The sequence below is a fragment of the Lissotriton helveticus genome, chromosome 1_1 (assembly GCF_964261635.1).
Source record: "Lissotriton helveticus chromosome 1_1, aLisHel1.1, whole genome shotgun sequence".
Taxonomy (NCBI): Eukaryota; Metazoa; Chordata; class Amphibia; order Caudata; family Salamandridae; genus Lissotriton; species Lissotriton helveticus.
In genome coordinates this window covers 1,458,629,633-1,458,701,721 of record NC_136057.1, presented here as the reverse complement: position 1 = coordinate 1,458,701,721, position 72,089 = coordinate 1,458,629,633, and the positions used below count along the sequence as shown (strand labels likewise).

Genomic DNA, 72,089 nt, shown 5'->3' with positions numbered 1-72,089 from the left:
CGACCATGAAAAGACTACAATGGATTCAGAACTCGGCTGCCAGACTACTCTTGCATATCGAACCACAAGACCACATCTCACCTGACTTGAAAGCCCTGCACTGGTTATTGGTTGCCAGAAGATCCACGCTCAAGCTACTTTGTATCACCCACAAAGCAATACATTCAATGGGACCGCTCTTCATCAGGAATAAAATCACCAAACAAATTAAACAAAGGAACCTACGCTCTAAAGGGGCATCTCGCCTCAAAATTCCAAGATACAAGAAAAAAACCATGGGTGGCACATCCTCCTCTGTTCAAGCAGCCAAACTATGGAACTCTTTACCCCCAACATAAGATCCACCGACAACCACCTTATCTTCAGAAAAATACTCAAGAATTGGCTCTTCCCCGCATAAGCACCATACACAAACAGAAATTTAGAGCATATTCCTCTGTATATAAGCATTTATTTTCACTATAGATATGTACCTATCTTTGTGTATTGCTTTGTATAAACATGTAGAATAACTATGTTGTTGTACATAAATAAATAAATAAAAATCATATTTGCTCTACATGTACTTACTTCCATTGTGCCTCTATGTACCTTCCATGTACTTGGATCTGTGTGTCTGTTACCTTTCTCCTGAAAAAGCATATCCAATGCACTACTCTATTTCTCAACCTGTACCTCTATAGATATCTTTAATCTATTTATACTTACCTCCTTTATGCATCTATATACTTTCAATGTACTTATGGATCTATATATTTATCACTTTCTTCTAATTTAGCATTTTAAATGCACTACCCTATTTCTCAGCCTATACTTCTCTCAATATATCCTCTGGTCCAACCTTCTGACTCATCTCAAGCTTCTTTCTACTACTCTTTCCAATGCACTACCCTATCTTCCACCCTATACATCTATCAATATATCCTCTACATCCATTCTCTCATTTATCCCAAACTCCATACCCCTACGATGATCCCCAAAATAACCCTTACTAGACTCTCCTACTCTACCCCTCCTTGCATCGTCTGACACCTCTTTTTTACTATACCGATCCCAAAACAATCATTTATAAACTCTCCCCTCTGACTCTTCCCCTCAAAAAACCCTTTTTACTCATCCAAAAGCCTCCTCCTACTGCTATGACCTCAACAATAATAATAATAAGAATAATCTCACTCTTCTGTCCCTCCACTATCCTTTTCAATCAAAATAACCAACTACCATGTTCACTTCTCAATTTCCAAATTCCATTATACTAATTCACCACTAATCCTTTAGGGTTCCAGAGTAGCGTACTATTCGCCAATGAAGCGTTTCAACACCCCATCAGGGTTACCACCCCTTAAAACTGCAAACCTTTTTCCCTTTTCTACCCCTCCCCAACCCTTCTCAATCCAAATAACTGACTAACATATCCACCACTCAAATTACTTTCATGTTTCGCCATTATAATTCAACAGTAATCCTTATGGGTTCCAGAGTAGCTTGCTACTTGCCAATAAAGCGCTTCAAAACCCCATCAAGGGGTAGAAAGCGCTATATAAATACAAACCTCTTTCCCTCTTCTATCCCGCAACCTACCCTTCTCTATCCAAATAATTGAATAACATATCCGCCACTCAAATTACTTCATACTTCACTATACTAATTTTTCACACTAATCCTTTATGGGTTCCGGAGTAGTGTCCTACTCGCCAGAAAAGTGCTTCAACACCGATCAGGGGTAAAAGATGCTACATGAATGCAAACCTTTCTTCCCTTTGTATCCCCCCGCTACCCTTCTCACTCCAAATAACTGACTAATATCCACCACTGAAATTACTTTCATATTTCAACATACTAATTCAGCACTAATCCTTTATGGGTTTCCGGGGTAGTGTGCTTCAACACTCCATCAGGGGTAACAAGCGCTTTATAAAACAAACTTTTTTTCCCCCTCTTCTACCCTTCTGTTATCCTTCCGAATCCAAATAGCTGACTAACTTATCCACCGCTTAAAATCTACTTGCATGTTTCACTATACTAATTCAACACTAATCCTCTATGGGTCTGGGAGTAGCGTGCTGATCGCCGAAAAAGCGATTTGACGCCTCGTCAGGGGTAGTAAGCGCTATATGAATGCAATTAAAATACAATACTATATATATATATATATATATATATATATATATATATATATATATATATATATATATATATATATATATATATATAAACATGTGCACGTGCTTCATGATTGCCTGTTGTAGTGATCCACAACTTCTACCTGCTGCCTCTTGTGTGCTCCCCCTAAAAATCTCTTCTTGAGACATCGCTGCTCTTTTACGTTCTTTTTCATCTATGCTTTCTTTCTTTGTCCCTTTTTTTCTATCTTTATTTTCCCCATTGTACCCATTCTTGTCTTTCTCTCGGTCAAAGTCAGATGAGCAAAAATAAGTGCTGGTGTCTAAAAAGAAATTCTGATGGGTACCTCCAGCGGCCATGGCTCAAATTAATCACCTAGTTGAGGTAATGTGAGACTGTGGAAGGGAGCTTTCTTGCTCAGCAAGAGTAGACAATTGTCATGCAGTGATGGCCCTGCACTTACCCCAGCATCTGTGTGTTGTCCCTGCCTAATATATGAAAAAATACAAACTAAGTCTTGTCGTATGGCTTGGCACGAGAAGTAAGTTTTCTTTGCCAAGACCGCCGGGACACATTAAGACCTCGGGTACAAGTAGGCGGCAAATTCAACAGCAAAGGGCCAACTACAAACGAAACGAGAGGCGCAAATGCCATAAAAGAAAAACAACACAACAAAAAAAAATCATCAAGGGGAAGATGGAACAGACAAAATCGTACCCAGTCTCAAACGTCCACCCCAGCTCAGTGATTAATCTCACGGACACAAAATTAACTAAGAATGATGAAGCAATCCTAGGCTTAGAATTAACATATTGTCCACCTTGTAATTTCAATTATGCAGACACCAGGATGGACGCATATAGGTTTGTGTGAAGATTGAAGTTAAACAAGTTTTTTCTGCTACAACCAAATAAAAAGACTCGAGGTGAAATACTTAGCAGCCCATCATTATTAAGTGCAGGAGATCGCTCAATATTTGAAGATATCTGGTCATTGCAGAATGAACATAATACATCCACAGGCACGGCAACAACAACTTCGGTGGAAGACCAAGGGATATGTAGGATCCCCTTTAAACCTAAATCAGTTTTGCAGCCGGTCATGACCCATGACAATTTGGATGTATACCAAGAGTTGATTACTAAAGATCTAAAAAAATTATATGTTGCCACAAATAAGAAACGCTTTGCAATTAACAAACAGAATCAAAGTTACAACCAATTGATCAAAAAGCTTGAAACTGACAGGAATATCATTGTGAGGCAGGCTGAAAAAGCAATATCCAGGCTATAAAAACAGCATGGAATGATCAAAACTTTAAATTAATGGCATGGAGAAGTGGCAATTTAATTTCAGGTGAGGAATTTCGTTTCCTGAAGAAAGAATATCCAGTAATCCCAACTTTTTACTTAATACCTAAAGTTCATTAAAGCATTGACTCTCCACCTGGACGACCGATAATTTCAACATTAACAGCTCTACGGAAAACATCTCAAAATGCATAGACTTTTTTTTACAGGATTGGGTTAGAGGACTATCTTCATATGTACAGGACACCACAGATTTCATTCGCAAAATAGAAGACGTCGCTTGGAATTCAGAGTGTTTACTAATGACTTTAGATGTGTCATCATTGTACACGTCAATTAGACACTGTGACGGTTTTAAAGCAGTAGAACACTACTTAAACAAGCGTCCTATTAACTTTTCATCCCATAACAGAATGCTTTTATCACTGATACAGATTTGTCTAGAACAGAATTTTTTTCTTTTCAATAACCAGGTATATCAGCAAATTAGGGGTGTGGCGATGGGGGCCTGCTTCTCCCCCAGTTTTGCATGTTTACACATGGGACTGTGGGAGGAGCGGGTCCTCATGGTCAAACATCAAGGCACAATTAGGGAGCCTGTATTAGTATACCTGAGGTACATAGACGATTTATTTATGGTGTGGAAAGGTTCATTAAGTAATGCGCAGATATTTGTGGATGAATTAAATGACAACAATTTGAATTTACAATTTACCTCCACTATTGATGCTAGATCCATTTGCTTTTTAGATACAGAGATTTATGTAGAGAACACCAGCTTAGCTACTAAACTCCATCGCAAGCCAACTGCAGGCAATACAATGCTGCATGCGGGCAGTCAACATCCACACCATCTGATAAGTAGTATCCCCTTCGGGGAGATGCTACGTATCAGGAGGATTTGTAGCTCTGATTTGGAATGCATTAATGCACAGGAAGAGAGTAAACTGCGGTTCTTGGAGAGAGGATACTCGGAGGAGGTCCTGAAAAAAGCAATAGATCGAACAAGAGCCATTACAAGAGAACAAGCCTTGATCTCTAAACCTATGGCAGTTGAAATGGAACCGGGCAATTCCAATATCCAATCAAGAATCATCCTGACATATAACAGGCAACATAGTGTGTTGGTGAGTAATTGTTCTGAGGTGTCCATACCAAGTACTTGGATGGCGCTGAGTAAAGGGTTAAAAAAAAAAAACAGCAGTTTCGGCTGCAACAAGACTCACTTCACAGTTCCATTTAAGAGTGAACCTGTGCCCATTAAAAAAAGATTGACCTGTAAAACAGACTATGCAATCTATGTGCTGCAGTGTCCGTGTGGGTTGCGGTATGTGGGGAGTAACCAACTGGCCGCCCACAAACGGCTACTGCAGCATATTAGGGCCATCACGGGGAAAGACCAAGCATACCCCGTGGCACGTCACTTCGAGCAGTTACATGAGAGTGATCCTAAACATCTACAGTATTTTTTAATTGATACTGTGCTGTTACTAAAGCAAGGAGGCAATAGAGAAGCACGATTGCGCCTCCTTGAGACCCGGTACATATTAGAACTTGATAGTAAAAATCCTACAGGTCTAAATGCGAGTGAAGATATGTATACCTGCTTATAGTTCCAAGGCAGCTTAATAAGGTCTCTTATGGGTAACTGCAAACGACCTAGCGGTGTTTCTGGGAGGAAGATCTTAACAATAATGAATAACATACTTAAAAAGGCAGATCTTCTATCCCTAGTTTTTAGATGTGCACATTTATAAAATGTGGTGGGTTTTTCTTTTTAGGATAGCCCAATTTGTTTTAGGCACTTTACAGTAGTATTTAGACACAAGTAACACATTGTTTTTTGCACTATGTAGAGGAGTACAAAATATGTCTTTAATCTAGGTATGGCAACAAAGCACATATATGCCCACTTGGGCTTTATATGCAATCAATAGCATATAGCTTGGTCATCCGTGATGAAGGGGACAGACCATGCTAAGAAATGCAAAACACCCCTCACTACTACTGACATATGACAAAGGCATGGATAACAAATTCTCACTTCTATGAGTTACTGAGGGCAATAATCCACATTCCCAACAATTTGTCATATTATAAGCAGTGTGCATCTGATGTAAGGTCTGAATAAAAACATTATCTTTATAGGACTTCCTGTGCTCCTCCTTGTGGAGTGCCAGAGTAACAAAGATATGTTCGGGGCGTACAGCCATAGTGCCAATTAAAGTATGCACAGGATATTTCTCCTCGAGAAAATAAGTTACCCCAAGCACCAATATTAAAGAAATCAGAATAATTGCTACAAACACAACCTTGCTTTCCACGGGCCAGGATGACCAAGCAGGCCCATTTTGCTCAGGACACGGAGTGCAAAAGGCTGCTCCTCCTCCTAAATGGTGCGACCAAAGGAATACATTTTGTAAGACAGCGTAAAATGTCTTACACTTGGAGCCAAGCTGGAATGAAAGCAAGAAATTAAGACAGTATATTATTCATTAGATATAGGCTCTCTTGAGCACCGGCAGTGGAGCTGTTCATCCATCTCGGATCCAGATCCCACGTTGCAAGGCAAAGCACCTTCTCCTCAGAAACACTGTTCACTTGCCCTGTTTGGTAACTGTCTTAATAATGCACCAATCCCCCTGTCCCTGAACTATTGTTGGTACCACGGGTTGGGTACATGCACCCTGTTCTTCAGCAATGTTGTCCATCCCTACTAATCTGACTGTCCCTTTGGAGCACTGTTCCTGTTACGTGGGGGCAAATAGTACCTCAACACTCCAGGCACAGCGGGGTCAGAAAACAAGGGGTCAGGCTCAAGGGGACCAAGGGGCAAAGGGACGGACTCAGGCAAATCAGTGGATTGGGGCTCAACTGGACGTGACTCAATCACAGGTGGGCCCACAGGCTGGGGTTCCTGAATGGCCTTAATTTCAGGTGGCACCGCCACAGTCAGCACTGCATGATTCTCCTCCTCCGGCGGTGCCCAGGTGAGCTGGGCATCCAAAAAGGCAATGAACTGTGGCACCTGCTCCGTCTGACATGCCCCAATCCCGTCCGTGACCCATTGGTCATAGGGCAGCAGAAGGGGCACCCTCTAGCACTGGGTTCTGTGTATCCAGTTTTTCCGACCGTCGACTTTCAACGCTGTCATGGTGGCCAAAAGGACCTGGAGTGGTCCCTTCCAGCGTGGCTCCAAGCCGCTCCTCTATTGGAAATTGCAGACTAAATCCAATCTCCAAGTCATATCTTGTGACCGGGACCCTCTGGATGTTGCTGTAATGTCTCAGCGGTCTGTTGGTGAAACGAATGCAAATTTGTAGTTAATTCGTAAAGGTAGTCTATGAGCAAGGGGTATTCTATGTCGGAGAACCTGCAAGGTTGTGGTACGCCCTAGACATTTGCGTCCAAACACGACCTCATACGTGGACAATCCTGTCCTAGAGTGAGCTGTGATTCTACTAGACATTAGCGCTAGGGGTAAAGCATCAGGCCACTGCAATCCTGTGCTCTCTTTGATCTTGGCCATTTTCAACTTGAGAGTACCATTGTACTTCTCAACCAAGCCCGCTGATTAGGGGTGGTTTGCTGCATGGAGCTTTTGCCTAATGTGCAAACCGTCCCACACCATTTGGATGACCTTGGTGTGGCTGCCATAGTCACTCCAAATCAAATAGAGCAAACCAAAACACGAGAAGAACTCTTTCAAGAGCATCTACGCCGTTGCCATGGCGGTGTTCTCTTTAGTGGGGTAAGCCTCAATCCATTTACTAAATGCACAGACAACCACCAACAAATATTTCAAGTTGTTAACTCGTTCCATTTCGATGTAATCCATCTGGAGAACCTCGAAAGGGAAGGAAGGTGGTGCAAAACTGCCAACAGGAGTGGGACTGCCCTTCCCAGGATTGTGCATCTAGCAGACCATGCAGTACTTTCCCAGATGAGCTACAACTTTGGGGATATTGTCATTCCACCAGACAGGATCTAGCAGCTTGCAAATCCCCTTCGCACTAATGTGTGCTGGCCTGTGCGCCATGGTAACTCCAGGGAGGACATATGCATCCGGTAGCATCCATCTCTCCTTTCGAATTTGACCGTCCAACTCCCATCCTTTCTTTTGCATTTTTCAGAGTATCCTCAAACATCCCATTTTTAGGCACCCATCTAGATAGACCTGCCACAAACATACTCTTCATCTCAGTCCGTGTTGTGTCCTTTGCTGTCTGATCTGCAAATGCGTTCCCTCTCCCAACATCATCAGTTATTGCCTTATGAGCACTGCACTTCACTATTGCTAGTCTCTTCTTGAGTGCCAGGGCTGACAAAAGTCTGTGTATTAATGGGCCGTTCTGTATCTTCCTTCTATGGGACGTCAGGAAGCCCCTCTCCACCCAGAGCCACCCAAAATTATGAGCCACACCGAACGCATACTGGCTGTCAGTATATATCTTGAAAGCCAGTCCCTCACTCAACTCACAGGCAGGAAGAAGGGCCACTAACTCTGCAGCTTGCGCTGATTGGTAGGGAACTCATGATGTCTCGACTGCTGTGCGTAGGGTGGTGATAGCATAGGCTGCAGTTGTTGTGTCATCTGGTCATTTGAAACAGGAGCCATTGACATATAGCTCCTCTTGGGGTGGGGTTCAGATAGGGGCACACAGTCAAGTCTACCCGTCCCTTCGTCTCTTCCTCCGTACGGTAGATGCAATCATCCACGTCCGTCTCCTCACTCTCAGAAGGGAGGGGTAGTAATGTGGCTGGGTTACGAGTGGCACATCTTACGATGGTGACATGTGATGCAAACAGGGTAGCCAGTCAGACGTGCACTGGTAAGGTGCTGCTTCTTCGTTCTGTTCAAAAGTGTGTCCACACCATGCGGGACCATGACTGTGAGATCAGTATCAAGGACGAGCCCTGCCGATTGTCGGATAGAAATGGCAACTGCCGCGACCGCTCTCAGAAGGCTCTGGAGGGCTATGCCGACGTTGTCATGCAGAGCAGAGAAGTAGGCACACAGTCTTTGCTTACCTCCAAAGGCCTGTGTTAAGACAGAAAGCGGGAGGCCAACAGTTTCGTGTACATGCAACACAAACAGCTTCTGGTAGTCTGGGGTGCCAAGCACAGGTGCAGAGCAGAGCGCTATTTTTAGTTGCTCAAAAGCATGCTGACAATCATGCGCTCAGGGCCGGGGTTCATGCACATCTTTAGTGGTTAGGCATAGCAGGGGCTTCGTTAGAAAAGCAAAATTAGGGATCCAGTGGTGACAATAGAAAGTGATGACTATAAACGTTTGCACAACCCACTGTGTCTTAGGGATGGGCATCTTAGTAATAGCAGCAATGCGCTCAGGTGTTAGTCTCCTTCCCTCCTTCAACAGTAGGTGACCTAAGTAGGTGACCTCCTCTCGACAATATTGAAACGTTTGAGAGGGACACTTTATGTCCATGATGGGCCAAATGTAGTAATAATGTAACTGTTGCATCCTTACAACCCTTTTCAGTATCCGAAGCTATCAAAAGGTCGTCCACATACTGCAATAGGATAGTACCTGAGGACAAGGGAGTCCAATTGACCTTTTAATGCTTGGCATATATACTGGGACTTTCAGTATAGCCCTGAGGAGCCAACAGAATCTAAAACTTCTGCCAGAAAAGGAGAACCCAAACAGATACCTACTGTCTGGGTGTATGTGAATGCTAAAGAATGCATTCTTCAAATCAATGACAGAAAAGTATGTGGCAGAGGGAGGAATCATGGTCAGGAGAGCAGTGATGTCGGAAACAACAGGGAACTGGGGAATCACTATTTTATTCACCTCACGCAGATCAACCACAAAGCGGTAGACATCGGGATGATCATCTGGGGAACCAGAGGGTGCCCTTTTTAAGATTGGAATAATAGGGCTATTGCACACATTAGAATTCATCTCCTCCACAACTCCAGATGCAATCAAATCCTGTATAATCTGCAGCCTCGCCCATTCTCCCACCTTCAGTATCTTATACTGGGGACGACGAGGCAGAACAGCATTGTCCTTAACTCTGACAGAAACAGGAGGGATCTTCAACAGCCCTACGTCCATGTCACCCGTAGCCCATAACGTTGTCTGCACCTCCTTAAACTCCGTGGGAAGAGGCTTATCCTTCGGCAAACATTGTTTCAAATTCACTACATTGGGTTCTATTGTCATATAGACATCGTCCGGATAGCACAAAATATTCACGTGTAACGTCTTCAACAAGTCCAAACCCATTAAATTCTCTCCACAATTAGATGTCAATAAGAAGGGCGAATCTACCGTAAAAGGACCAATAGTCAGGGCCAGTGGCTCAGAGATGGAGCTCACAACTGGTATGCCTGAGAAGCCTACCGAAACATTATTTTGTCCAGACAAGTCTGCCCCGGGGAGCAGTGAATGAGAAACAGAGCTATTCACTGCGCCTTTGTCCACCAAGAATTTCTTCGCTGAGCCCTGCAGGTCAGAGGTGACATAGGGTCCCCGCTGGTCCACAGGAATTTGGACTGATCCCCCACCCTGCCCTTGGCTGTGCTAGCCGTGGGTAAGTCCTGTCACTTTATCCAAATCATAATCGTTAAGGTAATACTGCCGCCCCCTCGGATCATCAAAATAGTTCTGCTCAGACCGACCTGGCTGTTCCTCACCTCCCTGGCCTCCGCCATAGCCACCTGTTCCCCTTCCTCGTCCTCAAGATCCCCGTCCTCTCGGAGCCTCAACCCTTTGCAACAGCATTGGACACTATGCCAGTGACCCTCCTCCTTATAATATGCGCACTGGTTCGGCTCCATTGGCGTAGTATTCCTGCTAGTGCGGAGCAGCTGTTGGGCCGGGCTAATGCCCCGTCCTCTACTGCTGCCCTGAAACACCTACTGCATCAGCACCTTTGTCTTCAGCTCCTTATTTTTCTTCTCTACCTTCTCGTCATTCTCTCTGTGCTCATAATACTGAGCCATATTTAATATTACCTTTGGGGAGGAGGTAGTCCAACTGCTCTCCGAAGCTTGTAATTGAGTCGCTATCTCAGGTAGCAAGTCTGTAACAAACCTGTTAACAAACAATCAGATACCTCCCTCCATCGACAAGTCATGTTGGCTGAAATCCAGAAACACCCCTTCAAACCTAGTGAAGAAGTCAGATACACTTTTATCTTTCTTCTGACGACATGCTGTTAACTTATCCCAATCTACTCTTTTGGTGGGATCAAGGAGTGCACATACGTGATAATTCGGCCTGGCAAAGCTAGTATCTCAGCTTTAGGCTTCTCGCTAGGCTTCCTCTCCTTATCCCATGGCCTAATCTCATCCCAAGTGCCACCCAACTCCAGTACATGGTCCTGTGTGTGCACCTGCCGCCAAATTTCAACCGGCACCAGCCATCCGAAAAACATATTAAGGTCAGCCAGCGTCATCACCGTCGACGACTCATCCACTGTCAATAGGCAGTCGGATTCTTCCTAGGGTTGGGCAGCTGGGTCTTAAGGGATAAAACCTCACTCCTTTTCCAAGGAGTATAAATCCACTTTTCCTGGAAACGGCCCTCCACTTGCTGGCTGATGACTTGGTCCTGCCCGTTTCGAAGGTATGGTATTTCGGGGTGGTAGATGTGATGCACTTCCCTCATCAGGAACTGAAACACTGCAATCGGACTCTTTTGGATCAACCGGCCTCGGTATCCGATCAACGTGGCAATATTACTAAAAACATAATTAGGAGCCATGCCAGCCGCATACACACTATCCTGAATATCATAAATAATTTGGGGGCAACACCATTAGAACACTGCTCCCATAGCTCAATCAGAGTAGCCGACATATGCTTAAGGGCGTGCTGCACACAAATGGCTTGTAATCTTTCAGCACACTCCACACATCCTCCACACTGTAAATCGGATTCTGGCCCACTGAGAGGCCTGGTCAGCCACCATCTTCTTTTCTGCATCACACAGATCAGACCAATCAACACTCGCACCATCTGCACTTTAGCAGCCTCCCGATCCTCATCATCCAATCCCCACACTGGTGTCCCCACATACAGCAAGGCCAAGGAAAGGGAGTGGGGAAGGACACACTTGTAGACGTTACAGGAACTGGGGACATTAATGTCTGTGTGGTGGGTGTAAGCGAGAGAGGTAGGGAAGAGCCAGGGGCAACGGGCACAGCAGATCTGCCTATAATAGCTGCAGTCTCGGCCGATGGAGCCAAAGGGGAAATGGGGGCGCTCCATCTGAAACTGCTGAGTCAGGGGAGCCAGAGGAGGCAGCATGAGGTGTTGGTGGGACTGCTGTGTATACCCTGTGCAGGACATAAGGAGCGGGTGGTTGAACATCCAACAGATCCTCCACAAAAGGATTGCTGTCTTTGTGTGTGACATAAGACATCACTTTGCAATCTAAACTTATGGTTAGCACATTCTATGCCCTTCTCTATCCTCTCCCTCTCATACACTTTAGCCTTTTGCGTTACTGTCTGCGTCGTCCATCTCCGGGCCTCCTTCTCTGCCCTTATCCGTCTTAGCTTAGTTTCTTTTTTCCATATCTGAAGATTATCAAACATAGACTACCTGCTCCTTTTTGCAAACAATTTATCCTGCAGAAAGTTCAATTTCTATTCATCAAAAGTACCTGTCAAAGACAACTGTAACTCCGTGTTGTCCCTCGTATATTTGTGCCATAACGTACTAAACATAATAGGGCCAAGGCCATGCTTCACATACATTTCGAAGTTTGGGGTGCCTTTCGGAGACGCAGGCTGCCTCTCTTCCAATCGAGTATCAGCAGAGCAACAACGGCACCCCAAACAGCAAAACTTGCTAAAACAGGGCACCTTCAAGAATATAGAGAAACAAATTCTCTACTTGTGCCTGACAAGTGACTTGCCAACTCCTCCCCACAGGTCCGTCCTTGGACTGTACTGAACATTCAAAAACCAAGAACCGATCCGCAGACCACACCAATTCTTCAAATCAGACTCCGCATCACAAGTCTCAGACACTAATCAAACCCCAGGCATTTTCAAGAGAAGGCCAAATTACCAAGTCGCCTGGCAGAGGGTCCACAGACATCCTGTATCTCCAAAGCGGTCCGCAGATCTATCACTTTTACAAACAAACCAAGAAATGGTCTCCAGATCATATCCAAAATTATTCAAGACGGCGCCATATTTACCAGAAATCAAGACAAACTCACCTGGTGCACACAGGTCGAACAAAGTTATTCTCCACTGCTGACTCTTTGGACCAAACGACCTGTTCCAAGGGTTTCGCCTTCCAGGACCCCAGCATGGATGACCACTAGATGAGGCACCGCCCGATCAGACAGGTGGGGTACCTGCGAGAACTAAGCTCGGTCGTGTGGGGATCCCCGGTCTGCCCGTCCGACCTGACATGACCCCGCCCTCCACACCCGATTACGGGCGAGGATGGGACACCTGATGGAGTCCTGTTTGGGTGCCAGATAAAGGAAGTGACCCTAATAGGGTCACCTGGGTCACTCACGACCACCTCATTGCCGTCCCAATAAATGAAGAGTTGAGAAGACAGTAGGGAATACAAACCAAACAGATTTATCAGAAGTATGGATAGCTGCTGAGGGACTAAACCCCGTCTACACAGTAACACAAAATATAAATTTCCAACACCTATAAAGTCCCGCCCAACTGGAATTTTCAGCTCAGGCCGTGGTGAACAAAGAAGGCAAACAAACAGTGCCCGACTGGCCATAGCGAGCACCGGGGGTTTCCCCGGTAGGCCACTAAGGTGGGGGCGTTCTTGGCCCCCTGGGGGCCATTTTTGTTACCGGGGGTCGGCAAAATCGACCCCCTGTAACAAAATCGTCCAAAACCGGCCCTCGCAAACTGCTCGCCTGCACTACCCCTCACCCCAGGGAAGTCCAGCTAAGCAGTTTGCAGGGCCGGTTTCAGTTCCCAGTGCAAACAAAGAAGAGAAATAGCACAGAGCTGGGTACATGCTATCTCGACCCCAAGGCCATTCGGCTGGTGTCTACCATTATAAGATGTGGGAACGAGTCTAACTAACAGGTATGCAACAATAGATAGTACATTCATTAGTACAGCGAAGCTTCAAACTTGAGAAGTACAAGAGGGAGGTGCAGAGGCGGTCTTTCTCAGGGCCGGACTGGCCATAGCGGGAACCGGGCCATTCCCGGTGCACCGCACGGGTGGGGGTGGTTTTGGGCCCCTGGGGGGCCGTTTTTGTTACAGGGCTGTTTTTGCAGCATAGCTGCAAAATCGGCCCTGAACCAAAATCGGCCTAAAACCGGCTCCGGCAAAGAGCTTGGCGGCACCTCCAACTCCCCTGAGTGGGGGGGCGGGGGGGAGGGGGTTGGTGCAGGTAGTGCTGTTATCTCTAGACACGTTTCTGGGTTTAGTCCTTCATCAGTTTACAGTTTACCGTGATCAAGGCCAGTGTGTTTGAAACCCGTATGTGGAGTGAGTTGACTTTCAATAAATAACTGGAAATTCCTTGGCGAGTGCAGCGTTATCGTTTGTTGGAGAATATGGACTCAGGGGTAGTCCACCCCTGAAGCATGCACCAGCTGTGCAAAGTGCGTCCTTTTTGTGGACTGTTTTGATGGCAGAATACGCACCCATACATGGAAGAGACACGAACTACAAGTCCCACAAGGCAGTGCGTTCCAACTCACACGAGTTTGCTCATCTGAGGGTGGTTAAATAGTGGGAGTGTCAAAGCGTCAAACTCAAGTTGAGCCTCTGAAGACGAGCGTAGGCTCAGAAACGCGTCAGGCTTTTAATCGAGACATGAGAAGCTGCAGACTGGGGTGCGGTGATGTCTTTACCCGTTTGAAACAAGGGCTGCTGGATGAGTGCATCCTTAACCTGTGGGTACCTTGGAGCTTTCATTTGCACGCGGCAGCCCAGCCGCGAAGGGTGCACCCCCCGCAGAAGATCTATGGGGGTCACGGGTCGGAAGTCGCCGAACCTGTTGTGAAGCAGCAGCCGAGGGATCTATGGACATCTGCATCCCAGGGCCCATCCAGGGCTATGAAATGGCAGAATACGCACCCATACAGGGAAGAGACACAAACTACAAATCCCACAAGGCAGTGCGTTCCAACTCAAACGAGTTTGCTCATCTGAGGGTGGTTAAATAGTGGGAGTGTCAAAGCGTCAAACTCAAGTCGAGCCTCTGAAGACGAGCGTAGGCTCAGAAACGCGTCAGGCTTTTAATCGAGACATGAGAAGCTGCCGACTGGGGTGCGGTGATGTCTTTACCCGTTTGAAACAAGGGCTGCTGGATGAGTGCATCCTTAACCTGTGGGTACCTTGGAGCTTTCATTTACACGCGGCAGCCCAGCCGCGAAGGGTGCACCCCCCGCAGAAGATCTATGGGGGTCACGGGTCGGAAGTCGCCGAACCTGTTGTGAAGCAGCAGCCGAGGGATCTATGGACATCTGCATCCCAGGGCCCATCCAGGGCTATGAAATGGCAGAATACACACCCATACAGGGAAGAGACACGAACTACAAGTCCCACAAGGCAATGCGTTCCAACTCACACGAGTTTGCTCATCTGAGGGTGGTTAAATAGTGGGAGTGTCAAAGCGTCAAACTCAAGTCGAGCCTCTGAAGACTAGCGTAGGCTCAGAAACGCGTCAGGCTTTTAATCGAGACATGAGAAGCTGCAGACTGGGGTGCGGTGATGTCTTTACCCGTTTGAAACAAGGGCTGCTGGATGAGTGCATCCTTAACCTGTGGGTACCTTGGAGCTTTCATTTACACGCGGCAGCCCAGCCGCGAAGGGTGCACCCCCCCGCAGAAGATCTATGGGGGTCACGGGTCGGAAGTCGCCGAACCTGTTGTGAAGCAGCAGCCGAGGGATCTATGGACATCTGCATCCCAGGGCCCATCCAGGGCTATGAAATGGCAGAATACGCACCCATACAGGGAAGAGACACGAACTACAAGTCCCACAAGGCAGTGCGTTCCAACTCACACGAGTTTGCTCATCTGAGGGTGGTTAAATAGTGGGAGTGTCAAAGCGTCAAACTCAAGTCGAGCCTCTGAAGACGAGCGTAGGCTCAGAAACGCGTCAGGCTTTTAATCGAGACATGAGAAGCTGCAGACTGGGGTGCGGTGATGTCTTTACCCGTTTGAAACAAGGGCTGCTGGATGAGTGCATCCTTAACCTGTGGGTACCTTGGAGCTTTCATTTACACGCGGCAGCCCAGCCGCGAAGGGTGCACCCCCCCGCAGAAGATCTATGGGGGTCACGGGTCGGAAGTCGCAAACCTGTTGTGAAGCAGCAGCCGAGGGATCTATGGACATCTGCATCCCAGGGCCCATCCAGGGCTATGAAATGGCAGAATACGCACCCATACAGGGAAGAGACACGAACTACAAGTCCCACAAGGCAGTGCGTTCCAACTCACACGAGTTTGCTCATCTGAGGGTGGTTAAATAGTGGGAGTGTCAAAGCGTCAAACTCAAGTCGAGCCTCTGAAGACGAGCGTAGGCTCAGAAACGCGTCAGGTTTTTAATCGAGACATGAGAAGCTGCAGACTGGGGTGCGGTGATGTTTTTACCCGTTTGAAACAAGGGGTGCTGGATGAGTGCATCCTTAACCTGTGGGTACCTTGAAGCTTTCATTTACACGTGGCAGCCCAGCCGCGAAGGGTGCACCCCCCCGCAGAAGATCTATGGGGGTCACGGGTTGGAAGTCGCCGAACCTGTTGTGAAGCAGCAGCCGAGGGATCTATGGACATCTGCATCCCAGGGCCCATCCAGGGCTATGAAATGGCAGAATACGCACCCATACAGGGAAGAGACACAAACTACAAGTCCCACAAGGCAGTGCGTTCCAACTCACACGAGTTTGCTCATCTGAGGGTGGTTAAATAGTGGGAGTGTCAAAGCGTCAAACTCAAGTCGAGCCTCTGAAGACGAGCGTAGGCTCAGAAACGCGTCAGGCTTTTAATCGAGACATGAGAAGCTGCAGACTGGGGTGCGGTGATGTCTTTACCCGTTTGAAACAAGGGCTGCTGGATGAGGGCACCTGTGGGTACCTTGGAGCTTTATATATATATATATATATATATATATATATATATATATATATATATATATATATATATATATATATATATATATATATATATGTATGTATATGTGTGTGTGTGCTTGAAGTTAAAAAATGCAAGTAGAGAATTTAAATATAATTTATGCTAAATGTACTATTTTAAATTTCATAATACATATGCATTTAAAACAATTTCCATTTTAACGTAGCTTCAAAAATCTAAAAATGATTATACTTAGTTATAAACATAACATCTAGGCAAGTTTATTACAAATGAAATTAAAAAGTGAGGGCAGGTGATTTTAACTTTAAACCATTGTTCAAAAATAATATTTAAAATAGTAATATATTTAAATGAATTTACATCTCAATAGAATGTTAATTTAAGGAGGTACTTTAGGATGTCCTAGAGTGGTATTTTTCATTTTCTAAATATTATATTAATTGTCCCTATATTTGTTGTAGGTAGATCTTGTCTTGGTGGCGGAGATCTCTACAATGAGGTACAAAGTTACTACTACTAATAATAATTTGTAATTTAAGTCGTAGGTGTCTCCATCCCCTCGTTTAAGGGGTGGAGACTATTAAGTCTACACCCAGGTATAAATCGTCACTCAGAACTGGTGACTAGCATAAAAGTGGAGAGGTACGCCTAGGTGTAGGAGTAGATCAAAACATATGTAGATCTACACATGCAAACTTACATTTGTGAATCAGGCTGTGCATATTTCTAACAGGCTGTGTACATGGAGTGGGCAGAACTCAGAGTGTGTGGGTGTTTTTTAGAGGCTGTGTTTGAATTGTGTATGGTCACAGAGGGACTGTGTGTGCATTGTGTGTCTCTGAGTGTGTGTAAATGTTTCTGGGAGTTTATGGGCATATATTGGGTGTGTCTTCTAGTTTGTGGGTGTCTATTATGTTCAGGTTTTTGTGTGCATAGTGTGTGAATATCATATCCCAGAAGCTGTCTTTTGTGATGTGTATACTCACTCAGCGGCTTTGTGTGTATTGCGCTTGCATCTCTCAGAGAAGTGTGTGTCCATGTTTCCCATACACAATGTGCAGATAATGTTGCAGGGCCGGCTCTAGGCTCATGGTGGCCCTGGGCAGGAAGCGTAGGTAGGGGGCCCGGAAGAGGGGGTCCGGGCGGGGCGGAGCATGCAGGCCAGTAAAGAGGGGAGGTGGTCAGGGTGTTTAGAAGTGGAACAGAGCAGGAGGCCGCCAAATCCCTGCCAGGGGCCACCACGCAAATATGTATCCATCCTCAGAGGATTAATATATTAAGGATATTTATTGGCGTGGTGGCCCCTGAGGTTTGGTGGCCCTGTGCAGGTGCACAGCTTGCACATGCCTAAAGCCGGCCCTGAATGTTGTTCTCCCAAGTTGTGGGCATGTAAAATGGCCAAGAATTTGTGTTCATGCTGCGTGTGTTTCCCAGAGGATGTGTGAATATATTGTATGCATTACACTCCGGGTGTTTGTCTCCCAGATGAGTTGAGTGTATACTCTACTCTCCCCACCTGGGGTTTGTATACTGTGTCTGTACTTCCCCGAGGCTTTGCATTTCGCAGATACCTCTCCCAGTGGGCGCGTCCTTCCTGGGGCGGGCTCGCTGGCCCGGCTCCTCCCTCTTGAGTATCCGCGGGACCTCCGGCGGCGGCAGAGGAGGCGCCGAGAGCGGGCCGTGCGGACCGGTGCAGCTGCCTGAGCCGACCTGAGCTCCCGCCCGGGACCTCTCACTGGACCGGCCCTCGTCCCGCTGCCGCGCACCCCTCCCGGGACCACCGCCCTCCATGACCCTCCGCCGCCAGCAGCCCCCGGGGCTCGCCTCCTCGCAGCCCCCGGACTCGGAGCTCGGCCGCCCGCCGGGGAGCTGGAGAGCGGGCGACATGTACCGGGCTCTGGCCGTCTCCGGGGGCACCCTGCCCAGGGGAGGCAAGGTGAGAGGGGAAGACCTAACACGTGTGAGGAGGGGGTAGAAGGAGAAGTGTCGCGGTGCCCTACATCCCCACGGAGGGAGTTTTTTCGCCTTTCAAAAATGACTTTCATGCTGCGCGATTCAGTAAAAGAACCGTTTTCAGGGAGTTGGCATCGCGGGGCCCCTAGCTTAAAGTGCAAACATCCAAGCCATCCCGTGCCACCTCTGACATGTCTGGTGGTGAGAACCACTCTGCCCCTGTTCCAGCCGGGTGTATTCTGCCCCCCTCTCTTATGTTTAGGGTGCCCCCAGCCCTTCTGATTGCATCTGCCCCATGTTTTATTGGACGGGACGCTGCCTAACTCAATCCCCTGATGTCTGGTGTACAGGACTCCCTTGGTACCCTTATGCTGCCACTCCGCTTGTCTGCGCCCTTACCCCCTCTCATGTTTAAATGTGCCCATGCCTAAGTAAACGGCTAGGGGCTAGGCTAACTCAAACCACTGGTTTCCTTAGAGCTTCAGGCTGTCCCTTGCCTTCTCACTTTCGATGTTTGATAATATATTGTAGTATTGACTATTTAGCGCTTCTCATACCCCTTGCGAGCCCTAAAGCGCTTTCCTCGTGGTCCGGTACTCCGTTTGTACTGTAGGAGTGGTAGTGTTGTTTTTAGGGTGATCTATGTGCCACTGCAGCTTTCCCCTTAACTACTTTTCAGGCATAGCTCACTCCCGCAGATTACTAAAGTGTAATTGGGGAAGTCTCCCAGTACCTCTGGGTGAGGGCAGTTATACCTGGCACGCCTCTGCACATTTACTTTCCGAATGTGTTCTGTGTGGAGTAAGTCATGTTCATTGTGTACCTCTGTATAGCGCTACACATAGTTGCTTGGTTATTTCGCAGCACTCTATCGATGCAACTGCAAGTCTCTGTGATATAGCAGGGGTCCATTAACTGTGGAGCGCAAACACTGTTTTGTGTTCTTCGCTCGCCATCATCCCTCCAGTGACAATCAAAAGCCACTCTGAATAACTCCATTTGTAGTCGTTTTCGGAAGCACTTGTAGATTGGTTCTGCCCCCCCAGGTCGTCACGTGCCAAGACCTCCGTGGGATCTGACTTTGTTTTAGTCTCTAGCAAGTTTGTTTGGTGATCCGGAGCGTGTGGGCCCCTGTGTGTGTTGTAGGCAGCTGGTGGTCGATTCCTGATTGGGGAGAAATGATCGAAGGGGGGACAAAAGTTTGTCAACCCCAGGAGTTTCATCCAATAAGCTTTAAGTACAGATAACGTTAAACTTTATCCTGCTTGTACAGGATGCCAGTGGTGTGTTTTCAGTGCTGGTTTATGTTACATATGTTTACATCTGAATTGGAGATTTAATGTAGAGGGGGGCGCGCGCACGGTCTAGGGGTGAATATAACTTAGCAATTGAGACCCACACATGTCTGCCGTGTGTTTGATTCGCCTTTCTAGGAAGATCGCTAAGGGGAAGGATGTGAGCTCAGTTCTGGTGATGTTTTCAGTTGTACAATTGTTTGTTATTCTTAACAGTACTCTGGTGACAGATATGTGGATGTATATCACCAAGGCGACAATCTGCAAGTCACTTGTAGGACCAATTTATGAGTGTTGTGTGAAAACGTGAAGTCAGCCAATCCCAAGCCTTATACGTTTGTGGATGTGTGTGCTAACAGCTAAAATCTGGTTGGATGTTTGGGCTTGTTCCACGGAGTGTGCTGCTAGCCAGCCACCTGTCGATCGTGCATGTGGACGTGTTTTGCAAGGGATCACTGGCAGCCATTCACCTGTCAGATCTGTTTGAGTTTAATGGATGTGGGGTGTCAGCCAATCGCCTGTCAGATGTATGACATCAGCCAATCTCCTGTCAGGCATGTATTGATTGGCCTTATCCGCAGTGTGTGCTAGCTGCCAACCACTTTTCAGCTTTTTAGGGCTGTTCCAGAGGTGTGCTGCTAGCCAGCCACCCGTTGATGATGCGTGATTGTGTTCTGCCGGGGTTTGCTGTCAGCCATTTGTCTTGCAGGCATGCCTCAGCCTGTTCCGCGGGGGTGCGCAGCCTAACACTAGTCAAATGTTTAACATGTTTGGGTGTATTTTGCCGGGTGTGCTGTCAGCCATAAGTTTGTTGTTTCAGTGAGGTGTGCTACTAGCTACTGATTTGTTGAACATGTTGGACTTTTTCCGCAGATGTTGTGCTTTCAACCAGTCACATGTCGGGTTTGTTACACATATATGTGTAAGCATCTAGTGTCCTGTCAGACGTGTGGCCCATATCCGCAGGGGTTAGCTGTCAGCCAGTTGCTTGTCGGCCATGCTTGGGTGGGTCGGGTGGAGTATTGTTTGGCAAGACAATCCCTTGTGCGACATATTTGGCCGTGTTCCGCGGGGTGGTACCTTGGTTTGTTTTGGGGCAGTGTGCTGTCAGTCGGTCATCTCTTGGATGTGTGCTGTCAGCTAATGTTCAGCCTTTATGGGTGGGTGCGCATGTGGATAAGCTGGATCCAAGAGACCTATTATGTTAAGGATATTTCTGAGTGTATTTTTAGGTCTGGAGTTAGCAAACACCGTATAATTGTATTGTTCAGCTTGCCCTCTTTATCTATTAGTCTGTCATTGTGCCATTCACACGTTTCTTCTGCCCATTGCAACATATTGAATGGAGCAATGAGTCTGAACGCGTCAGCCATTGGCTCACTTCACTGTAACTGATGGCATTCTGCCCTTCCACAAGACATTCACATACAAAATGTTTGCCTTGCCTGGCACATCCCAAAGCAATGAAGTTTTACAAAATCATGGCTAAGGAAGACCAGCATTAACAAAGGCAGAAGGCTGGCAGCTAATGTGCGAGCTGCTGGCTTTGCCAATGTTTGTTTTTCTTTCAGCCGCCTGCCTCAAGCAGACCGTTCCCCTCCCGCACTGTGAGAAATGCTGCCTTCTCCTCTCACCACAGGCTGCTGACAATAGAAAGGCATGTTTGTTGTAAGACAATGGCACCAGCCGCGTGCTAGAAAAGGCCTCTTCAAAAGCAAAGCAACAATCACCTCCATCAAAAAGTTAGTGATCAAATGAGCAAGCTGTGTAGCATTAAGTGTAACTGGCGCCCTATAGGTGGGCATAGGGACTGAATATTGTGAAGTCAAACCGATCTACCGGTGCGTATTCTGGGGTTCGGCCTGACTTGAAACAAACTACCAAATCACCCAGCTTCACAACAAACTGAAATCGAGGCAGCGTGATGGGCGGGCTCTGCAAGCTTAAAGCGCACCCACTCCCCTTCTCCTCCCGGCAGACAGGTGCAGCTGTACACTGCACCTGCCTGCTGGAGAATATCTGCCCCCTCTGTAAATGCAAGCAGGCATCCCTCAGAAGTGGTTTGAAGCGGCTGGTCTGTCCTTCAATGCTGCGCATCCATTTAGTAAAATACACCTGGTGAGGATATGCGTGCCACAGACCAGGATCGCTCACTATATGAATGTCATGGGGCCCTGTGGTGGCAGTCTTGCTGCTTTGAGGTGCTGTTAATAGCGGATGTATGACATTACAACGCATGCTTTTACATCGCATGCTTTTACAACGCATCCCATTACAATGCATAGTGCTTTGGGGCGCAGGATAGTGAATAGTTTAATTTACTATTCCAACTCCAGTCCCGGTGGATAGTAGGGAAGGTGTTGGACAGTAAATTAAACCTGTTCCCTATCCTAGAGCGCCCCCCAGTGCAATGCGTTGTAATGGTTTGCGTTGTAAAAGTTGCGTCGTAAAGGCACTGCGTGGTAAAAGTTGCGTTGTAAAGGATGTTTCCCGTTAATAGCAGGAGCTATCGCGCATCTCTGTCTCTCATCTTATTGGCTGTGTAAGAGACCGGTTGAGGCAGCCTTCTCTGATACCCAGTATCTGAACCTCATGGACATGTGCAGCAGGTGCGTTAATCCAGTGAACTGTTGTCACCCATGTATCTGCCACATTTATTTTCCTCATTTGCTGAATGTCTCAACCATGTTGTCTGGAAAGTGGTGAGCGTTGTTATTGATATGAAATACCATGTTTATTGGCACTGCTTGGCTCTTTCCTCCTCTTGCATTATCTGTGAAGCCTAGCATGAGTGCGGCTCGAAAGACCCAGAGTTGCCCACCCCTGATAAGTTGGTTGTGCAGTGTTTCTCCAACGCACATGCTTTGTTGACAAAGGCTTGAAATGAGGTAGTGGATCATCCATTAAAGTGCACACGCAAACCGCAGGGCCTCGGGGCACTCCTTTGCAAGAGATGTTTGGGGTTGCCATCTTGCTCCATGTTGGCAAGACACCATCTTTCGAGGCGTAGGCTTTCATTTGGACCGTGTGGCTTCTGAGAGTTTTGGTCTCTACTTGCATGAATTGAATACCCCTCGATAACAGGCTTTGTAGACAGGAAACCGGGTGTCTTGCTGCTGACATGCAGCAAGGTGGTCACAATCTGGGTCATCCATGCAAGGTGGACTGCTTCCCGTGACCTCTACGTGCCTCTCGGGCCAGCTCACCTTGGGTAGATAGTGTGGTGTCGCCAGGAAGACCACGGACCTCTAATGGTACAATTACTTGGAAATTTCCCATTAATATGAACTTGGTGTTGCTTAAAATTTCGCTAATCATCCACATGGGGTAGCTGTGCCTTTTAATCTTGGATTGTTTGTGAGACCTGGTTCCTTTCGGAAAGGATTTGATCATTTGAATTTAGGTTCTGTGACACACAGGAGAGTGTGGATTTGATCTTCCTGGCTGGGGGCTACTGTTTAGGGAGTCTGGACTTAAGAAGGGACTTTACTTTGCCACAGTATGTTTCCTGCCTGCTGTGCAGCGACTTGAAGTTGATTGCATTTTCTTGTGGTAGCTTGTGTGGGGACCTCAAGGCAAGTGAGGCATGATCACCTGCTCTACTCCCCATGCTTACTCTTAGACTGAGTCGGAATCTTCTACAGCCTTGTCTGTTGATTGGGTAGTCCTGTTTGCAGTATGTGTCAGTATCCAACGTTGACTACCATCTAGTAATCCTCATTTAGGAAGAGCAGGAACCTCTATGAGCATGCCTGCTTCAATATGTCCCATTTATTTGCTGCAAGATTAAGAACTGAATGCGGCCACAGTCTTGCGCTTTTTAGCTCTCACCTATTCAGCGCGCCTGCGCTGCATAAGCGGACCTTAAGCCGTCGCTCTGCTCTTTTTGGAAGCACATACTCGTACTTGAGGCGGCATCCACCATGCGGGACGAGTAGGGGCGCGCCACAAGCACAAGTATGTGCTTCCAAAAAGAACAGACTGCGCGCACGCACACACACACCCACCACTTCCGGGCAAGCACGAGTGCTTCGCTGGGCTTTTTATTTATTTTTATTTATTTTTATTCCTTTTAGCACGCACCCACCACTCCTGGGCTTCTATCTCTTTGTCAGGTTTGAGAATTTCCAACTCTTGGTACATCGAAATAAAATCCAACACCTCACCTGAGCCTGGCACACATCAAAATCTATCCGTCTAAACAGTACCGTTCTTACTAGATGTCCAGCAGGTGCATCATATTTGCAAAGCAGTGACTTGGCAAGTAAAACAATGTAACTCTGACACTTTCTTTTACTTTCTGGTGTACACATCTATCAAACCGACATTTCCACGACCGCAATCTCCTTTGTTTGAGCAAATGAAACCTATTACAAGTGCCACTAAACTCTACTCTGTGCAAATTTCAAGATATACATTAATTTATGTAGGTGCACTTCCCTCCTTTTCTTTGAGGTTTTTAGTGATGCATACATTTCTCCTCAGTCTTGCTAACCCGCAGCAGTGCTTGCCTCGGACATGTGCAAAGCTGACCAGTGAATGATGTCGTCCACTCAGCTGTAACCTCCCCAGAGGCTGCCACACAGACGACTCATAGTGGTTAACAGCGGAGCACCCCCCCTCCCCCCCGAACACACTCTGCACTTGAGCTGACTTTGTTAATGTCACATTTTGTTGCGATTTTTCAATATAACTAACCAGAGTCTGTGTAGCTAATTTATGCAGTGAAAATTCAGACAAGCATTGGCATAGCCAATAGGTCTCGCCTTTGGGACCTTATAGGTGTTTAGTTATCCAGCACAATATTCTTGGTGCAACAACATCAAGTGTTGCATGGCTAAACACGTATAAGGTCCCAAAGACGATACCTGTTGGCTATCCCAATGCTTGTTGTAACCTGTCACTGTGCTGCTTTCGTCTTTAGAAGCCGCTAAGCACTAGAAACTGAACTTCGACCCATAACAATATGTTCAAGTTCAAGTTTAAATTTGTATAGCGCACTACTCACCCAGTGGGTCTCAAGGCGCTTGAGGGAGGGGGGGGGGGGGGTATTACTTATCAAATATCCAAGTTTTTAGTTGTTTTCTGAAGGTGAGGTGGTTCTGTGTGAGGCGGAGGTGGATGGAATTCCAGGTCTTGGCCGCTAAGTAGGAGAAGGATCTTCCTCCCATGGTGGATCTTTGGATGCGTGGAATGGCGGCTAGGGCTTGATTGGACGAGCGAAGTTGGCGGGTGGGGGTGTAGAAGGACAGGCGCGTGTTGAGGTATCCGGGTCCTAGGTCGTAGAGGGCTTTGTGTGCATGGGTGAGGAGGCGGAACGTTATTCTCTTGTTGATGGGGAGCCAGTGGAGGTCTTTTAGGTGACCGGAAATGTGAGCTTGGCGGGGGATGTCTAGGATGAGTCTGGCTGAGGCGTTTTGGATGCGTTGGAGTTTTTTCTGTAGTTTGGCTGTGGTTCCGGCGTAAAGGGTGTTTCCGTAGTCTAGTCGGCTTGTGACCAGTGCATGGGTGATCGTCTTTCTTGTTTCGGTGGGGATCCAACGGAAGATTTTGTTGAGCATACGTAGGATGTTGAAGCATGATGATGAGACGGCGTTGACTTGTCTGGTCATCGAGAGGGAGAAGTCCAGGATGAAGCCCAGGTTACGTGCGTGGTCCGTTGGTATGGGTGCTGTTCCCAGGGCCGGTGGCCACCATGAGTCGTCCCAGGCGGAGGGGGATGACCCTAAGATGAGGACTTCCGTTTTGTCCGAGTTAAGTTTTAAACGGCTGTTCTTCATCCACTCGGCCACTTCTTTCATCCCTTCATGTAGGTTGGTTTTGGCGGTGTTTGGGTCTTTGGTGAGGGATAGGATCAGCTGAGTGTCGTCTGCGTAGGAGATAATGTTGAGGTTGTGTTGGCGCGCAATGGGTGCAAGGGGACTCATGTATACGTTGAAGAGGGTGGGACTGAGTGAAGATCCTTGGGATACGTCGCAGATGACTTCGGTGGCCTCTAATTTAAAAGGGGGAAGGCGGACTCTCTGGGTTCTTCCGCCGAGGAACGAGGTTATCCATTCCAATGCTTTTTCCTTGTATTCCGACGTTGCTGAGGCGTTGTATGAGGGTGTTATGACAGACCGTGTCGAAGGCTGCGGAGAGGTCGAGTAGGATGAGGGCAGCAGTTTCTCCGTTGTCCAGTAGAGTTCGAATGTCGTCTGTTGCTGCGATGAGGGCGATCTCGGTGCTGTGTTTGGCTCGGAAGCCGGACTGTGAAGGGTCGAGGGATTTGTTGGATTCGAGGAAGGCGGCGAGTTGATTGTTGACGGCTTTCTCAATGACTTTGGCAGGGAATGGGAGGAGCGAAATCAGATTCTTTTTCAGCTGGATGTTGACGGCTTTCTCAATGACTTTGGCAGGGAATGGGAGGAGCGAAATCAGATTCTTTTTCAGCTGGAAATATTAAAAACTAGGCTAGTGCTGGTCCCTCGGAGATGCCACAAGATTTCCTGTGATCAGCTTGTGCCTATTTCTAGTGGCACAATTGGTGAGGAACGGTTTGAACTACTTAAGAGATGTACCAGGCCACTCTTGCTCTTCTCAGCAGCTGGTTACTTGGACTTTGTGGTGTTTGTGTCTTCTAATGCTGCATGGTTCAAGCACATGCACACTGTTGCAAGTGTCTTGGGAAAAAATGAGGTTCTCCACGGGGTGCACTGACTGCATGCCACCTCTTATGTGGGGCATAATCTGTGTGCCACCCATCAGATTGATTGCTTTTGACCTCACATCTGTTATACAAGGAAGTCACAAAGTCAAAGGTGTTCCTTCATTTGCATGGAGCCACACCGCCATACAAAATAGAGATAGCCTCCTGGGGATCGCACCACTGTACGTTTTGCGATGGCACAAGTCATCTTATAGAAGGGACAATGAATGCATCTGCACCCTCTTTTGTAATACCAAAGTTTCCTTGGGGTTTTGCATTTTTTCACTTTGTTGAGAAACTGGAGAGAGACCAGTATGTGTTACCACCTTTAGAGTGGGCAGGGCATGAAACAGGCTGTGGGGTCAAGAATACGGGTTCCTAGCGGCCCTTTCTTTCACAAATATCGTGATATTCATCTTTTTCATATTCACTTGAGCCAGCTTGTGCCATTTGTTTTCATAGCAGCAACACACACTGCTAGAAGTTATGACACAGTGTCGCCCACACCTCCATTAAGTAGGAGAAGAAACTAAGCATATCCGGGATGGTGGAAGCCGCAAGAGTGGAGAATCCAAGCAAGAGGCTCAGAAGAATGTTGACCATTCTGGGTGTCAGTGAGTGCCCCTGTGTGTCTCTAGAGGTCCGACTCTTTGGGACCAAGAGGATAAGAGTAAAGCTTGCCTTGAACGTCCATATGACGCTATAATACGCTGCCACGATTCAAGCAGTTGTTGTTCATCCAGAATCTTGTACGGTAGAGAATGTGACCTCGCTGTTTATCGATTCATGGTACATTGATTATGAGAGGAGTTTACAGGCATACCTTTGAAGTAAAGGTGTGCCATTATTTAATCTGTAGAAGACACACAAATGATAGATGGAATGCGGAACAAATTTACCACTCGCCCTAGTCAAGAGATCTGAGTTAAATCCATTGATTTTTTTTTTTGATTTTTTTTTGTTCACCATGCCACCTCAGTTTGGACCCAGCCATATACAAATCAGTTTTGACCCTGCTACTTGTGGGAACAGTCCATCCAAAACTGCCAAGCCGGGTCCTCCCTGGACCAGAAACCAGCATCCTGGGACCGGTGTCAGTGTATCACCTCATCAGCCAGGACAGCTTGAATCCACTGGATCCTGGAGCTCGGGACCCACATCTGGGCATACTCTGCGTACTTAGGGCGAGCAAGCAAAAGAGATACAAATGATGGATGGAATGCAGAACAAATCATTCACCCCCAGTCAAGAGAACTGGGTTAAATCCATTGTTCTTTTGCTCACTGTGCCACCCCAGTTTAGACTCAGCCATATGCAAATCTATACTTAATCTGTGGCATTTTAAGAATATGGTATGTTCCAGTCTTGCCATCCTATGGTGGACACTCTTGATTTAAATGAACATTTGATAAGGTTACAAATATCTGAAAATGAAGAGGAGTGTGGGAATTCTCCAAACCTCCTGTCTACAGACAGTACAGGTCTTTCTCCTGTTAGGTTTGTAATCTGCCTCTGGGTGCAATGCTGCCTCCTTAGGTAGGCATCACCTTGCTCAAGTCCGCACACACCTGTACAGACACCACACGACGTATCACAACACACATCAAACAGGAGGCTGCACTCAGCCTGAACAAAGCACTTGTGCACCACATATTTGAGTATGAGCTGTGCGCAAAACTGGTCGTCAAGACACAACACATGCCTTCGCACAACAGAAGGCAAAGGCAGAACCCTGTTCATACACCCACCAGTGATCCAATATGTAACTAACATGCTAGGAGGGCCCCCCAGGAGCTGCTTTCGGCCGATGGGTATGCATCCTGCTGGCTACACCCTTCAAACCCTGCGGCTCATGGTAAACGCCATTGCGCCAGTCTGGACATAACGCAGGCCCCTGCAGAGCAGGGGAGGCCCCAACCCTCCACTGGCCCCCATACCTTTCAAAGATGCCCCCTATTCACCCAAAGGCCTATCGAAAGGTCTATAAGGCAGGAGACTTAGTGGCCCCTGTCATATCCTGCAAGGGAGAGGGGGGGGCATCATAGTGCGTTACGCACTGACGCTAGTGACTACACATCGCCTAGACACTGGTCCAAAATGGAAACCTCGGAACGGTCTGGAAGGTTCTTTTCGGACCGCCCAATGCGGGCTTATTTATTCATTTGTTGCTCTGTATAGGGACAACGTCACCCAACAGAGGTTCAAAGCTCTCTATACATTAGGGGTGAGCATACGAGGCAGGAGTCAAGCAAGTGTCGTTGGAAACATACCAAAGCCCATATTATTACAAAGTTGTTAGGGCTTGGGACGATTTAAATTACAAAGGTATATGAAGGAGGTGAAGGCCCGTTAAAATGAGTACACAAAACCGTGTGCAGTGGGGCATAGGTCAACTTGTTATTATTCGATTCAGAAAAGGGGGTGGTGATGAACAGAGTGTCTGAATTAAGCAGACCACTCTTACCTAGTCCAAAGATCAGGGCTTGATCCATCACCATTATTTATCTCACTGCCCCATCCCAGCTCAGAACCTGGCTATATGCAAATTAGTCTGTCCCTGGCCCAGTGCATCATGGGAACAGGCCAGACCAAACTACCAAGCCAATTCTTCACCAGAAAGGAGACAAGCTACCGGGGACCGGTTTCTGGCATTTCAGCCTCTTCGCCCGGCTTGCTTGAATGCTGATGGAGCAGTGAGAAAGGGACTCATGTCTGAGTATACCCTGCCACACCTATAGTGGCCAAAAACGATTCAGAAAAGGGGGTGGTGATGAACAGAGTGTCTGAATTAAGCAGACCACTCTTACCCAGTCCAAAGATCAGGGCTTGATCCATCACCGTTATTTATCTCACTGCCCCATCCCAGCTTAGAACCTGGCTATATGCAAATTAGTCTGTCCCTGGCCCAGTGCATCATGGGAACAGGGCAGACCAAACTACCAAGCCAATTCTTCACCAGAAAGGAGACAAGCTCCAGTAAAGAATTGGCTTGGTAGTTTGGTCTGCCCTGTTCCCATGATGCAATGGGCCAGGGACAGACTAATTTGCATGTAGCCAGGTTCTGAACTGGGATGGTGCAGTGAGCTAAAAAACGGTGATGGATCAAGCCCTGATCTGTTGACTGGGTAGGAGTGTTCTGATTAACTCAGATACTCTGTCCATCACCACCCCCTTTTTGAAATTAACTTATTATTCAGCACGTCCAGTTCATCATGAGATTTTTTTTTATAAAACACTTATTTCCCAGCACAATGAAGTCGATGCGTCGCAAGGCTGTGTCAACTGGAGCTGTAGTAAAATAATGTTTAATCTATATTTAAGGATTACAGATGTTGTTATTTTTTAGCCCAGGCCTCCTGCTGCACCGCCCCTGCTTGCAGTCTGCGGGCTCCCCATCACAAAATATTGTATTGTAATTGCATTTATATAGCGCTTGGCATGGGTCTGATCCCGCTCAAGCAGAGGAAATATCTGTTTGTTGCGGCTGAACTTGGGCCCATCTCTCTCGTCTGTTTGCCAGTCTCTGATTCGGGTGAATGTCCCGTCGAGGCCGAATATTCCTGAAATGCGCAGTTGTTCCAATTGACGGTCTGTGCGGTAACGAATCCCATCGCCCCCCTTATTCGCCGTGTGTTCTGTGGTGCGCAGAGAGGCATTCGGCTTTCAGCTGTGCCCCGTGTGAGGCGCAGCTTCGGCCATCTGGGGCCCGGACGATATTCCGATCTGTCATCAAGAATAGAAAGGGCGCAACTTTTATTTCTAAACGTTGATCCAAACTTTGGGAAAATCTTCTTCCATGGATCTGAAGGGGAATGAACGTTTCAGGAGTAACGTTTTCGGGCTTAAATGTGCTGCCCCTTGTTTTCCTCCTTCTTCCCGGCTGCCCCCGCCTGCCACGCACTCTTATTGCACAGATGCCCCGGCCCTGCACTGGGGGAGGGACGGGCTTCATGTCTACTTGCACAAACCATCTGCCGCCTCTTTTAGGCAAATCTTGTTTTCAGCAGGAGCTGTCAGACGTAGACACCGCGCCGCATCATTTTACTACAGGGTTCCTATTTCCATCAAACTGCTGAGACCCTCAAGCGACGTACGCCCCCGGCCCTACCCACCCCCCCACTCCAGCCACCACCTCGACTAGTCCGTCCTGTGCTATCCAGTACCGCCAGGGCCCTTCAGAGCCCTATGAGGGGCCACCCCTCCTGCCCAGGGTCCCCTCCACAGCACACCCTCAGCCCCCTCCCCCCGCCTCGACCCACGGATGGCCCCTTGCAAAGGGCCTCCTTCGAGGCCGCCGGGTGTGGAGTGTGCTGTGCTGCCCCTCTAGAGCCCGAGCCGACTCTTCAACCTGGGGGCTGTGCCTCACAAGGCACCCCCTTTCAGGAGCCAGCCCTCTTGCCAAGCAGACCCCGTAGTCCAGGCCCTGTGCAAGGTGTGCACACCCCCACCCACCCCTCCCGATGGGCCGCCTTGGCAGCCATGTTGGACCCGCGCAGGTGCGCGAGCCCCGAGGAGCCAACGGTAATTATTGTTGTGAGGGATTAGAGCCAACTGTCGGCAGCCTGGCCCACCCATGGGTACCGTCCCACCGCAGGAACTCCCCGCACCCACCCCGGCACGGGGAGGGGGTCCTGGTCCCAAATCACAGCACGGGGGGTGGAACAGGTACAGGCACCACACCCGGGAACGAACCAACACCTGCAAAGGATGGCGGACTCGCCCCTCCCCCCTCACCGCAGTGCAGAGTGGGAGCAGGTACGGTCCTACTGCAGGGACCCACCCCTGAAGAGGAAGGCGCCGCTACTATATGTACAGCAGGGGTCCCACTCGCCCTCCTGAGTCACAGATGGGGCAGGTACAGTGCCCGCAGCAGGGAACTCCCATAACCCACCCCTGCAGAAGGGGCAGAGTCTGTACCCACTGCGGAAAGCTGCCCTCACCCACGTCTGCACATGAAGGCACGGGCACGCTGCCCAGTGTATAGACGTCCTTTTGCTGGTCTCTACAAGAAGTGATACATAGAAAGGGCAGGAACAAACCTGGGCCTGCAAGAAGGCCTGACCCATCCTGGACCAAAACCGCTCCACCCAGCGCGGGCCTAAAGAGCAAACATTCGATGCTTGCCCCTTTTCGTCGCATTTAATGTGTAACCAGAAATGTACACGTAGCCTGGTCCCATTGTTCGTGGTTTAAAGCATCCACAGCAGGGATCCGAGTTTGACGTCTGTGTCGCCGGTTTGTATCCTGGCGGGCCACTTAGCCTTTCATCTTTGTGAGGATGAGGCGTAGAGTATATCAGCCTGTCATGGCTCCAAGAGACACTGGATACTCCTCAATGTAGCAATTACGTTTGGTTAACACTTGCATGATTAGTCGTGCCGCCCACAATACCTATATATTATTGCATGGTAGGGGCATGTCCCGGAAGAAGAAAACGTGTATTCAATCCACGCGTGTACAGAGCGCGCGCGGGGGGGGGGGGGGGGGGGGTCAGCAGGATCTGACTGCTGTTTAACCTAAAATGAGACGACCTGGGACATACGCGCATGCTCCAGTCGGCAAAATCCGCATCTCCTTAACCCGAAATGAGAAGACCTAGATTCCAGGGTCCAGCCCACAGAGACGGAAGGTAGTGAGGTAACGTAAAATGATTGCGGCCCTCCTGCGAAGATTGTGAGGGGCCCTCAGGCTCCCATACCTCAGAGGCATTCATAGACCTTGGGCTGAAAAGGGGCTCCCTGAAGCACCGCAGGGGGTTGGCTTGCGGCCCTGGCAGGAGGCGGCGGACTGCGCCCCCTACAGGCTGAGAGTCAGACCAGCTCCTTACACTGTGTCTGGGCTGAAGGGGTGACGCCAGCTCCTAGAGGCCGAGAGCAGCACCAGAAGGCTGAGGCTGGGGCCACACTGCTGTTAATGCTGACTCTTGAATGACCTGACTCCAGGGTTTGTGTGTGTGAGGTCCACATTGGACTGTTGCACACTGCCACCAATGCGATGCAGAGTCCTGAGCATAGGTGTCGCCGTCAATGGTTCCAAAGCATTCTTCAAATGCAGGTTCCATGGAATATGCCTCCTTAGCGACTTGCGGAGGGGGAGGGGGGGCACTGGATGTTGGAATAGTATAATTTACTATTCCAACTCCAGTCTGTGCGGACAGTAGGGAAGGTGTTGGATTTTAAATCCAACACCTTCCCCCTCCCTCCGCAAGTCGTTGTTCCGACTTGCAGAGTAATGGTATGCGGAATCACAACTCGGTCATTGTAACAACCGCGTTGTGATTGTATGCGGACAAAAAGTTTAGTTATAAACGTTGTTTACCGGTTCCATGGGATTGCATCTAAGTGGAAGGACTGTACATTGCTTCCATTTTGTGGCTGTACAGATTCACTGCTAACATCCGCATAACCCTGAAATATTCCATTGCTTCAAACTTTTTATTAAAAAAAACACACACGCACCCAGCATCGAACCCCTGGTTCAATAAATAGCTGCAGAACCATATCTAAAAAGTATGCTCAGTGATATCAATTTACACAGATATTCATTGTCCAATAAATGCAAGTAACAGCTATGTGTCACTGGATTAAACCGAAACGGAGCAGTGCATGTAGGTTTCAATTAAAGCAAATTCAGTCTGAGTCGCTGTGGCTTCCTTGATAGCCAGTGGAAGGAAAAGGATAGCAAAGGGAAAACAAAAAAGTACTCAAAAGCCAAAACTGGTAGACAGTAGCACAGCACGTATAATCCATTCCACCCTCCTCTCCGGAGGAGAACCTCTTCTATGGAGCACCCATGGAAATTACAATTGCCCTTAATTTCGCCTCATGAGCCAACATAAAATTGCTACGGCAAGCCACTAAGGTCTGCTTGCGACCAAGCTACACCTTTTTAAGAAGTCTTTGGCAGAGAAAGCACACCTCTTCCTGGAGGATTACCTTGAGCTTCATGTGGAAGCCCACCTAGAGTGTCCATCCGTCCGCGGCATTCATGTCCTTCCTCACTCCCATGGACGACCTCTTTCTTAAGATTCAATGACTAAATCTGGAAAGAGCAAGATACAATTTTCACCAAGCTCAATGACTTTACTCTCAATCCCCCTGTGTAGCCAGTTCTTCAAATGCTGTTTTCCCACCACCAGGACAGTCACCAGAATTGTTTTGGATTTCTCGAGTGGAAACTGCACATTTTGAACTAAGCCATGCTGAGTCGCGTTTCATGCCCCAGCATCACATGCAGCACTGGATGACACCAGCCTTCTGTGGAACCCCAGGAAGCCCTGCCCCTGATATGCAAGCTTCTTCACTGGCATCCAAAGTTTCATTTCTCTTTTCAGGTGTCACCAGGTACTCTACGGTCCACTTCATCTCTTGGCCTCCTTGTCTTGGCTTTCTATTGTCTGTACTCCATCTTCCATTTCTCCAACTTCGTCTTGACAGCCCGCACTCACTTTGGCACATGTGGCTAGCGTCACTGACATGGTCTTTTTTTGTTAATAACTGCCTTATAGAAAGAAGTTTGAGACTGCAGCTCTGGGGGGCTGGGGCTTGTTATGATTCCACTATCTTACAAAACAAAATTGCAAGTATGCCTACCACAACGTAGTTGTTTGAATTGTAACCCTGAGTGATAAGTTGCTTGAGGTGTGCTCCGTTCTCAGTGTGCCCAAGGAATGGAGCAGCACCTCTCTGAAGAAGCCCAAAGAGACGGGCACATGTTTGGGGTTACTCTTTATTCTGAGCCAAGAGGATGTGGCCTCGCAGTTTGAGTTGGCCCTGGGCTTTTCTTTTTTTTTTAATGGGCGGCTAGCCTGGTTTGCATGTGGTTGAATTTTGTCTCTTCAGAGCAAAGCAGAAGCAAAAGAAAAAAAAACATGACCTGACGCAACACACCATCATGTTTATCTGCAGTAACACTGGAGGCAAATTTGCAAGTATTGTCTTCATAGTATTTATTGTTAGTGTTGCAAATAGTGAGGTAGCGGTGTCCGGCTTCCCTCTTCTGTTCACTTCTCCACTATATAAGTGTGTAATATAATATATATAATTAGAACTTTAAAACACATTGTGTACTTGTTTCTTCAATTTTTATCTAATGTAGATCACTGGCTTGTCTGCTGTTGTCCTTTTTGAAGTACTATGGAAGCCTAAGAAATGAGCAAAGGTGGTGGTGAACCTTGTTAGTGGCGAGTTGTTAGCTGCTGCTCCAAAATGCAGCTAGGCAGGCAGGCCCACTTTCCCCATAGTGGATCTGTGGAGTTTTTCATCCAAGAACATTTTGAAATAGAGACCAATAGTGTATTTCAGGGTGCAATTATCAAATCCTCTTTTTATTCCATTCCGGTGTTGCACTTCTAAAATATTTTAGCATCTTCATGGTGGTTGGGAAGTTTAGCACACAAGAAAAGCTAAAACCATGGCTGTAAGGAAAGTATTGGTCAGTACAATTTTCCAAAAAATTAGTTCACCACAAATGGAATTTGATGGCTGCTCCAATAATCTGTTTACGGTCTGCAGTGGAAGCCACCTTCTTATCATTTTCAAGGTGCATACAGCATCTTTCCACACTTCTATATCCCACTTACACATATTTGCCTACCTTGTCCCTTTCAAGCAGATTCTAAGCCTTGTATAACGGGACCTGTTGATTTGCCCAGGATTTCAATAGTTTGCCCCAGGCTATTTATGCCTGACCTTGGCTTGAGATATCTGCCTACTGAGTTTGATTTCCGTCATTGTATGGTGTTTCTGTGCTGTGACACATGTTTGCAAAGCGAATTCCTTCTCTGCAATGTCTGTGGTGGATTATTCCACACAGGTCGATACCCAACCTCCACACCGCCATTCTTCCTACAAAGGAGCAACTATTCCCCCCCCCCCCCACCCACCCCCACCCGACTGGTCCATTTCACAGCTAAAGGTTTTGAGAGGGCTCAGGGTGTCTGACCCCCAGTGTGTGGTTGATGCACTCAGCCAGTTGTCTCAGTGGCGTGGGTTCCATCATTTTACCACACCACTTCCTTGGAGACTTTGGGGTTTGATGCTAGTCTGTTTCGAAGAGGGGAGTGAAGTTGGAATTGATGCTTTTCTGGGGAGTAGGCCTTAAGGTAGGCTTGATTCACACCTGCTCACAGTAGCCCTCTGCTCGGAGGGAGCAGTGACACCGCTGCCCATGCATCCCAGGGCCCAACTTTGGAGTTTTGTATTTTTCTTCTCACCCTGGCTGGTTAAATAGGATAAGTAGCCCAGGGTGTAATGTGTAAGTATAATAGCAAGACCAAATCATGCTAGGGCTGCAGGCTGGCCTTTTGAGGGGGCCATTCCTCTCTAGTTGCTTAGAAATTCAGTGAAAGCCAGCAGTATCTGCTTATGCCAGCCTGGTGGGCGAAGCCCGGCCTAGTGCCACAATAGCCGCGTCCATGCTGACGTCATACGCGCGTTTCTCACAGATGTTTTGCATTCTTTCCCGCGTGCTCTGGTGTCCGGGCAGAACGTGAGCCGCCCACCTCTAGGAGGCCAGGCCGGCGCCCCGACCCCAGAGTGCCCCGCGCCTCCGACTGCACGCGCACTCTTGGAAGCAAACAATGGCCTCCCTGTTGGGAGCCATGCATTCATGTTTAATAAAGTCCCATGTAGAAGTGGGGAAAAAAGCCCATGAACAAGTCCTGTTGTGTCGTCAAGTACTATAGCCCCTCTATAATCCTTCACGGGCACGGAAAGGCCAGGTTTCCTTTTGCACCTCTTCCGTTTTTTTTTTTTTTCGCCCAAACCAATAGAAAGGGCCTTCCAGCGTCCTGCAGTCCTCTTTCTTTTACTCACATTTTACCCAAGTAAAAAGTCGTTTGCTTCTTTCTACCATTTGTCAGGCCAACCAACTAACAACCGAGAACGTCAGATAAACTCAGGGCAACTCGTCCCCTATTCCGGACCGGTTGTAGTGTCAGTTTCTGCTGAGACTGCACGGCTGTCTCGTAAATCCCAAAGAAGGCCCCAGAAGTTACGGTACTGCTGCAACTTTTCTGCCCTAGCGTTAAAGATCACACCCCACTGCATGCCTCTCCTTGGGTATCCAGTCTTTGCAAGCTTGCCTCTGCACCTGCTGCTTGTCAGGAAGGGTCGCAGTAGGGCCATAAACCTACTGTGCCTCTGAAGAGAAGTGCTGCTCTCTGAAGTGAGGGCTAGTGCGCCTTCTTGGTTCCTCGTTTAGTCCACTGGGCTAAATCAGACCATACAGCCCGATCGGGGGTTAGCAAGTCTCTGCCTAATTTAGCGGTTAATGTTGTGGTTTTCTTTGTCAGATGTTGCAGGGTTTTTTTTGTCGGTGATTGAATGAATTACTGCTTAACCTTTAACTGGGGCATATCTGCCACCTCAGCTGGTTCTCTGGCCTAATGCATTTACTCCAGTAATCTGTTTGCCCTGTGGTCCAAGGTTAGCATGTCGGCGGATTCACTCATCATTTTTTAGACCAACAAAATGTTTTTGTTGAGTTGGCTAACCCTAAACATCTGTTAATCAGTGGCAAGATGCACCAGGTGGTGAACATGTGCTTCACAGGTACAGATGCAACGTTATCTGTGCTGAAGGCCTAACATTTCACTCTTGCTGATGGCACCCAGTTCTTCCTGAGATGCTGGACCTTGATGACACAATGTGAATTACATTCCTGCCTGACCAAGTTCACATATCAGTTAAGAGAATTGTCTTAATCTCAATCGATGGAAAGTGCATGATGTGTGAGGTGCTGGAAGGAATCGGATCGCATTCCAAGAAGGAGTCGAGCCAAAGTGCCAGAGGAGAGCTGCATTAATGGGAAACGAATGCACAGAGAAAAGAATTTCTAGGAGGTGGACACCTCGCTGTGTGGGTGGTGGGCTTTGAGTATAAGATCGAGGAAGATTTCCCAAACTGCAAGATTCACCGAGGTGTGAGAACCAGGACTCCAGAGCTGTTTTTATGGGGCTCATGGAGACACCATGTATACAAGACATACAGTGGCTATCCGGAGGCGGTCCTGCTTACTAGGGGCTGAGTAGCGAACCCCCATGAACCACTTAACAGCGAGACGTACTGTGCACCACAGTGGAGCCAGACTACGGTGGAGCTGATCCGGCATCACTACAACAGCCAAGGCGGGCTTTAGCCGAAACTGACCCCTGTCATATGTACCCCATATCCCAGGACTTCTAACAAACTACTGTGGGGTGACCAAGAGACTCCTGGTTAGATAGTGGTTGCAAGTAGCATCATGCAAGGGGATCCAAAGGCGAAGCCCAGGCTGCCTCCTGCTGTAAATCTATTACACACCTTATTGCTTCTGAACTATTTATGTACAGTGTTACGCTGTTGTGTGAGATTTAAGTAAAGTACTTTTTTCTTTTCAAAAGATTAATCGCTGGATTGACATTGCATTATTGACTTGTTAGTTTGAGTTCTGAATCTCTAATCGCACACCACCTATTTTAGTGCTCGACTTTGATAGTCCAAGGGTCAAGTGGTAAAGGGGGTTCACTTGGCTCTCAGTTTTGTATCTAGTAATTAAGTTCCTCCCCAGGACACCAGTGATAAGCTCCTTTGATTTAAACAATCTTAGCCCAGTCACCCACCATCTGCCCTGGGGCTCCAGAAAAAAGCTTTTCTCAGTAATTAGCCTACTGCTTTCCAGAAATCATTAAAATGTTCACTTTTATGGTAATTTCTCCGTTTTCTTCTCCCTTTTCTGTGAATTGCTCCATTATTTCATATAATTTGGTTACTGGAGTTACGCATTATGTTAAAAAAAAAAACACAAAGTAACTTTCTTCCTTTAACTGCACTCATGTTGTGCTCGGTTTTGCCACCACATACTTAGAACATTTGTGAATTCAAAGCACAATATACAGTCAAGCAATTTGTGTGCCTCTTGCAGTACAAGCAGAACCGTTTGCACCCTCTTGTACACTGTGTGTTGAGTACTATACGAGTCCTATAGAGGTCGATAACATATATTCCTGAGCCCAATGTGCCAACACCTCTTGATATTGGGAATAATATGTGCAGAATACTCCTTGGTGCTTGTGACTGTACAGTTAATCAATTCAAATAATCTTTATTCGGTTTCAGATATTAAAACCATGAAAGCACATGTTAAAATATATTATTATAATAATGTCTGATTAAAAAAAAAATCCTCACAGGGATCAGCCGGCGTTTAGAAATAACTTGTGACAGTGGAAATGCAAAGATTCAATGGCTCCAATATCACGCATACTATACCAATACAGCAATTCAATAAAGATCCATACAGTAAAACACAGCTCTGAGGATATGACATACAGAAGAGCAAGATCATATATAATACATGATACCATAAAAGGCATAACGGGAGCAAGCTGGTTAATCACAACTAGACCTGAGCCTGATAGCATATTTTAAAAAGTTGAGTACATAAAAGACAGTGCTACCTGTCAGCATTTGTAAAAAAATAAAAGCTGGGCCCACTTGCCTAAAATTAGCCGTTTACAGATTCTGAATTAGGAAGGACTTTCTAGGAGTGTCATAAAAACTGCAAAACATCATAAAATGAATGGTGTCCTGTGGAGATTGACCAGCGCAGCCACAGGACGGCAAACGTTGGCCCTTACTCTGACCCCTGGGGTGGGCAAGGAGGAGGCGAAAAGGTTCAAACCGAAACTTCTTCAGCAGAAATCTCTCATATGAGTTTATGAACACCAGTAGGTACAGCTCTGCCATCTGGGTGGTTTTTATCATGACAAAGCGGCGTACACTAGGCTTCATGAGCTCCTGTTCTTCCCTTGTCATGGCCCGCTGCACATAAAAGGCTGCCTTTATAAGGTTCAATTTTCAAAAATGGGGCAACCCAATAGGTACAGGACCTGGGTAAATTGCGATAAGAGAAACAATGGTCCTTACCATCAATAAGGTTCAAGTCTCTCTTGGTTGTCCGGTCCGGGTTAGTAAAGTGATCTCCTCTCCCCATGCTTGTTAAGCTCTCTCTGATGTACTTGAGCCACAGCACAAGTGAGGCATGAACGAGAGCCTAGCAGTCTTTTAAAATGATTATATTTAACATTGTCCCCTTACCCGCCCAGATTAGTACGGTTAAGCCTTCTAGATACTCTGTCCTGGAGTTCCTGCCACTTCTTGAGATCCTGACCCTGACGGTTCCAGATACTGCTTCATACTCCTATTGCGGCTGTGGTTCCTGCTGCTCCTTAATATACTCGTCCTGATGATTCCATATGTGGTCACTGACGGGGCCGGCTTTAGCGCTGGTGGCGCCTAGTGCAACAATCATGTTTGGCGCACTCATGACTTCCTCCTGATTCTCTCACAAACACCCAGCAAAAGTGTTCCTCAGTTCTACAATCATAAGCTATTGCTAAACACAGCGCCCCCCCCTCCACAGGTCAGCACCCAGTTCGGTCGCACTGTCCTAATGCCGGCCCAGGTCACTGACATTCCATCCCATGTGTTATTGTGTTGGAGATGCTTCTGGTCCACACACAAGCTCTCTCTCAGGCTGGCACACAAGATGGATCCGGCCAGACAGAACTTTCCCTTTGGTGCCGGCAGGAAAGAGCTGTCGGGTTCACCCTGACCTGTCGAGGTGTGGGCTCTTCAGCTCACAGGCCTGACCGATCCAGTGTTTATTCAGTCACTGGCTTGCTGGACAGGTGTCCTACTTCAGCCAAGACAAAAGTGGGTACTCCTCTAGGTGAGGGGGTGATTCTCAGAGTCTCTGTGGGGCAAAATAGGAAGAAATGTCTTGAGCTAGAGTAGATCTGGACCCCAACTACCAAGGGCGTGGGGGGAGATATGAGGAGTATGTCACTTATGCAGAATGCCACCCTAATGAGTGAACAAGACTTCCAAAGCATCTACCAATCATATCTGGTTTATCAGTTGTGTCATCAGTCTTTGTTTAGTGCTAGTCTGTCATTCGTGTGGGCTCGGAGCACGGGGCGTTTACAGACCAGCGTCTCAGTTGGATAGTGAGTGCTGATACAGCTTTAGTGCTTGGTGTGCCTGTTGTGTAAAGATTGATCACTGTTCGATTGCAGGGAGGCCACAAGTGGTCATGTTAGCTGGCGAGAGGCCATTTATTTTCTTCATGGAGCAGGTATATAACGTTTGTGTGGCAAGATGTTGCTGAGTGGCTCTTTTATTGGTTTACAAATCCTACAGTGTCTCTGAGACTGCACGACTCAGTTGTGTTGAACTTTCATGAGGGAGGATTTGCCTACTAAACTATGTTTTGTGTTTTCTTTAAAAAACGAACTACCATATTTTGGGGTCATGTGTTGGATTATAAAGCATATCCATGGAGGTGGGTGTATGTAAAATGTTCTAACATACTCTGTGTCATGAGGACTGTCGATAGTTGGTGTAGTAGTGAAACAGTCAACGGTGTTGCGCCCGTGCTCTGTTGGGTGTATGTGAAATGTTATGTGTAACGTGTTCTTTAAACCATGCAATTGGGTGATTAAAAAGTCTTCTTTTTTGTGGGTACTTTGGAAATATAAGCTGGGGTGGGGGGCTCATTGACCTCTCTCTATTGAGTAAAGTAAAAGGTTGGATGGGTAACTCTAACCAGGCTGCACCTTACAGCCATGATCATCTCACAGGGACACACCTCCCCACTCCTCTGCCTTTGTTTCGCTGCACATTCTTACCACCTTTGCAAGTCCAGTTGGTTCAATGGACAGTAATTCCACTACAGGTCCCAGACTGCACTCCTGTTGGAATGGTATCATGGTGACGTGGAGCCTTTTATACTCGCATGTAGCAGGAACGTTTTGGGGCGGGAGCTCAGTCTATGTACAGGGCTGTGGCGACTTTAGATCGTCTGTTTCGTTTTTCTCATCATCGGCGTCTAATGTTTTTGGTTTTGTTTCCCTCTCCCCCAGGGTACTTCTTCCAGATGCAAGTCGCTCAGTGAGTCTCCTGAGGGCCACAGGTAAACACCCAAACCACTCGGTATTGAATGGAGTTAAAGCATATTGTATTTTAAAAGTTTATTGGGCCCATTTTATCAGGATCTATAACTAAGTGCTGCAGCCCAGTTGCCACCCGACGTGAGTTCTGTGAAGGATTCCTATTTGTGTACATAATTTTCAATTATAAACGTTTTAACATTGATTGGCTGCGCGCATTGTTTACATTTTGTAGGGTTTCCTCATAAGGGATTCTCCTTTTCAGCCTCTCTTTCCCTTACGGTATTGTTTTAGTCTTGCAGACCCCATGGGCTGTGACCGTCCAGAAATAAGGATTTGTTAAAACTTAGTCAAAGACTGGAAACTGGGTTCCCTTGTGATTTGGAGTGATCAGGACAGCCATAGTTTTTGTGATCATAAAAGGACTGGAGAGTCACTATTATTATCTGCCATTTTACAGCTTGTCTTTAAAATAATTTGGATGAACATGCCCAAAAAATAATCACGACATACGTGTTTTTTGTGTGCAAGATTTAGCGTTTTGTGCAAAGTACTTTTCAACAATATCATACATTGCTTCTCAGGGAAAATATGCTTCTCACAAAAAAAGCCACTGCAAGATACTGCACAAGACTGCTTCTAGGGGAAAATGTCTCGGTGAGACACGTTCTACTCGAACCAGTCTCCTGCGGATAAAAGTTGCACAAAAATGTGTATCATGGGTAGTCTGCAATGCAAAATGGCAAAATGATACAAGTTCGCCCTGGCATAACGGAAGTTGCGCTAAGATCTCCTTGGCACCTTCAGATGGGCGAAGGAGCGTTTGGCACCTGTGCCAATGAAAGCATGCAGCTGCCTGGGAGTTCACCTTACAATAGGGGAGATGCCTGGCCCCCCGGAACGGTGGCAGTCCTGGGGCCCCGGGAATGGGCACCGCAGAGGGCATCATTCGCGGGCTCACGGCACGTAGTGTTAACTTTCCCTCTGAGTGATGAGAGCCGCGTGTGTAGGGGCGGACGATCATTTATTATTTAATGCCATTTTATATAGCGCCAACTTTACCCGAAGGGGTCAGAGCTCTGTACTAGAAGACCAGGAGGGCAGGCAGGGGAGGGGCTGGATGGTGAGCAGGTGGGTGAGCAGCAGGTGCCGGGAGGGCACCACACCCATGGCGAGCGGCTCCCCTGGTAAATAATTGATAGATGAGTGGGCGACCTGGCGCCACCCGCTCCTGCCGAACATCTGCCTCGTGGAGCCGGAGCCGCTTCCCGCTCAAGGCCCGCCCTCCTCCCCAACCGTCGGAAACGGCGACATCTTTACAATCCCTGCTAACTGAGGGCGTGAAGCCATAACGGCGGAGCAGGGGCTGACCCCTGGGCGACCCCTGTTACCCTGTCGCCTCCCAGGCACGTGCCTGTAAATGTAAACAAGAGAGGCCCCCACCACCTGCATTTCTTCTACTTTACATTTTCCTGAACCTCATTCAAAATTTGGTTAGCAAAAACATATATTTGGTTCCAGAGTAAATTAGAATGCATGAATATGACAAATACCTAATTGTGTGCGCTTTCAGTATTTAGCACAATAGATGATGATCTGTGATTCACCTAAGAAAATATAGGCCCTCACATCACACAATCGAGCATTCATACCTTCAGAATCCTACCTAGCATCACATTAAAAACATGTGATCCTGGCCTTTATGCATAATCCAACATTGTTAACTGCTTGTGTCTTTTATCTTATTTTAACCCTGCTGGTTAGCATCCAATGGATCTAAACGGTCCAAGCACGTTTCGGTGGCTTCTTCGTTCATACTTCCACCTTCTTCAGGACGAAACTTCAGTGGTCTGTACATCAACATGTAGAGCTTTAAGCAGTATGGATGATTAGGCGCTTATGTACTTTTGACGCATTTCGCCAAGGGATAGAAGTACAAATCTATGGATCTTGGTTACAGGGTTTTGCAGATAAGATGTTCTATTCAGGTGGGTTAATACCTTACCAGTGCTGCAGATCATCCGATGTTACGAATGATGCTGTTGCAGCGCATCTGTTAATTTGTGGAAGGTGTATTTTCTTTCTGCAGAGTTTCCTGCACAGGGTCTTCCCCCCCCCCCCCCCTCCCCGAGCATCTCTTTCAGGGTTACCTATAAACTGCCTCCTTTTTCAGGGCAACTTGTCCACAGGTAAACCCCTCCTGCTCCGCCTCTGACCCAAGGGAGTGTGTGCACCTCCCCTCCCTCTGCAGAACATCACACATACAGTGACCCTGTTCATTGGGTGGGACTTCATAGTCTGTGTGTCTTCCAAGGAAGAACCTCCTAAATTGCTGCTGTCCCCAAGACAACAGCCTTCTCTTGGTTCCTGAGGTGAGCACCTCTATCCTGTCGGTAGCCCCAGAGTTCACGGGCCTACCCTCGGCCCACAGGGCAACTGTCCTACTTTACCCTGTCTGCCTCTGTCCGTAGGGCACCAACTCTTACAACATGTTCTGTCATCATGGCAGTCTTTTGTTCCCTGCCTGGGTCCCAAGGATTGCCCTCCTTCCCTGCCTACATCCCAGACTCGACATGCCACAAAGATCGAGGCAGGGTAGTGTCACTACCCTGTCCCTATTCTCGTGGACCATACCCTTACATTTGGCCCCCATGCCAATCCAGCCTACCCAGCCTCTGCCACAAAGGCATGTTTGCTTAGTCCTCTTCGGGCCCCAGGACCACCTTATCCGAAGTTGCCTTGACCATGGCTGTGAGTGAGCGGCTAGGTGCCTGTGCACCGCCCTCCGTCCGTAGGGCACGTATTCTTAGCATGTGTTCCAATGCGCTTGCCTCCTGCCTTGGTATCCGGGGCACCTACTCACCAACTCCTACTGAATCTCGGTCTAAAGGGCAACCTTTTCTACCCAGTCTTGGCATCGGCTCATCTACAGATATATATTGTGCATATAAAATATTACTACATTGGAAACTGTGTTTATCTAATAAACTACATGAGGAGAACTAAGAAATCACTCCAGGCCCACATATTTTGCCATGGTAACCTTGACTAACATGAACCAGCAGGAATGTTGTAGTTCATCATTAATGTACTGGGACAACTACAGCATTGGGTAATGAAGGCAAAATGGTGCTTTTTCGAGACCCTGTGCAAGGTAAATGTGCCCCCGCCACAATACAGTGTCGGGAAGGATGCTTCCGAATGGGACATATAGGCCATTACGGCAAAGAGCCCGGACAAATGCATACCTGGAACGCACTAGTCCACACTTGTAGAAGCAAGGCCACACGGGTCGTGGGCTTCACTTGTGCACATAGGCACAGGAGGACAATTGTCCATCTTTACGCACAAGGAGGAGACATGACTACCCTCTTGGGAGCGGGAGTCCAGTAACTCTGCCCCTTGTGACCCGGAACAGGAGAAATAACGCCCTTCGTGACACACGAACAAGAGTAACCTTTAACTCTCACTCTTGCTTGCAAGTGGGCCCCAACTCTTGCCAGGGCTTGTCTGCTCCAGTCTTTGTTCCTTGTATCGTCAATAACTGTATCTATCGGTTGAAAATGTGGGCGAGCTAGTCTACAAAAAAAGTAGATTGCAAGTTTAAAAAAAGAAAAAATCAAAAAGGAAAACAAATGTTAAAAAATATACACTACAAAAATTAGGAGTATGTGACAAGAAATAAACTTCGATAACCCTTATGTGTAACTTACCCCCTACCCCACACACTTCCCTTAAGCTACCTAGAGCCGTAGTTAGAACAGACGTCTATCCTCCCATAGAACCGATAAAAAGTGATTGGCTGGACTCTGTGACTTTTTCAAATGTCGATATTTTATGGATGAACGGTATGTATTCCCTTGCACCTCAATGCATTGCAGTCTCGATGGTGCGCCTTCATTAGTGCTCGTTTGTGCACAGTAGGTCTGTCCTCCCGGCCCCGCCTTCAGAAACAAGTGCTGGCACTAGTAGCTTGGCCAAAGCCTCGACAGGCTGCAGCCCGGTGAATAACGCCCGGCGGTTAATGCTTACTGTCCCTGCAGGTGAGACACCCCCCCCCCCCCCTATTTCGAGGAGGATTTGGATGTGTTCGTGCTCGAGTTATCATGTTATGGCTGAAACTGGATTAATCCATTTACATCGCGGCCGGGGGCCCTTGTCTGGTTTGCTAACAAGCCTTTGTTTGCTTTTCAGGAGAGTTCTCACCCTGGAGCGGAAGGACGATGAGACCTTTGGGTTTGAGATTCAGGTGAGTGTTGTCCTTGCCCGTTCCTCTTAGGGGGGGTTAAGGAACTGGGCCGGGCTGGAAGCAGGTTCACCATATTATAGGCGGGGCCCGGTTCATTTGATTAGCGCTATAGTAAATGTCGACCTGCCCTGCTCGACTCCAATGCACGGCGCTCAGTGGAAAAGTCAGGGAGTGAAAGAACTCGCCCTGAGTCCTGTACAATAAATAAGCGACGTATTTAACCAATGTGTGTAGCGCCAACCGGTGCTGGACACACAATCTTTTGAGCCCTGAAAGCCGGGGCCAAGTTCCAGAAAAAAACATGTGTGATAAAATTAGCGTTTGAAATGTGCATCAAGGTCATTTCATCATTGGAAGAACTGTCACAACCTCACTGAGCACTCCCTTTAAAGTTTAAGATGAGGTACAAATGTAGAATATTGTATTATAAATGCAAGTAAATATACGATTTATAGGGCTTATTTTTATGTGTAGATCACATGCAGGGATATCCGAGGTTTATGATCATGTTTTGTTTCTGTTGGTGCCTTGAACGGGCCGCCTGATTTTATTTTTTTGAGCGCTATACAAAAAAAATAAGTAAATACTCTCCCAAATGGAAATGTTTAAGAACGGTTCTATTATTTGACCTATTGTAAGTTACATGCATATTTTCCACGTATTGCGGAGTTGACTGAATGAGTCGAAATTACGTTTTAAAACCAGGGGTTCTGCTCGCTGGTGCATTTAAATATGGGCAGTTTTGTTTTGCCTTGAATGTTATAATGCTTGGGTGCAGACAGTCTGAAAAATGACTGCTTGGAGCTGCAGCCTTGCCTCTGGCATCCCACCTCTGTGCTAGTGGCAATGTTGATAACTCTTACATGCCGAGTCTCAAAGGGAAACAGGTGCCCGGCAATACATGGGCCACATCATTTCTGGCCAGTAGATGAGGTGAAGGGTCCTGGCCCAATTCTTGGGCTCTTATTATAAATTGTTGGTGGGGCCTGATCCCCACAAGCCCCTTTAAACTGGTGCCTATGGTTTGGGGTGGTGGGCGTCTCTGATGTGGTTACAAGGGATTGTGGGCCATGAGGTGCACTTCAGTTGTCAGGGGTGGCTTGTGAGTTCCCACTGTGCATCTTAAAATAGACTCCAAAACGCAGACTGCCAGAAGAACTTGATCCTTGTATAAAGTATTCCCCAGGAAAAATAGAAAATAGACTTCAAATAAAAGCTGCTAAAGGCCCGATAAATTATTTACCGAGAAAATTGCATACATTATTCCTATACAAAAATAGAAAACGGGAGTTCAAAATACAGACTACCATAGCTTAGACCTCTCATAAATAGTTCCCCTTAAAAAATTAAAAAATAAAAAACCTGTGTTTACATCCCAAGTCCATCCAAACTACCATCCCTCGCATTTAAGTGCTGGGCCAAGTATCAAGTCTAACTCCAGTACTAGTATATTGCGTGGCAGGTGCAGAACAGCATTTTTGTTTGGAGATATTTTTGTGGAGTCAAGATTTTGGTAGTCTCTGATTTAGAGTCCATATTTTACCAAAAGCTGTTTTGCTGTAAAGGTCTTTACTTGTAACCGGAATAAAGGCTTGAGAATGGTCAAGAGCTGCAGATGGAGGGGACTCGGGGATTGTATTCCATGCTCTGGCCTGTTTCAGATTGCGTCCTCCAAACCCTGGCCTAACTTGTGTCCCTCCCCTCCTCAATTTCTGGTCAAGTGTCTCACTCTCTTGTCCGCAAGGTTTTAAGACCTGGCTCTTTACCAGTTCCTCAGTATGAGCTCTACATATACTTCCGTTTGATGTCCATGTCTGCAGCGGCTTTACGCCTTCGGGCAAAGTTTGTGCTTTATAAGGCTAATATTGATTCAATCATTCATATATTTCAAATGTGGGTATGTATTAGTCTCTCAGTTTCCACATGTGTGTAACTGTTCCCCTCATTGGTTCGTGTGGTGTGTGGCATGAAGTGGCTATGGACCTCAGTGTATGATGTCTCTTGGCTTATGTTTCAGACGTATGGCCTGCACCATCAGGACAAGAATACGGTGGAAATGTTCACCTTTGTGTGCCGTGTTCATGAGCCCAGCCCAGCTCAGCTCGCAGGACTCAAAATGGGTGAGTTTGCGCCCTTGCATGCTTATAAGCTTACAGACAATGGAAGTTGTTAAAGTCAAGCTTTTTATCTTTGACCTACACTTCATTGTCCCCTCCTGTAATTTAGAGGTGTTTTTGTGCTTCACGCAGCGCACTCAAGACCACGCTTATGACACCCTCATGCGTAGATGTATACTATTATTAGGTGGAGCCCGAATAACCCTAAAGAAAAAGGCTCTGAACATCCAAAAACAGTACTACAGGGAAAGATTGAACCTTCACCTACTTGTAATCTGCAATAACTGATCCGCACTATAGGAACATATGGATCAAAACATGAATATCAGAACACATTTAGATATCATTACGCAGTCTTTGAAGGATCTTCTTCTTCTTCTATAGGGCTTCTAGTATGAGTTACGTCAAATATGATGCTGATCAGTTCACCCCAGGGCAAATATAAGCTGCTGCATAAGACGTGCAGTCACCTTGTGTTTGTTGTTGTTGAACCGCATGAGGGTGTTCTATGGACACTTGATTTTTGTGATGAGACTTCGTTGTATGAGTTTATAAGGTCTGTGTCATATCTCATTTGTTTTGATGTAAGTCTACCCTTATGAGGAATGTATATATAAATTGCTTTCAAATGGTTACGGGAAATGTGCTACCTTGTTATAAGTTGAGGGCTGTCTCACAGAGCAGCACCAGTGTCTTGCGGGAGGGGTGGTACTTATAAACAGTGAACTTGAGTATGTTGTGCAAGCCATATTGGTTACAAGTCCCAATAAAGGCTGATCCATTATTGTATGCTACAAGTACCGTAGGGTTTGAATCTTTCCCTGTAGAGAACCCTTTCTCACTGCTCTTCTGACCGACTGATGGGCACAACACAGCATTTGGGTCCTATATTTGGCAAAGCACTGCCGCCACGCCACACCACTCGAGCCACATCATCAGACATCTTAAAACCAGTCAGATAAACTTTGCCTAAACCTACCACACCATCTGGCCACCTTCATGGCAATTTACCTGGCTAGCAATGCTGTCTAGAAACCATCTGCATAGGTTGGGCTATTTACGACAAGCAACCCAGCTGAACAAAAACAGCTAAGAGCGTAGACATCCAAGCACCTGACGCACCACAGACCTATCTAGCAGGATGTAACTCCTTTTACTTGCATGTTCACCAGCATAAACCATTACTAAACTGCACATTTTACAAATATATACACTGTCCAGGCACAACTATACGACCATACAGGACCTGTCAATGGATCCCTGAAGCATGTACAGGAGTACCAGATTACGAAAGCTCTACTATGCTAATGGTTAAGGCGCATCGTCTGAATCTATCAGTTTTTCCACAGTATTCCCTGGTTACCTCCGAGGCTGAGCGCTTGATCAGCACTGCCCGGCGTATATACTGGGTCTTGAATAGGCCTTGAATAGGCCTGGGCAGTAAATTCCGTTCCGCTCGTGGAATTTGGGTAATTTCGCGTTCCGCGGAGAACGCAAATTTGCCCAAAATTCTGCATTCCACATCTTTGCGGAATTATTTGCTTATTCGCGTTCTCAAAATGCGTGTTTCGCAAGATGTTTCTCCCCGAGCACGCAAACAGCGGTCGCGAACAGGAAAAAAGCATTGCGAACAAGCGATTCCGCGTGTTCGCGGCTTTTTTTTTTTTTTTTCCTGTTTCGCAGAACTTTGCATAGAGCATTTACGCAAATTCCGCCCACCTCTAGTCTTGAACAGTGACTGCTTGACAGACTCCTCCTTTCCGTGCTGTGGGTAGGAGCTTCTTCGAACAGCGACTGCTCCCATGGGGTGTCTTTGACACGCTGGTCATCAGAACTTGGACGGCCTCGGTTCTTCTTGAGTGCTTGCACTGCCCCACCCTACCGGCCCTGCTGAGAAGTGCTGCTGCTGTCCTGTTTGTGCACAGCTGGCATGCTAAGAAATGTGGACTCTGTCCTAGTTCTCATTACTTACATGCTGGTACTGCCCCATTACGTATACCTACCCTTCTGAGAAGTGCTGGTCTTGTCACATTACAGACATAGAGTTGCCCTGTGGAGAAGTGCTGGCACTGCTCTAGTATATCAGCTAGGGATTAACTTGTGCTGATGGCCAGCACTCATTTTTGGGGGCTAGGACTTCTTTTCCATTATTAGACTTTGACCCTTGGCAAGAGGGAGAAAGCCAGTAAAAGGGCAAAAAAATGCCAGTGAAACAGAACCTGCGAGATAGAGACGGGCAGTGTAGGGTGGTGGAAGAAAGAGGGATAAGGTAGAATCCAGGAATACATTGTACCGCTGCAGTCACTTTCTTTAAACCCATATTAAGCACTGACACCAACCCAGTCCAAAAGTCCACTAAATGCATAGCAGCCCTCTGGGTTATTGGTACGGTTTGATAAGTCATAGCTGGCATGCTGAAAAGTGCTGGTACGACTTGATTCAATGTATAGCCGGCGTTCTGCTGCTGCCACATTGGACGTTCAGCATCCCCTCTGAGAAGTGTTTGCACTTTGCGTTTGATTAAATGTGTGCTTGCCTGGCTGAGCAGTCCAGATACTTTCCTAATATGCCTGCTCTGTGGAGAAGTGGTGATACAGCCCTCTGCAGTGGCTTTGCCTACAACCAGGGCCACTGGAACTATGCAGCAGGGGAGGACCAAATTATGCAGCAGGGTTAACTAAATTATGTGGCAACAAAATGCCGATTATTCAGCTTAATGCGGCACATTTTATGATGGAATTACTTCATTATTTTGTCATTTTTCCCCCGCATGTTAACACCTCCTGGGCAAAGGTTTAACCCCATTAGTACCAGTTTAACACCCAAATACAGCACCAAGTAACACCATGGTGCCCAGCCAACCGTTGCCAAGGGCCTGCCACTGCATTGGCAGGACGTGCTTTTAGTTAACTTTTGGTCCTTTCATGATGGAAACCACTTTTTTGTGTGGTTAAGATGCGCAGTTTATGCAGCAGATAATGAATGGGTTGTGTGGCTAATGCGGCAATATCCCATAATTCCGGGGGGCTGGCCTGCCTGTAAGTGCTAGTATTGCACCTCCCTGTGAAGTACCAGGCCGCACTGCTGACGAGTGCCAGCACTCTCTCCTTTATAACACAATTCGTCCACTGAGAAGTGCTGGCATTGCTTCGGTGCCTGCGAGAAGTGCAGACCGTGACACCAAACTCCAAGTTCCCCTCATAGAGGGGCCCAGAGCCAGCGCGGATGTGAGAGGGAACACGCACAGGGGAGGGGGTGGTGTGATGGCTTCTTCTTTTGGGCGCGGCTGCCCCTCGTGTCCTCGCCCCCTCTTTGGAGCCGCTGTCTTCCCAGTCAGGAAATGACACTGCGCGTTTATTGTACTTGTGCTGGGAAGTGGCCCGGACTCCTCTGAGCGGGGAATGAAAACATGTGCTTCTCGACAGAACAGAGGCTGTAAAAGGGGGGCAGCCACATGTGTCCTGTGCATAAACCCTCGTGGGGCCACTCTGCTCCCTTAGGGCCCAGAGCCTGCTGTAGAGGACCACGCTGGCGTTCATCCGCCCAGGCAACTCCTTGGGTGTATCATGTGCATGATGCATAGGTAGAGTAAACAACTGCAGGTTTCGGGGTTCAGACGCAGTTCAGGGAGTAACTGCCAGCTGCAAAGATCTTGGCTTCGGATGCTCGGCGAAGGAAAGAAGAGTGCCTACTACTGTGGTCCTGCACTTCAAGCACAGTGATAAATGGTGCTTAATTTGTAAAAAAAAAAAAAAAAAAAAAAAGTGCTGGGCTTTCGCCAGGAGGCCACTGCAGCATGCAACACAACTTGTCCCTGCCAGCGCTGCCAATGACAGTAGCAACACAGTAGTGCAAGTGTGACAGTTCAATCTATTTCAGGCCTCCAGAGCTATAAGAATGGCGTTGGTGGAAGGTAATACTCGTTTTTAAAGTATATCGAATTAATAATTACCGGTTGTGGTCATCTCCAACCTAGTCAGACATCACCACCTTGTGGCAGACTGTCACAAGCTCCGGTGTTGGCAATTAAGTGCTGGTGCCGAGCACCGGGAACCACCTGCTCAAATTAAGTGGCTGCTTACTGCAGAGATCTGTAACACACGTCCAGATCAAGGGTTCCAAACACAGCGAAACGACTCGGACGGCAAAAAGTATATTCCAACACCCATGAGATAGTTTAGTGTGTTGAAGGCAGCGCCAGTGTATGTTGTCAGTTTGAATAACTAACACCTCACCTTCGCCAAAACGAACCCCAATCGAATTCGAGCCTAGCGTACAGGCCAGGAACTACGTCAAGTGTGAGCAAGCACTGACGAATTGAATAGGCCTCGCTTCAAAATGCGAGGACTTTGTTATTTTCTTGCCAGTGTTTGCTTGTAAGGCATAGTGAAAAATAGACCCCCCCCCCCCCAAAAAAAAAAAATATGGCTAAAGGCACATTGTATCTGAATGCATCATCTCTTTGGAGAATTTGATCTGTGTACAGGTGCATCATGATTCATGCACACGAGTGGCCATTTTGAAATAGGTTTTCTGAAAAAGCGTTCCAAGATGGCCACCAATACGTGCACACGCGTCTAGCAAAACACATTTATACACTTCAAATCGCACCAGTAGCTAATTTTGGCTTTTTTTGTTAAGTTCAATTTACTGTTTCAAGATAGCCAAGTAACCTTGTAGCAGTGTGCAGCTGCTAAGACCTTGCAGAAAATATATATTTTTTCAATCGGAAGAAATGTAAAAAGTAGGTGGCAATGGTGAGAAGCACGAGGAGGTGAACAAAAGCAAAGGATGAGCAGAGAGGTGTGACTGAGCAACAGAGGAACCAGTTGTGGGTTAATAAGCAGCAGACCAGCAGGAAGGGATGGTAGAGCAATGGAAGAACTGGTGGGGGTAATGAAAAGAAGCAAGAGTGGGAAGGGGTAGCAGGGTTAGAGAAAGAAGTGGAGAAGAGCAACATGTACAGGGGTGGGGGGAGATGTAAAATAAAAGAAGCCAACAAGAAAAGAGAAACAAATACACTCCCATCAACTGCTAAGAAAAAGGTGTTTCTAAATTGTAAGCAATGGAAGGATACAACTCATCCATCAGGAACCGTGTAAAACAGCATTTGAGGACAGACAAATCCAAGAAAATGAAGGAAAGCCATTGAATAAGAAGCAAAGAAATGAGATTGACTAGAAAGCTAACCAATGATCAGCAATGTGCTGACTCAAAGCCCACTGTACCACGTATTCTACTGTACTTAATAGGACTTGTCCACAGACTGCTAAAGCTGTCGGTAGATTAGATCGAAAAATGAGTGTTCACCACATTCATTACTGAAAAGGAGCCTCCAGGTCGAGTGGCTGCATGTTAAGCAGCAATCAGAACCCTAGAAAGCCATGAGCTGATCTAGAACCAGGTCGAACAAGAACCAGACTTCCAACAAGATACCCATTCTCACCAGCTTAAAAACAAATTGTTGTAGCATTTTTAACCCTATTCGTCGAAGCTGAAAGTGGAAGGGGCTGGTGACTGTGCCTGTTGTGACATGAACATTGAAGTTTAAGATGCAGGTAGATTACTGCTTAATACATATAGGTCTTCATTACCGTTCAGGTGTACCACTAGCCGAATATGGGTGTGTAGGTATCAGTGAAGGACTGAGGCCCCTTCCATTGATGTGCTCTGAAGTCTTAATCCTAAATATTTTGCGGTCTACATGGAAAAAGTGGACAGCCAAAGTATGAACAGAAAAATGATATTAGGAATAAGAATATATTCAAAAATGCAATTTTTGGGAATGAAAAAGTGAGACGCAATACTGCAGGTTCGAAAAATAGCGGTGTATTTTATTGTTTTATGCATGTACAAGAGGGAAATGTGAGAGGGGGTACGGTTAAAACCACTGAACCCACTTAACCTGTAGAGATGGGAGTATTTAAAAAAAAAAATGTATTTCACAGTTTTACCAACGCGTGCAGAAAAGGGCAATTTTAAATTATGACAGACAGACTTGATGCAGGAAAGCAAGGGCAATAATTAAAAAATATTTCCCAGTGAAGGCAGCAATCAGTGGTTCACTACATGTTGATATGCCAATGCCTGGCAAACAGTGATGCTACAGAAGTCTTTGGAAATACATAGAAAAAAATACATGAAAAACAATGTTGATAGATAAGGATTGAAGAAAAAGCCTGTAGAGTTACAAGTGAAGCAAGACTATTTTACATTGAGTCTTATCCCAAAAGTAGAAAAACGGCCTGCAGTTAAGTTTGCAAGAAAAAGAAATGTAAATAAGCATTTTTCACTGTCGCACAGGCCTTATACGAGTTTTCACTCTAGTTCATGTAGAAAGTGGAGACACTTGGTAACCCCAAACAGACTTTGCAGTCTATGTTCCATCTCATGGCCATGCACATCTCCCGATCTGCATCCATTTGTTGTTCACGCTCATCAAATGCAAACTTGTAAATCATACCACCGTCCTCTGTACACTCAGAATATTTGTCTTGCTTATTTAAATCCACCAGCTTGTCTAATATGTTGGCTTGTTAGCTTACTTAATTTAATTTGACCATTTAAACTTAAAACAAATTCTGTCTATTTTTTCTTCTAAAGAAATCAATTTATCATTAACATTTTTTTTCCACTTTTCCTTTAAAATGTTTTCCTCTTTCCACCTCTTCAGTCCACATTATCGAGCACACACAGTCCTTTGCCTGGCAAGACTTGGGTCAGTGTGGGACAGGTATCCTGTCCTCATTCCCTGTCTTCGTGGGGGCCTACCTACTTTCTTATAGGCCTTCAAATAGCCATTTGGCTCCTCCTTGAGGGGGTGACTCAGTCTTCCCAGTGCCCATTTGTCCTCTTAAGCCTTCCCACTCCGACAACACCCACCCCGCCTTCAAGTTCTCAACCCTGTCCAGTGTCATCTCAGGCTTATGTTCTTAATACTTTGGGTCCTCTGACTTGTCTCCCCCAATCCTCCCTAGTACCCTCTCCTCCCCGTGCCCACAGCTCGTCTATCCACTATTGTATTGGGTATCTCCGACCTTTCTTCCCCCTTTTAAATGTGGTACCAACTTATACGGCCCGACCGTCTGTTTCACTTAGGGCCTCACTCTGTGTTCTCAGAGCCACTTGTTCTCTTGTTATCCCATACTTCTGTGGTAGGTGCTCTTGGGTCCTTACAGGGGGTAAGGGGAGCTCTCACCCAACCCTCGTGAGGACGAGCGCCCATAGTTTCCTTTCTTTCCTGCCCTTCTCTGTCCTCGCTGGATAAACGTGCCAACCTAGCCATCTTTTTGGATTTGCTACACCTCTTTTTCACCTGTGGATCTCCTGTCCATCATAGACTGCACCTCCTGTTCCCTTCCTCTGCTGAAGGGACATGGATGTAGTTGGCCCCTTGTGTTAGAATATTTTTTGTTAATATGACTATTCCTCTTTTCAGGAGACACCATCACTGGTGTGAATGGTATCAATGTGGAAGGCGTGAGACATCGGGACATTGTGGATATCATAAAGGCATCTGGAAACGTAATCAGGTAAAGCTAAAACCGTCCTGGAGTTTTCAGGTTAAAACTGTCCAGGCGTTTTCAGGTTAATACAGTCCAGGCGTTTTCAGGTTAATACCGTCCAGGCGTTTTCAGGTTAAAAACGTCCAGGAGTTTTCAGGTTAAACCATCCTGGAGTTTTCAGGTTAAGGTTTGCAGGTCTTTTCTACTTGTTTAATGGCTGGAGTCCTCAGGCCACGGCTAGTGGGCCAGATGTACTTCCTTAATGGCTGCCCCAAGCAAGCAGAGTAAAAGCTCACAGGCTTAAACTACTCGGTGGTCTGCTGGTTCAATACTGCAAATGAGGGCAGTCATTTAGACTTCCTGTTCTGAGATATCATCTCTGTTGTGCATTGAAGGTCCATTGCAGCGTCTCTTGTAGTTGATTTCTTGGTAGGGGTGTACATTTGTCATTGATGTTGTGCGCATGCTGGAACTCTGCAACTAGAGACCCAATGCGCACACATCTTTGACGCTTATGTGCGAGGGTACTCGCTGTGTGGTGAGAATATTCCCCACAGAATTAAAATGCTTGCCGTGTTATTCATCTTGCAGGTTGGAGACCTTGTACGGCACAGAAATACGACGGACGGAGCTGGAAGCTCGGCTGCAGTATCTGAAGGTAGGAGACAGACCAATCGGGGCAGGTAGCATCTAGCTTTTAGTTTGTGGGACCAGAGCGTCTTGTGTCAGAGTGTCTCTCTGTTTCATATTGTACTGGGATTATGGGGAGGCTGCTCTAGTGAAAGGGAAGCGGTACAAAAGGGGGTGGTGATGGACGGAGCATCTGAACCAATCAAACACTCACACCCAGTCAGCAGATCTGGGATTAATCCATCACCGTTCTTTAGCCCACTCTGCCACCCCAGTTCAGACATGGCCATATGCAAATCAGTCTGACCCTGTGCCTCATGGGAACAGTCCAGCCTGAACTGCCAAGCCATGCCTTCCCTGGACCGGAAACAAGCTTCCTAGGATTAAACCCAGATCTGTTGACTGGGTGTGAGTGTTTGATTGGTTCAGATGCTCCGTCCATCACCACCCCTTTTTGTACCGCAAGTGAAAGGGAAGGCATGCTACTTGTCCTGATTTTGGTGTATTGTGTTTAATGATGTATTCTTATTATTTTCTAGCAAACTCTTTATGAAAAATGGGGAGAATACCAATCTTTGATGGTCCAGGAGCAGCGCTTAGTCCATGGTAAGGAGGGGCCTCCTGTGCAGGAGACAGAGCTATAGTTTTGTGCAGTAGGAAGAGACTTCACTATGGAAGGGGGAGTTCTTGGGTTCTTGCCTACGGTTACATCTTGAGGGCAGCTTCCATACTTCCTATTCAAGGGTTGTTGGTAGGAGGCTTCCTGTGGCAAGGGTGGTAGAGGGCAAATTTCCTAATTTGTGATTAGGTAGGCGGGCTTAATCTATCAGGAATAATCGGCTGTGGGCAGGAGCTTGAGATGGAGTACGTTCATGTACAGCAGAGAATGGCATTCATGTGCCTGGGATGGAATTGGGGATTCATGTGCCGGGGCGGATCCTGGGAAGTGACGCTCATTGAGCAGAGGGTGGAGTTGAAGGCTTCCTCAGCAGCTGCTAAAGTGGTTAAGGGTCCCAGAGATGTTGTGAGAATACCTTGTTTTCAGACATTGGCTTTCCTCTCACAAATCAATGATTTTAAATGCGATATCCCAGTGAGTTTGAGTGAACTAAACAAAAACTCCACGTCCCAGAAGGCGTTGATCTGCTAACTGAATGCTCGGACCTGGAATAAGGTGTCCTTTTGGCAGTTATCCATTTATTGTTTTTTTCTGTTATTTTATTTGGTGAAATAGTAACACTGGAGCTGTGCAGCGGTTGGAGGGAAGGTTGTAGCTACCATTGTTGGCACTGGAAGTGAGGGCCTTCAGTTAAGAGGAGGGAGAGTTATTTGCAGATGAAGAGGTGAACAGGGGCATTCTGTGCAGAGGCTGGGGTAGCTGGTGCTTCCAGTGGAGAAGATGAAATGGGTCTTAGTATAAAGATTTCGAGAATTGGTATGGTGGGGCTATAGGAGAAGCCTTTTCAAGCATGTGGAAGTTCAACTCTTTTCTCTCGGACAACATGTTACTAAATCTCAGGTACCTTTCTGGTTGACTGCCTGTTGTACTCAATGGCCACTCTGGCCTCTCGATCGTTGCTTTTGGTATGTGAAACTATAATACTAAATAAACATTTGTGTTCTCTCCTAGGGATTGTCGCCAAGGATCCGAGTGTCTATGAGACCCTGGAGTCTGTGCGCTCCTGCATCTATGGGACGAGCATCTATGGTGGACCTGAGTCCTTGAGGCACTTCCTCTCTGCCGGGAGCACGTGCAGCAGTGCTAGCTGCCTCAGCAGTGCCTGCGAGGAGGACCCCCTGTACCAGACTTGCTACTTCGACTCAGTCGACTCCCTGGAGGAGGTCCCTGCTCTCCACTGCAAGGCTAACAGCAGTAACAACCACCCCAACCGGCCCACGCTAATCCGCAGCTCCAGCATGAAGTGTGCTACCAATGGGGGACCCACACGCAGCTGGGATAAGCCGCGAGAGCAGAGCAGCTATGTGGCTCCACCCAGAAAATCCAAGCACAAAAGTTTTCGCAAAAGGCTCCTGAAATTTATCCCTGGACTCAACAGATCTCTAGAAGAGGAGGAAAGCCACTTGTAGGGTTGTGTTTTGAACACGGCGAACCTTTGTTGGGGTTGTGTCCGAACCTAAAGTGAGATACGCCTCTCACACAAGGCCTACGGATTGGGGAAGCTCCTATTTCTGTCATATTCTTTGGAATGAGCCAAATCCCTAACATTGGAGATCCTCCGTCTTGTTTATGGACAAAGCCTAAACCAGAGTCCAGGAGAACCCTTGTAGGACCATTCAAGGTGGCGATGCCTCTTGGTTTTTGGATTGAGCACAGATTCAACCTGAGGAGCGCCTATGTAAGGGGTACAGACTAGGAGATCTAAAACCTTGTTTCTTGACCTAACGATGGACCAACCCACAGAGCTTTATGTACTGAGACCAAAAGGGAGTGGAACGTTTCCATCCTTCTCTTCCTTTCCGGGCTAAAAGTTCCAACCCAAGGAGGGGGATGAAGGGTGGCTCTGGGTCATTTGTTCAGATTTTGCACTGTAGGGTTTGTGCGGTCCAGGATGACCCATGGAAGGCTTGACTGGTAAAGTCCTCAAGGTCCTACAGGGCTTAGCCCGAAGCAGACGAGCACTGGTAGGGTCTACACGCGCTTTTCGTATGGTTTGCTCCACTTGTGCCGTAAGCTCAGCTGGATCCCTGAGGCGCAGAGCACCATGAACAGAGAGGAGGGACACGGCTGGCGGCGAACCCTGGAGATCTTGTGGCTCTGGCAGGGGATTGGTGGAGGCCCATCTCCCTGCCACAAGAAACTTTTCTGTAATGGATCAGCCTTGTATACGGGCCTGGCCAGACTAAGTTATTTATTTATTGTTTTTGTACGTGAGAGTGTTTATCGCGATATTTGCTTGTGTTCTTCTGTTTTGTCATGTATGCCTCTCCGGGTGGGTGGGGGTGGGTCAGTTCTCGCTCTCTGAGGGCGGAAAGCGGAAGGAAGTGTGCTCGGGTTGTGCAAGTGTGCTCGCCCGACGCCCCCGCCGTTCATTCCCTTCGTGCAGTGTCACGCTCTGAGCCTGCTTTTCATTATTTAATTGGAAGCACATCTCTCTTTGAAGGCCGGCGAGGGTCTGAGGGGGCGTTGAGGGCTTTCCAGGCGCGCTGACGAGAATCCCAACCTTTCACTCCTTCGAGCGGCGTCTGTGCTGCAGATGGAGCCAAGAACTCATTGTGGTCAGGCAGCCCCCGGGGGTACACCGGGCCGGCAGATGTCCGGAGCAACAGAGGGTGGTGGCCTCGACACGTGAAGAGCTTCCGGTGTCGCCATGGCCCACGGAACCTTCAGTTAATGCTGTTTTTAAAAAATAAAATGTAAATTAAACATCCCTTGCTGTCCTGGAAAATGGCAAACGACAAATTCCAGCATGCCAAGTGGGTTTTAAAAGCCAGGACTGCTTGAAGGTGTGGCACGGCGTGGGGTGTCTTAGCCAGTTGGCGGGAGGCAGCCGTGACGGGGTGCACCGGGTTAAGTTGAGCCCCCTGCTCAATAGGTTACGCTGCATGGCAGCCGTCGCTTGGCACGTGTGCCCGGAGCGGGCCTGGTGTGGGAGCCCCAAGCAGCTGGGCAGTTCTAGAATACCACTGCACTTGGGGGGATATCAGGGCGTGGGGTAGGCAGTTCCACTGCGCGCCTCCCCTTTGCACAACAGCAACATGTGCCCCTAAATACCAGCACGTTCCAAGGATGACGGATGCCCCCTGCAGCACGCGTCTTGGCCAACAGGTGCCCCCACGCCCAGTGAGTGCGCATACCAGCACAGCTGAACGTCCCGTTGCATGGCATGTCTGCTTGTCTTCGGGCCCGGAAGGAACCACCGTCCCCAAGCTCAGGCTCGAAGTTCAACGTTTCCTCTTGTAGGAATGTGTGACTGGTTCCAAGCTGGGCTCGCCCCTTTCCGGCCACCGAGAGCCGTGCTGGGCAGCGTGCAGGCAGAGCCCGGAATGCTGAAACCCGTTCACAGTGGTCTGGTCTGTTGCAGGCACCCCGACCCCGAGGGAGAAGCAGGGTGAAATGGCCCATGCCTCCGGCTTTCAGTTTCAGGGTGGATTGGGGAGGTCAGTTTTAGACACTTTTCCCCTCTTTTGATCAAGCTAGACTCCGTAGATTCTGTGGGACTGTTTCTGAAGCGGGCCAGGCACCCATGCCTGCAGGGCTTGTGTTGCAGCAGAAATGTGGAATATATTCACCATCTGGAAAGGTCAGCTTCCCACCTAGAGTTCTCTGCAGTGCCTCTATGTTCATGGAGTCCCCTACAGCTTGGCATCTCCCATCATCTGGCTTTGTGGGCCTTATTTATTTAGGCTGAGTTTGGGGCATTGTGGCAGGGTATGTGTTTGGAATGGGTCTTAGACACCCACACACACAATCGAGTTTGGGGTGAATCTGGGACACCTGAGTAGAGTTATGGGTTTGTGATGCAACTTGGGTATCCGTGGCCGTGTTTTGGTTTTGAATGGGATTTGTGTACCAGCACCGGTATGCAAGCTTGGAATATGGTTTTGTCACTCGCACCAGCACTGGTGTCTGGAAGTGAGTTTGGAAGGGAACGTTGACAAGACTGCTCTTGGGCTTGGCGCTGCACTCTGGCTCCTGTGCAAGGGTCTGTTTGATACAGCACTTAAGTAAGTGAGGTTGGACTAGAGCACCCGAGCTGGGGCATGAGTTTGGAACAGGGCACATTCATGTAAGCCTAGGAAGAAATTTAATATAGGGAGCTGGCAACTGTGCCCGGATGAGAGTTTGCAGGTTAATTCTATTGCAACACACGTGCCAAAGGTTTTCACAGCAAAGAACTAATTGAGACCGAAAGAGTACGTACAAAGGACTGCATGACAGAGGGGGAAAAAACTCATGAACTGCACCCACAGAAGGACAAGATGGAACTTTTCTTAAAATAATAAACAAAACAAACCAGTTGATGGTTTAACAAATGAAAGTATATATTTGTACGTAAATGTATGGAAGTTGTCTCAGTCCTACACATACATCTTCGGCTCTGCTGTCGTCGTCACTTGATGGCGAAGCCTGTAATTAATTTGTCCTATTCTTTATTAACCTACGTTGCAAGGGATTGATTGCTAAAAATTGGACGCTCCTTTAAATGGGATTCCTTTTTGCTTTGAGCTTGCACTAAATTAAAGAGGTCAGAAGCAGAGAGTAAAACGATTGGTTTTTGAAAAAACAAACAATTCTATGCTTCTAAATAAAATGCGAGTTGGAACCATTTAAGGGCAAGTTATTCTAAAATGTCCTTATTTAGACTGTTTTGCATTAATATCTCAAAGTCAAGCTATTTAATTTGTCTGTACCCTGCTACAGTGAATGTTGGCTGATTACTGCACCCTGTTATAGATATGTCTGCCACCCTCATTGCTGTGCATTTTGATTTCTTCTAATGTTTCCTAGTGAAGGGGTTTAGTCTCATATTTGCCCATGAAGGCCAAAACGTGTTGATGCTCTTTTTCTAGTAGCTGTACACAAAAAGAATCTGAAGATGCAGTATAGAAGTAGCACCATTTCCACAGTTCAATGAAATGGACAGGTTCTTTTCACAATTTTAAATGAAGATGTCTGCATAGGATTGAGAGACCTTTTTATTTATGATAAAAATAACTATGCATTTGTTTATCAATCTATCCACGGGTCAAATTTATGACTGTACTTTTCATTTTTCAAACCTCTCTTTTCGTGGGTTACTCTCTTGGCTCTGTTCTTCTGTGTTCTTTCTGTGCTCTGCGTGTTCCTCTGGTCTTGTTGATTTATTTGCTCTGTAAGCCTCACAGGTTAATTCTAATATGTCTTCAACTCTTCTCTTGATCTCCACCTCCCCCCACACCCCTTTGCGATCCAGGTTCACTTTCCTCCAGTCTATCATCTGGAAACTTCCTGTGCCTCCGGGGGAACCCGGAGTGGCCCTGGCCATTGGTGTGCCCTACTGCTTCCATATTGAACCGGAGGAGGGAAAGCATTAGGGTTGTAATACAGCAATGTATGGGGTGGGCCCAAGGGCCAGATTAGGAAGCAATATCCCCCTTTAAAAGATTATTTGATGGATGCTTGGATTGGCAGTGCTGGCATGCTGTCCAACGCACTCTCAGAGAGGGACCAGTCTACAGCGTCTGTGTCAGACATTTTGGGCAGGGGAGGTACTTTGAAGTACAATCATGGTTGGTACTTTCTGGAGGTGCTTCAAGGTACAACCATGGCTGTAATAGGAACACAGCTAGTCCAGTGGGAGCACGAATGGCCATGGGGATCCTTAAGGAAGCAGTAATCAAAGTCACGAGGAACACAAGGAAGTGGCAGGGATCGTAAGGAAACCATCACTGTATGTGAGGTTGAGCATCACAACGGACATTATGGGTCAGGGAGCGTCCCCATGCCACATGGAGTTCACAGGTTATTGGGGGCAGAGGGATCTCAGGGGACCATGAGGGTCACAAATGCTCGGGGATGCCCTGAGGAAAGCAAATGGGGGTTAAGAGGGTGCCCCAATAGTTCTTGGGTGCCCTGGTGGTTGGGGGGCAGATTTGTTGGCTATGAGAGCAGCTTAAGAAGGCACCATGGTTATGGAGGGTCCAGGGGATTATGGGAATACAGAGTAACTGTCTGCTTGAGGGTCATAGGGGCACCCTGAGTTCCGGTGCTCCCAGAATTTGTGGGAGAGAACAGCGTTCTGGTGATTAGGGGAGCTCCTGGAGGTCCCAGACGGTCGGTGTAGCGCCTTGAATAATGAGGGTCTCGAAAGTTCATGGAAGTTGGATGAGGCCCTTTGAAGACGGGGTTGGGGGGGAACCCCATGGTCTCGAGGGTGCTCTATACAAGGTGTGCCCACTATGGCTGGTGGCAGAGTAGTGGGAGACATTGAGGGTGATGGGCCAGCACCAAACTCGAAGGACTCCGGGGCCTTTTTCCGGGAGAGTCCGCAGTTCTAGGGGTTCCTGGCCCCAAGTGAGCAGCTCAGACTTTTACGGGAGAGCACAGTTTGGGGTGTCTCCCAAAGGTGGGGCAGGGCACAGTGTTGGGGGAGGGGGGGCAGAGTGAGGGGAATCCATGAACCATGGGAGAACATTGTATTAGGGGAACTGTGGAAGTCCAGGTAGGCGGGCTGCGAGGTGGGTGGGGGCTTGGGAGAGTTCAGGGTGACATTGAGGGTCTGGGGGGGGCGCGGAGTGCAGGGACTCGGAGTGGAGTGGGAGAGCATGCAGTCGGTGGTGGGGGCTGAGGGGGTCATGGGAAAGCTCGGAGTTACAGGGGGCTTTGAGGGAGAAGGAAAGCACCGACGGAGACTCACACGGTTATGTGATCGCACCGAGTTAGGGGAGTGCGGGGGGGGGGGACATGGAAGAACCCCCCCCCCCCGAATTATTTGGCTTCTCTGGGGTCATGTGCGGTACGTGGCTTGAGAAAGCAGCAGACCCCAGCCCCATGCACATCTTTCAGTTGAGATGTGGCCAGCCTCCTGCTTGTCCGATGACTCTTCCGTGTGGAGGGAAGTTTACAGCTCGTAGCCCTCGACCTCCTTCCCCAGCCCCTCCAACCCGGGTAAGCTCGGAAACTGGGCCCACGAGCCTCTCGTGGGAAAAGTTGTGTCTTCTGTACATTCTGTCGGCTCCTAAAAGTTCCGTTCTTGGGTCCCCGCCCGGATTGGAGAAGCCTTCTGAGCTGCACTTATCTACACCCACCCTTTTATGTTCTCTCCGCACTACACAAGTTTGTTTTCGTCTTTCTTTCGACGTTAAAATTGCCTTTTTCCAAATGAACTCTTGTTTATTAAAAAAAAACCTGCATTGAGCAACGCTGTCTGCTTGCAATTTGTTCGGTGTTCTAAATGTATACTTTTAATTGTATGCTGTCTGTTGTGGTCGGTCATGGCATTTCCTGCTGAGCTAGAATTGTCGAGTGTTGCCTTTCTGGCGAGGATCACTTCCTGCCCCCACCTCTTGTCCCCCACACATCCGCTGGACCCTGCACTGAGCACCTTCATATGACGCAGGGTGTTTCCGAATGTTCTATAGCAGTGGTTCCCAAACTTTTGACTCCTGGGGACCCCCATTGAGTCACCACTGGAAGCCGGGGACCCCCAAGCAATTTGTATGAGTTAAATTTCAAATATTAAAACAGTAATTCGAAAAAAGTGCACACAAGACAAATACTCAAAGTACTAAGGGGCAGATTTGCAATAACTGGCGCATCCCTGCATATCAGCAGGGATGCGCCAGTTATTGTGCGCCGCGCTCCGCCACACTGGATGCGGCGCACCATGGGGCAAAAATGGCACAGATGCGTGTATAAGTGGCTTATTGCTGGAGTTGCGACGCAGCTCCAGCAATGCTCTGGGGGGGCCCTATCTCCACAGTGCTGCGTCAATCCTTATGCCTGCTTCAAGCAGGCGCAGGGTTTTGACGCAGCATGGGCCCAAAAGTGACTGAGTGAAATCTTATAGAATTCACTCAGCCACTTTTGGGAGGAGTTCCTGCACCGAATCCCCCCCCCCCCCCCCCCCCCCCTGCGATGTAACTCCTTCTTCTGGCGCAGGGCTTTACAACGTGACGCATCTGGGAGATGCGTCACGTTGTAAATACCCCGCACCATGGCGCATCTTTTGCGCCGTCGCTGCGTCACAAAAGGCGGCGTAAAAGAGGCGCAGGGGGCTTGTAAATCTGCCCCTAAGGATTTTGGGGCCAGATGTACGACCATTTTATTTAGCGCCTCGCAATTGGCAACATATTGCGAGTGGCAAATCGCGAGTCGCTAAATGAAATGTACAACAGTGTGTTTAACACTGTTTGGGATTCCCAATGGGGTCGCAAATTGCGAGGTTCATTAATATTAATGAGCCTCTCGCAATTTGCGAGCCCATTGGGAATGCCAGCCCTCCCAGGTATAGTGGCCTGCTGGGCTCTGCAGGCTACCATGTCTGGGACTGCTTTTAAATAAAGCAGTTTAAAAAAAAAAGTGCAGCCCGTTTACCATGCATTAAAAAAAAAAAAAAAAAAAAGTTTTCGTTTCATTTTCTAAGGGCAGGCAGAGGTCCATGGGACCACTGCCTGCCCTTAAAAAAATATTTTGCATGCATTTGCAAAGGGGAAGGGGTCCCCTGGAGACCCCTTCCCATTTGCAAATGCATTATCATCTACTTGAAGTAGGTGGTAATTGCGAGTGTTTTGTGACCGCAAAACCTTTGTATATGGTTTTGAGACTCGCTATTTGGAAGGGAATTCCCCTTCCAAATAGCAAGATGCAAAACCTATTTAGAGAGTCGCAAACAAATTGCGACTCACGAAATAGGCTATGTACATGGCCCAATAGGTTTTTTGCATGCACAAACGGGGTCGCGAACCCGTTCGCGCATATAAAAACGGATCGTACATCTGGCCCTTAGTATTTTATATTGCAGTAATAGCCCCTCTGTCACATGTATTTCATAGCATCTCTCATACCATTGTAGGATGTCATAGGCTTTACATCACACACACTTAGAGACATTGAATCATACATGTAAATCAGTGTGTATATAAAATGTTTAAAGAGAGCTTGGTCTGGAAAAGCACAAACTCAGCATTCAGAACATAACACAGTGGCTAGCACTGACTTCAACATTAAAAATGTATTGCCACCCAAATAAATCTTTTTAGCAGCATCAGGATAATGAATGACTGGGAAAAAACATAAGTTACTAACTGGTACCATGCAGTTTGCTAGCAGCTCTTTGATGACAGTTTATAGGTCCCTCTGCTACATTACTATTGTCACTTATGAAGTGCACGGTAACGAAAGAATCTCTGTGACAAAAGCAGTAACAACGAACCTATGCACATAAAATACTGCTTTTTAAAATGCATGTTACACGTTCTTTGCAGTAGACATTAACCCTCTGTGCTACATTAGTTAAGTCAAAGCTGCCACTGAACAAAACTCTCCTCATGCTCCAGCAGGTACATTAATCACTGGCATTATCTTGACACTTTAATTGTTGCTGGAAAGCTGCTAATTATACAAGAAACTTTTCTGTGCTTTTACAACTGTTTCCTACCACCCCCTGGGAATGTGTCACAGACCCCTGGGGGTCCGCGGACCCGAGTTTGAGAAACACTGTTCTATAGCACAAGATACTGGTGTTTGGCCTATTCCTAATTATATTCATCAGGTGAAGGGGCGTGACGTGATAAGTCCAGGACCACACGGTTTAGTCAAAGGGAAGTGGTGGGGTGAGGACACCAGTCTCCTGTTTGGATGGCGCACAGGTAACCGTTTGGCAACCCCTTCGAAGGCTTCAAAACTTCACCGAGACGCGGAAGTGGCCCCTCTTCTAAGGAGCAGATGGTCCGAGGAGCCTCACAACATCGCCCTAGGTCTTCATCTGGCCCAGTAACCTCCATGTTAGACCGCTGGAGGATTCCACTTGTGAAGGCAGCATCCCTGGTGGGGGAATGAGGCTTAAACCTGGACTCCTCCTGGAGGTCGGTAATTGCGGGTGCTCCATGTCCTGCGGGTCAGGCAGCTCTCAACATGACGCCCGACATTTTAGGACTGGTGAAGAGAGGGACGGAGACTTTCCATACTTTAGATGGCTAGATGTATTGTATTGTATTGTAATTTATTTAGCGCTTACTACCTCTGACGAGGCGTCAAAGCGCTTTTTCGGCGAGTAGCATGGTACTGCGGAACCCATAAATGATTAGTGTTGAATTAGTATAGTGAAATATGAAAGTAATTTGAGTGGTGGATAGATTAGTCAGTTATTTGGATTCAAAAGGATAGCGGACGGAAAGAAGAGGGAAAAAAGGTTTGCATTTATATAGCGCTTGTTACCTCTGATTGGGTGTAGCCTCTTTAAGGGCCAGATAAGGAGAGTAAGGCATCATAACTATAACAAAAAAAAAACTGACTCGAGTCCTTGTGCTTTCTAGGAGATGCTGCTTCACACATTAAATGATTGTTCACATTTGACCGTGGAGAGAAGGGTAGGTGGGGAATGGCCTGTGGGTTCTCTTCAAGAAAGTGCCATCTTCAGACCCCCATGTCCTACTATGACTTGATGGTACTCTGTCTGACTCATCAGGAGTTTGGCATGTTCCGAAATAAGTTTTTTTCAACTCATTTTCCGGCCTTTGTGTAAGAAGGATGCTACATGCATGCAAGTCCCATATACTTTTAGATACTGCAAAAAAAAAATATCTACGTAGCTTATCCTCCTTCGAGCTTTGTATTTTAGGCTTAAATCCCTTTACGTGCAGAACAAATCCAGGGGTTCCATCGAAAGTGCAGAAAAGTGGGCATTCACAGCTTTCCAAACTGTGTGTCGCGACACATTACTGTGTGGCGCGCGATGAGATTACTTCTGCCGGGAATCAGCAGAGTCGAGCTGCAGGGGCTTGTGAAACAACAACAAAGCCCTATTAACATGCACAAGGTCTTTAACGACCTGTGAAGTGCTCGGGTGCGGCTGTGAACGGTCCCGGGCTGCCACACACGAGGGGGGGGGGGGAGGGGGATGAGTGGGGGCTGAAGCCCTTTGATGCCAATGGGGGTGGGGGCTGAAACCCTTTGATGCCCACCTCATCTCCCGTATAAGGCAACCCTCCGGGCACTCATGACCACTGAACACATACAGGGTCCCATCTCATCCCTCCTATAAGGGCAGGCTTGGGGTCACTCATGACACATTCACTGCTAATCCCCCCCCCCCCCCCCACTCGTCCTCCTGTAAGGACACTCTGGGGTCACTCATTGCCCGTACAGTGCCGCTGCCCGCCTCGCCCCTCCTGAAACGGCAGCCAGGGTTGGTCAATCATGGCCAGTGAGTGCCATGTACAGTGCCCCCATAGCATGTCATGTGTGGGCAGGGTGGGGGGACGTGCATAAACTGACGAGCCTGTGTGGAAGCAGCGTGGGTTCACCCACGTACGCAGAAGATGGCTTTTACAGGCACTAATCTACTTTCTCTTAGTCAGTCACCTATGAGCAATAATCCACGCACCACATGATGCATCTCCTGCAGGATGGTCCAGCGTGGGCATGGCTGCTGAACTCGGTCCGTCACATGTGTATCAGAATGTGTTGTTAACCTGGCTCAACACTCTCCATTAATATTATCAAGCCAATGAAAGGGGAGGTGTCACTCCTGCAGGTAAAGCCAGACGTTAGGCAGAAAAGCTACATCCGGGTCAGCATTCAGCGTCCAATTCGTGTTTCTAAGCACTTCCTAGCCTGTGTAGGGAAAGGTGTTGATGGACAGAGAATAAGATGAAAGGATTTGCTAAAGATAACACAGTTTGAGCAAGTGTGGAAGGCAGGATGAAACCACGGATTTTCATGCCGTGGTTTCATCCTTGCTTGCTATTTCAGATGTTTTAACCCCTGATGGACTGCAGGGAATACAAGATTGCCTAAAAGAGGCTGCGCTTTAGATGACATCTGCAGAAGTATGATTGGGGCGGGAGGGAGAAAGGGGGGTCCTCAAGGAGTAATTCTAAGAAAGCAATTACGTTAATAAATAATGGTAGAAAACATCCTTTACGCTTTACCATGCAGCTTTTGCCAAACTTTTTTTGTTGAGCAAACTAGAGCCAAAGGTATCAGAGCGCTTTAAATGAGCACCAGTTGTGTTACAGACGGACACTTGCATTTGTGTGTGTGTGTGGGGGGGTTGTGTGTGTGTGTGGGGGGTTGTGTGTGTGGGGTTGTGTGTGTGTGGGGTGTGTGTGGGTGGGGTGTGGGTGTGTGTGTGTGGGGGGGGTTGTGTGGGGGGGGTTGTGTGGGGTGTATGTGGGGGGTGTGTGGGTTGGTGTCTGGGGTGGTATGTGTGGGGTTGTGTGTGGCGGGGTTGTGTGTGTGTTGTGTGTGGGGTGGGGTATGTTTGTGTGGGGTGTGGGGCCTGAACCCACCGTAGGTGGTTCGGGCTCACTTGCGGCGCTTCCTCGCGTTACCGTGTCCCTGAATTTTTTTTCACAAAAAGGTGTGTCACCAATATGAAAAGTTTGGAAAGCTGTTGTGGGTTAGAGGGTCGTCTTGACTGTCAAGGAATTTTAGACTACCCCTTCGCATGCAGATAGTCTCTTCAATGTTTTAATCAAAATGCAGGGATGCAAGTTTCTATTACTCCAAGGACTATGTCCATAGTTCAGTGCTTTGGGACTGAATGGCTGCCAGCTGTGACCTCACAGACGCTATGGTAGTCACCTTGTCACCTAAATTAAAGTTGCACCAGAGGTCCTTATGTTCCTGCGAAATGTGGCCTTTAGTGTAGGAAGTCCAAAATGGGGCAACTTCTCACAGTACTGCAATATGAATTCTGTTTTGGTGAAAGAGATGTACATTATAATTTTGGTTTATTGTTCTAGGAAGGCCACTTTCAGGAGTGCTGTAAAGTTAAGCCACGCTATAAAATGCATATAACCAGGTACACAGAAGGGTGGTGTTTTTAATGCTTACTCGTGAAATACAGAGAAACCTAGATGCAAATTCTGAGGGCGATTGGGCGAGACAGGCAATGACGAAAGCTGGTATGGTGTGAAAGAGGTTAGCGATTGCAGACCACAAGCGGCTGATGGCCCCGGCTAATGCTGTCACGCTAGGAGATGGAAATGAAACTGCACGGAAAGAGGAAGTGGAAAAAGGTACTAACCACAGTGCGTCAGGAAGGCAAGCACGTCACCTCGCTATGTGGCGAATGGAGAGTGAGCTGCCACAGATGGCGCTTTACGTGGGCAGGTACTGTTGAATTTCCAGATGTGGCATTACTATTCAATGGGTACCCTAATCACTTCTGGTGCATAATGTAGCCCCCGCCACAGGGAGTGCCATCTGGGCCCATGAGCTTTGAGTATCTGAATTAAAGCTAGCCTAAGTGAATCTTTAAATGCTGTCTTTCCAAATTTGGAAGACACCAGCCCACAATCGTTTTGTCTCATGGAAAAGGTTTTTCTACAGGGTGCTACTTTTTTGGACTGCCCTGGCACTTCTTTGAAGAGAAGAGCCAGTAATCCTGCTTGGGAGTAGCAAGTTTTCGCATTATGTTAAATCCCCGGCCCCTTGCTCCCCTTCCTACTATTGTCGGAGACGTATCTCAAGATTCTAAAAATCTCCACTTCTGGATTGACAGAGTGGTTTCGTCTTTCTCCAACCCAACCATCCTAAAATCAGTTCATCGCAAGAGAAAACCCAATGCCCCCTGGTATACCGAGGCCCTCACCGAATGTCACCTTAAATGCAGGGTCCTTGAAAGAGAGTGGAGGAAAACTTATGATGACACTTCCAGATCCCTTTACATCTTACAGAGGAAACAATACCTCTCCAATATAAAAAAAGCCAAAAAGGAGTTCTTTACTTCAGCTATAGAGGAAGCTAAACAGAAACAACAGATCATCTTTAATATAGTCAAGTCCTTCACCCATCCCAAGGCCCTGACACTTGCAATTCCTCCATCTCAAACCCTTTGCGATCAAATAGCTGATTTTTTTATTGATAAAATAAATACCATTCACAAAGACTTTCCACCTCCCTTAATTCATACGCAAGATGCCGTTACTACACTACCTCCACTTGACAATTTTACTGCAGTTTCTCTGCTACAAACACAGAAGGCCATCATGACCTGCAGATCGGGAGCCCCTACGGACTCCTGCCCTCCGATTATTCTCCACCACCTCATCGAGGCCGTCAACCCCTCCATCAATGCCATTGTTAATGAATCTCTCAGCTCTGGCATTGTTCCCGCTGATTGGAAGAAGGCCATAGTCAAGCCCCTTATGAAAAAGCAAAACAAATCCCCTACAGATTTATCTAATATGCGCCCCATCTCCCTACTCCCGGCACTAGGCAAAATCACCGAGCAGCTGGTCCACGAGGAATTAAAAGCCTTTGTGGAAAACAATTACATTCTACACCCACAGCAATCAGGTTTTCGCCCTGGCCACTCAACAAACTGCATTGATTGAGCTATCGGACACCATTAAGTTCCTGCAGGATGAAGGGAGACAAGCTGTACTCATCCTGCTCGACTTAACCGCAGCATTCGATACCATCTCGCACGCCATCCTTATTAACAGAATGCGCAAGATTGGGGTGTCGGGTACTGCATTAATATGGATTACATCATTCCTATCCAACAGAACACAAACAGTTTCACTTGGCCCTTTTCTTTCTGGCGAAAGACCTGTTACATCTGGTGTGCCCCAGGGGTCCATACTTAGCCCCCTCCTTTTTAATATATATATGGCCCCCCTTCTTACATTGATTGAATCCCACGGCATCCTCGTAACATCATATGCTGACGACACCCAACTAGTCGTCACCATTGATAAAAAATACCCTGACGCCGCCCTTAGATTTCAGAATTGCCTTTCCAAAGTCTTTTCCTGGCTTAACCTTAACCATCTTAAGTGCAATAGCGCTAAAACTGAAATAATACCACTAGGCAAAGACATCCTTTTCTCACCAAAGGATTGGTGGCCTCAAAACTCTGAAGCACCGCCTAGTGCGGTTTCCTCGGCCCGCAACTTAGGTGTCCAATTTGACTCTTCCTTGAGTTTTGATGACCATGTGCGCATCACAGCAGGGTGCTGCTTCAACCTCATCAGACAGCTGAAGAAATTCTTTGACTTCCTCCCCATCTCTGCCAGGAAAACAGTCGCGGTGGCCTTAATCCTTTCCCGGCTGGATTATTGTAATGGCCTCCTGGCAGGAATAAAGAAGTCTTCTCTAAAGAAACTGCAAAGTGTCCAACACGCAGCAGCCAGGCTTGTTCTTAAACTTCCAAAAAGGTCCTCGGCCTCTGCAGCCCTCAACACGCTGCATTGGCTTCCTCTTCACAAGAGAGTTCTCTTTAAACTCATTGTCACGGTCTTTAAGGCCACTAGGAACACTGGCCCTCTCTATCTAGCCAAGCGCTTCCGTCGCTACATTCCATCGCGCTGCCTGAGGTCATCTGAAGCTAATTTGGCTATCATACCTAGAATAAAACTAAAAACTAAAGGTGGCAAAACTTTTTCATTCCTGGCGTCAAAGGTATGGAACGGTCTCCCCTTTAACCTTAGGCACGCCCCCACAGAAAGCCAGTTCAGGAAACTCTTGAAGACCTGGATCTTCCTCCAGCCTGACTCTGCGGTTCTTGCAGCCATCTGATCCTCGCCTCTCCACTT

General features: G+C 47.4%; 1 protein-coding gene across 1 annotated transcript; it reads left to right on the top strand.

Moving 5' to 3' along the window:
* Positions 1-18,140: 18,140 nt before the first annotated feature.
* TAMALIN (trafficking regulator and scaffold protein tamalin) lies at positions 18,141-61,170 on the top strand. The gene is made up of 8 exons (XM_078686029.1): positions 18,141-18,447; positions 41,353-41,402; positions 45,574-45,628; positions 47,646-47,748; positions 55,184-55,277; positions 55,842-55,908; positions 56,420-56,486; positions 57,511-61,170. The coding sequence occupies exons 1-8, from the start codon at positions 18,301-18,303 to the stop codon at positions 57,966-57,968; spliced, it is 1,041 nt and encodes a 346-aa protein (XP_078542155.1). The 5' UTR covers positions 18,141-18,300; the 3' UTR covers positions 57,969-61,170.
* The last annotated feature ends 10,919 nt before the right edge of the window (positions 61,171-72,089 follow it).

Coding starts and splice junctions, on each gene's coding strand:
- TAMALIN (XM_078686029.1), top strand. CDS start 18,301: ATGACCCTCCGCCGCCAGCAGCCCCCGGGGCTCGCCTCCTCGCAGCCC. Junction 18,448..41,352: donor CCCTGCCCAGGGGAGGCAAG/GTGAGAGGGGAA, acceptor CCTCTCCCCCAG/GGTACTTCTTCCAGATGCAA. Junction 41,403..45,573: donor GAGTCTCCTGAGGGCCACAG/GTAAACACCCAA, acceptor TTTGCTTTTCAG/GAGAGTTCTCACCCTGGAGC.